The sequence below is a fragment of the Bufo bufo genome, chromosome 2 (genome assembly GCF_905171765.1).
Source record: "Bufo bufo chromosome 2, aBufBuf1.1, whole genome shotgun sequence".
In the NCBI taxonomy this organism is placed as follows: domain Eukaryota; kingdom Metazoa; phylum Chordata; class Amphibia; order Anura; family Bufonidae; genus Bufo; species Bufo bufo.
The window spans coordinates 726,523,244-726,595,332 of record NC_053390.1 but is presented as its reverse complement, the minus strand read 5'-3'; positions in this window follow the sequence as shown (position 1 = coordinate 726,595,332).

The window sequence follows — 72,089 nt, the reverse complement described above, 5'->3', positions numbered from 1 at the left end:
TGCACAGCCTACTGTAACAAGAAGGGAAAAATTTTGGAAGATAGTGAAGCAGTACATAGCAGACGGTGTCTGCGTCCTCAATGATCCCTCTGTGCCTTACAACTATTAGCTGGACACGTGGCAGGAACTGGCACTCTACGCGTTGGAGGTGCTGGCCTGCCCTGCCGCCAGTGTTTTGTCAGAGCGGGTATTTAGTGCTGCTGGGGACATAATAACTGATAAGCGCATCCGCCTGTCAACTGAAAATGCTGACCGGTTGACTCTTATCAAAATGAACAAGGCCTGGATTGCCCCTGACTTCTGTACTCCACCAGAGGAAAGCGGCTGAACATAAAGGCACTTTAACCCCGTAGGGACTTAGAGCGTACCAGTACGCCCTGTTTCCCGAGTCCTTAAGGACTCCGGGCGTACCGGTACGTCCTAACTTTAAACAGACATTGCGGCGCGGCGAGGGTTAATAGGAACAGGATGCCCGCTGAAATCATTCAGCGGGCATCCTGTCACAACGCCGGGGGAGTCATGTGACCCCCCGTATTGGCGATCGCCGCAAACCGCAGGTCAATTCAGACCTGCGGTTTGTGGCTTTTACCTGCGGATGCGGCGGTTGTGCGGCGGTGCCATCGGGTCCCCATGCAGCTGTAGGTGGGACCCGATGGCATGGAAGACAGCGCGATGTCTAAGGAAGGCATCGCGCTGCCTTCCGGTGAAGAGCCTGGGAGATCCAGCCCCCTGGATCTCACAGGCCGGAAGCTGTATGAGTAATACACACAGTATTACTCATACAGACAATGCATTCCAATACAGAAGTATTGCAATGCATTGTAAAGGATTAGACCCCCAAAAGTTCAAGACCCAAAGTGGGACAAAAAATAAAGTGAAAAAAAAGTTGAAAAAGTTTTCCCCCCAAAAAATAAAAAGTTTCAAGTAAAAATAAACAAAAACGTCATTTTCCCCAAATAAAGTAAAAAAAAAATTGGTAATAAGTAGGGGGGAAAAAAAAGTATACATATTAGGTATCGCCGTCCGTATCGACCGGCTCTATAAACATATCACATGACCTAACCCCTCAGATGAACACCGTAAAAAATAAAAACTGTGCTAAATAAACCATTTTTTTGTCACCTTACATCACAAAAAGTTTAACAGCAAGCGATCAAAAATGCGTTTGCCCACCAAAATAGTACCAATCTAACAATCACCTCATCCCGCAAAAAATGAGCACCTACCTGAGACAATCGCCCAAAAAATTAAAAACTATGGCTCAGAATATGGAGACACTAAAACATCATTTTTTTTGTTTTAAAAAAACTGTTATAGTGTAAAACTTACATGAATAAAAAAAAAGTATACATATTTGGTATCGCCGCGTTCGTATCGACCGGCTCTATAAAAATATCACATGACCTAACCCCTCAGATGAACGCAGTAAAAAATAAAAAAAAATTTAACTGTGCTAAATAAACCATTTTTTGTCACCTTACATCACAAAAAGTGTAATAGCAAGCGATCAAAAAGTCACACGCACCCCAAAATATGCCAATAAAAACGTCATCTCATCCCGCAAAAATCATACCCTACCCAAGGTAATCGCCCAAAAACTGAAAAAATTATGGCTCTCAGACTATGGAAACACTAAAACATGATTTTTTTTGCTTCAAAAATGAAATCATTGTGTAAAACTTACATAAATAAAGAAAAAGTATACATATTAGGTATCGCCGCATCCGTGACAACCTGGTCTATAAAAATATCACATGATCTAACCTGTCAGATGAATGTTGTAAATACCAAAAAATAAAAACGGTGCCAAAACAGCTATTTCTTGCTATCTTACCTTGTTATCTTGTAATATAGAGCAACCAAAAAACATATGTACCCTAAACTAGTACCAACAATACTGTCACCCTATCACGTAGTTTCTAAAATGGGTCCACTTTTTTGGAGTTTCTACACTAGGGGTGCATCAGGGGGCCTTCAAATGGGACATGATGTCAAAAAAACCAGTCCAGCAAAATCTGCCTTCCAAAAACCGTATGGCATTCCTTTCCTTCTGCTCCCTGCCGTGTGTCCGTACAGCTGTTTACGACCACATATGGGGTGTTTCTGTAAACTACAGAATCAGAGCCATAAATATTGAGTTTTGTTTGGCTGTTAACCCTTGCTTTGTTACTGGGAAAAATGGATTAATATGGAAAATCAGCCAAAAAAGTGAAATTTAGAAATTGTATCTCTATTTTCCATTAATTCTTGTGGAACACCTAAAGGGTTAACAACGTTTGTAAAATCTGTTTTGAATACCTTGAGGGGTGTAGTTTATAGAATGGGGTCATTTTTGGGTAGTTTCTATTATGTAAGCCTCGCAAAGTGACTTCAGACCTGAACTGGTCCCTAAAAATTGGGTTTTTGAAAATTTGTGAAAAATTTCAAGATTTACTTCTAAATTTCTAAGCCTTGTAACATCCCCAAAAAATAAAATATCATTCCCAAAATGATCCAAACATGAAGTAGACATATAGGGAATGTAAAGTAATAACTATTTTTGGAGGTATTACTATGTATTATAGAAGTAGAGAAATTGAAACTTGGAAATCTGCAATTTTTAACAAATTTTTGGTAAATTTGGTATTTTTTTATAAATAAAAATTCATTTTTTTTACTTCATTTTACCAGTGTCATGAAGTACAATATGTGACGAAAAAACAATCTCAGAATGGCCTGGATAAGTCAAAGCGTTTTAAAGTTATCAGCACTTAAAATGACACTGGTCAGATTTGCAAAAAATGGCCAAGTCCGTAACGTGAAATAGGGCCGAGTCCTTAAAGAGGACCTTTCACCTGTATAAACTATGTTAACCGAGTATGCTGCCATATAGAGCGGCACCCGGGGATCTCACTGCACTTACTATTATCCCCGGGCGCCGCTCCGTTCTCCAGTTATAGGCTCCAGTACCTTTGCTTTTTAAGTTATAGTAGGCGGGTCTTCCCTTGTCCTGTGGGCGTCTCCTTCTCCTAGGCTGCAGCGCTGGCCAATCGCAGCGCACAGCTCACAGCCTGGGAGAAAAAAACCTCCCAGGCTATGAGCTGTGCGCTGCGATTGGCCAGCGCTGCAGCCTAGGAGAAGGAGACGCCCACAGGACAAGGGCAGACACCGCCTACTATAACTTAAAAAGCAAAGGTACTGGAGCCTATAACGGGAGAACGAAGCGGCGCCCGGGGATAATAGTAAGTGCAGTGAGATCCCCGGGCGCCGCTCTATATGTCAGCATACTTAGTTCACATAGTTTATACAGGTGAAAGGTCCTCTTTAAGGGGCTAAATGTGGCTTTTATAGTTATTGAATATACTGTATTCCCATGCACGCCTTCCACCACAAAAATGGGTATATGGTTCAATCTTCTTTTTCTCGTCCTCCTCCTCCATCATATCAACATGCTTATTAGGCTGCCCTCGCTCCTAATGTTTTAGAGGGTCCTCGCTCCTAATGTTTTAGATGGTCAGCTCAGCAGCAGGCCCTCAACCATAATTTTTTCGATGGTCAGCTCAGCAGCAGGCCCTGGCCCATAATTTTTTCCATGGTCAGATCAGCAGCAGGCACTTGCCCCTAATGTTTTAGAGCAGGGGTGGGCAATTATTTTTTCGATGGGGCCACATGAGAAACTGAAAATATTTTGGAGGGCCGGGCCAAAAGGCTAAACTCAATACTGCATAAAATCAATTGTATTTCTTTATAAAAAGCAGTAAATATCATTGTTGGACAACTGGTACGAGTACTTGTTATAGTTAAACAATGAAAAAGTGAGGTTGCCTTACAAGAAAAAAATTTAAATTTATTAAACAAAATTTCCCAAAACAATGAACATTTTTCACTATTTGTGACTCATATTAGTGAAAGCCATTGTCCCCCTGTGAATCCAGCCATTGTCCCCTGTGAATCCAGCCATTGTCCCCTGTGAATCCAGCCATTGTCCCCATGTGAATCCAGCCATTGTCCCCATGTGAATCCAGCCATTGTCCCCCTGTGAATCCAGCCATTGTCCAATGTGAATCCAGCCATTGTCCCCTGTGAATCCAGCCATTGTCCCCTGTGAATCCAGCCATTGTCCCCTGTGAATCCAGCCATTGTCCCCTGTGAATCCAGCCATTGTCCCCTGTGAATCCAGCCATTGTCCCCCTGTGAATCCAGCCATTGTCCCCCTGTGAATCCAGCCATTGTCCCCCTGTGAATCCAGCCATTGTCCCCATGTGAATCCAGCCATTGTCCCCTGTGAATCCAGCCATTGTCCCCCTGTGAATCCAGCCATTGTCCCCCTGTGAATCCAGCCATTGTCCCCATGTGAATCCAGCCATTGTCCCCTGTGAATCCAGCCATTGTCCCCCTGTGAATCCAGCCATTGTCCAATGTGAATCCAGCCATTGTCCCCTGTGAATCCAGCCATTGTCCCCTGTGAATCCAGCCATTGTCCCCTGTGAATCCAGCCATTGTCCCCTGTGAATCCAGCCATTGTCCCCTGTGAATCCAGCCATTGTCCCCCTGTGAATCCAGCCATTGTCCCCCTGTGAATCCAGCCATTGTCCCCCTGTGAATCCAGCCATTGTCCCCTGTGAATCCAGCCATTGTCCCCTGTGAATCCAGCCATTGTCCCCTGTGAATCCAGCCATTGTCCCCCTGTGAATCCAGCCATTGTCCCCCTGTGAATCCAGCCATTGTCCCCATGTGAATCCAGCCATTGTCCCCTGTGAATCCAGCCATTGTCCCCCTGTGAATCCAGCCATTGTCCAATGTGAATCCAGCCATTGTCCCCTGTGAATCCAGCCATTGTCCCCTGTGAATCCAGCCATTGTCCCCTGTGAATCCAGCCATTGTCCCCTGTGAATCCAGCCATTGTCCCCTGTGAATCCAGCCATTGTCCCCCTGTGAATCCAGCCATTGTCCCCCTGTGAATCCAGCCATTGTCCCCCTGTGAATCCAGCCATTGTCCCCTGTGAATCCAGCCATTGTCCCCTGTGAATCCAGCCATTGTCCCCTGTGAATCCAGCCATTGTCCCCCTGTGAATCCAGCCATTGTCCCCCTGTGAATCCAGCCATTGTCCCCATGTGAATCCAGCCATTGTCCCCTGTGAATCCAGCCATTGTCCCCCTGTGAATCCAGCCATTGTCCCCCTGTGAATCCAGCCATTGTCCCCCTGTGAATCCAGCCATTGTCCCCCTGTGAATCCAGAAATTGTCCCACTGTGAATCCAGCCATTGTCCCCATGTGAATCCAGCCATTGTCCCCTGTGAATCCAGCCATTGTCCCCCTGTGAATCCAGCCATTGTCCAATGTGAATCCAGCCATTGTCCCCTGTGAATCCAGCCATTGTCCCCTTGTGTACAGAACACCCCCCCGGCCCCCCCATCATATACAGAACACCCCCCCCCCCCCTTACAATAGTACACACCCCCCCCCCCCCCCCCCCTTGCCTTTAGAAACGTAATGCTCAGAGATGATCAGCCATGTGTTAGTCACACTGACTACACACAGCACAGGGGGAGGCGGCCGCAGCTTCATGCTTGTCGGCTCTGTGACTGTCAGTGTCAGACAGTCACAGCCGATACTATGAGAGCCGCGGGCGCTGCGCTGTTACAGAGAAGGGAATAATTGCGGCCGGCCGGGTCCCGGGTACGGCTCGCACGAGGCACCCCCCCCCCTGCTGTGTCTTACCTAGACAGTACTGCCGCTGACGCTGCCTCCCTGCCACCGCGCCATGCCACACGCAGCACGCCGAGTCGGAAGTCCTCTTCATTCGCGGAGGAGGGGTATCGTTGCTTGGCACGCCTCTGGCTCCGCCCGGGGGCCGGATTAAAAGGTCAGTTCAGCAGCAGACCCGCAACCATAACTTTTTCGATGGTCAGCTCAGCAGCAGGCCCTCACCCCTAATGTTTTAGATGGTCAGCTAAGCAGCAGGCCCTCGCCCATAATATTTTAGATGGTCAGCTCAGCAGCAGGCCCTCGCCCCTAATGTTTTAGATGGTCAGCTCAGCAGCAGGCTCTCGCCCCTAATGTTTTAGAAGGTCAGATCAGCAGCAGGCCCTCACCCATAATGTTTTAGATGGTCAGATCAGCAGCAGGCCCTCACTCATAATGTTTTAGATGGTCAGATCAGCAGCAAGCACTCGCCCCTAATGTTTTACAGAGTCAGCTCAGCAGCAGACCATCACCCCTAATGTTTTAGATGGTCAGCTCAGCAGCAGACCCTCACCCCTAATGTTTTAGATGTTTTAGATGTTCAGATCAGCAGCAGGCCCTCGCCCCTAATGTTTTAGAGGGTCACCAGTAGGCCCTTGCTTCTAATGTTTTTGAGGGTCTCCCGCAGGCCATCAATCATAATTTTTCAAGGGTGTGTATGATGCCCTCCTTTACGTGTAATAAAGGGTGTATTGGAGTTCCTTGTAATTTTTGGCAGCCCTTTCCCTTAGTGCATAGGCTTTATGAGTGTAGGAGTCCCACTACCTGAACAATTGTACCACAATGTGAATGAGGCCCTCCTTTAGGTGATCTACAGGTTGTATTGGAGTGCCTCTTTCTTGTAATTTTTGGCAGCACCTGCACTTTATATACAAGTAAATATACAGGAAATAATGTTTCCTAACAATTTTTCCTCTAAAATTGATTCTGTCTTCGGTTTTGTGCGTATTATTGTCAGTCTTTAAAATTGGCGTACTACTCGGACAACATTGTTCCCAGCAGTGACCTGGGAGTCCAAGATGCATCCAGACATCCTCTCCATGCTGTTCCTGAACCATTTCAGTGGTGTTTCCAACAATTTCTGACCTTTTCATGTGAACCAGGCCCCCCCCCCCCCCTTCAGAGCAGGGCGTGCCTGGTTTAATGCTCGGGTTCTCCCACTGACTTCCATTGTGCTCGGGTGTTCTACTCGAGCACCCGAGCACTTTGGTGCTCGATCAACACTAATATCCATCAAGGTTAACATTTCTTAGACCTAGCTAGAGGAAGACAACCATAAATCACTTGGCCAACTGATCAATTGTAAGATATATCATTCATTGCTACTATATGAGTTATAACCAGACCTGTTGTTGAAAGCAGTCATAGGATCTGCCATAACTATGCTTTGTGGTAGGGTTTTTCATAGTTTGACTACCCTGTAAAAAAATAATTTTTTGTTCTTTTTTTGGTTGCGTTTTGAAGCTGTAATTTATTGTTATCCTATTGAATGTTTTAAAGGACAATGTATGCTTTGCTAATGTATGTAAGATTGTTAACTTATTATAATCATAATTAGTATGTTAAACTGTAATGCACGGGTAAAAGTTTGCTAAATAATAAAATAAAGAAACATAAAAAACTGCAAAGAACCATTTCCTATATTTTTTTAATATAACTTCAGAGATGGAATCAAATAAAGGGTTATATTACATAAATAAAGCTAGATGCACAAGGCATGCTCTGTGTTACATACAAGGTCTGCTGTTTAAATAAGTTTGATATTTGCAGCTACAGGTTGGAGGGGTTGCTTGTTTTAAATACACATATGTACTATATTTTTCGCTTTATAAGACGCACCTGTTGATAAGACACACCCCAGGTTTTAAAGAAGGAAAATAAGAAAAAATATTTTTCATCAGACCTTATATCAGATCCTCAGATCAGACCCCCATATCAGACCTCAGATTAGACCCCTGTGTTGTCTTCTTTGGCCGGCGCTGCACAGTCACCTGACTATGTCCGCGTCGGGTCATAGTGCGCGCACTACTTCCTGACACTGTACGTGGTTAGGACAGTGCGCCCGTGGCCCCAGGAAGGAAATCCAGGGAGGGTGAGTACAGGAAGCTCCCCTTTCCCGCCATCTAATGCATACAAGTGAGCGCTTCCATAATTGGAGCACTTACTAATATTCTCTTTATAGGACACACGTCCATTTCCCCCCACTTTTGGGGGGTGAAAAGTGCCTCTTATAAATGGAAAAATACGGTACATCCCATGTGGATGGGAAATTAACATACATCAATATGGGCCTATTGATGAGTGGACATAAATCTACAAGCACACCCCTATATCCCCCATCCTGTAACCACATCCCTGAGATTGGATAAGCTCAGTGCCACATTATACATATATTGTGCTCTGTTACTATATCGATATTTAGTAAAAAAATTATAAAGCCACTTGTATCAGACTATCAGACTCTGTGTGAGCTCTTTGTTACAGCAGGCCCATTACAGTTTAGTCTTTCATTTAAAAAAATATACACTGCGTGCAGAATTATTAGGCAAATGAGTATTTTGACCACATCATCCTCTTTATGCATGTTGTCTTACTCCAAGCTGTATAGGCTCGAAAGCCTACTACCAATTAGGCATATTAGGTGATGTGCATCTCTGTAATGAGAAGGGGTGTGGTCTAATGACATCAACACCCTATATTAGGTGTGCATAATTATTAGGCAACTTCCTTTCCTTTGGCAAAATGGGTCAAAAGAAGGACTTGACAGGCTCAGAAAAGTCAAAAATAGTTAGATATCTTGCAGAGGGATGCAGCACTCTTAAAATTGCAAAGCTTCTGAAGCGTGATCATCGAACAATCAAGCGTTTCATTCAAAATAGTCAACAGGGTCGCAAGAAGCGTGTGGAAAAACCAAGGCGCAAAATAACTGCCCATGAACTGAGAAAAGTCAAGCGTGCAGCTGCCAAGATGCCACTTGCCACCAGTTTGGCCAAATTTCAGAGCTGCAACATCACTGGAGTGCCCAAAAGCACAAGGTGTGCAATACTCAGAGACATGGCCAAGGTAAGAAAGGCTGAAAGACGACCACCACTGAACAAGACACACAAGCTGAAACGTCAAGACTGGGCCAAGAAATATCTCAAGACTGATTTTGCTAAGGTTTTATGGACTGATGAAATGAGAGTGAGTCTTGATGGGCCAGATGGATGGGCCCGTGGCTGGATTGGTAAAGGGCAGAGAGCTCCAGTCCGACTCAGACGCCAGCAAGGTGGAGGTGGAGTACTGGTTTGGGCTGGTATCATCAAAGATGAGCTTGTGGGGCCTTTTCGGGTTGAGGATGGAGTCAAGCTCAACTCCCAGTCCTACTGCCAGTTTCTGGAAGACACCTTCTTCAAGCAGTGGTACAGGAAGAAGTCTGCATCCTTCAAGAAGATTTTAATGCAGGACAATGCTCCATCACACGCGTCCAAGTACTCCACAGCGTGGCTGGCAAGAAAGGGTATAAAAGAAGAAAATCTAATGACATGGCCTCCTTGTTCACCTGATCTCAACCCCATTGAGAACCTGTGGTCCATCATCAAATGTGAGATTTACAAGGAGGGAAAACAGTACACCTCTCTGAACAGTGTCTGGGAGGCTGTGGTTGCTGCTGCACGCAATGTTGATGGTGAACAGATCAAAACACTGACAGAATCCATGGATGGCAGGCTTTTGAGTGTCCTTGCAAAGAAAGGTGGCTATATTGGTCACTGATTTGTTTTTGTTTTGTTTTTGAATGTCAGAAATGTATATTTGTGAATGTTGAGATGTTATATTGGTTTCACTGGAAAAAATAAATAATTGAAATGGGTATATATTTGTTTTTTGTTAAGTTGCCTAATAATTATGCACAGTAATAGTCACCTGCACACACAGATATCCCCCTAAAATAGCTAAAACTAAAAACAAACTAAAAACTACTTCCAAAAATATTCAGCTTTGATATTAATGAGTTTTTTGGGTTCATTGAGAACATGGTTGTTGTTCAATAATAAAATTAATCCTCAAAAATACAACTTGCCTAATAATTCTGCACTCCCTGTACAAAGAAAATGTTAGACTTAAACAAAAACATCAAATTATGCTAAAAGCGCAACAACACTAAAATATTCGCGGTGACACCGAATATTTTTCTGCTAAGCACATGGAAATGGTCCAAGCAGAGACATGGGGTATGTAATGAAGGTGCCACTTGTCTGGATGGTGGACAACGAAACTGTGGGAGCTACTGGTGATTGTCGGCGGATCAATCAATCCTCTCTACTGGTCTTCTGTCGGGGTCCTCCCGAGCCTGTTTGCCATGTCTGAACGCCCTCACGTAACCACTGCTCCCAACACCTCCTAACAGAACAGGCTAGATGGCATGCAATTTGTCAGAACAACCATCCTAGTTTCTTCAGTCCAATGATGTGCCCCCTCAAAGTCTGTCACCCTACCTCAGACACCCTGTAGGCACTGCAGCTAAATGGTAGTCACAGATCACAGCTCTTCCCTTGTGAACCTGAGCCAAAAAACTTAAAACCACCAAAGAGCAAAGTGTAAGGGAAATTAATTGCAGGTAATCATCATACGCACTGACTTGCACATAATTTTTGGCTACTAACTGGACATCTGCATTAACATAAAAACAGTATTAGTTTTATTACATACAATTAAAGTCTGTTTAAAGTCCCTTGCATACATACCAATTCTTTGCTGGTCTCATAACTCTACTAATGGCTGCCGTTTGAAATTTCACACAGTTTCCTTGCTTTATAACCAGTTTGTTCACAAGGGGCATGATAATATCATTGTATTCTGTAATATTGAAATTGCCTTATATTTAATTCTTTTTTGCAAAATGACAAAGCTGTATATTAGGATTGCAAGGGGTTTACAGCAACCTGACATACAGGTACTTCATGTGAACGACACAGGCTCAGGAACTAAACCCACACCATCTGCACCAGGTGTCAGTCAGCTCTCATACATAGCTAACATCTTTCTGCAACTGCCAAGATTGGAGTTACCTTCGATCCCACAAGTTTAATCCCATAGATGTCACTGTCAATAGCGAGTGCGACATCTAAGTGATTTGACATAGGCAGGAGGGCTCCTCTGTGCCCATGCAAATGCAAAAACGATGGTTATTGTGGCAGCCAGGGGACTTAACAATGGTCCTCAGTCATGGGTGCACCATCAATGAGGCCAATTGAGGCTTTTGCCTTAGGTGGCAAGACCTAGAGACAAGTGGGGCAGTGGCAGGGCCGTGGAAATATCTCTCTATATTCAACTGCATCATAGTATGCCTTAAACAGTAGGGCTGGAGGGATTGGGTGTCGTTTCAATCTTCACCTCAGGCAGCAGAAAGGCTAGGTGGACCCCTGTCCTCAGGCCTGCAATGAATCTATGCCTGTGAGGCTGTGCCAAAGCCATGGCCTAACAGACTGCCTGTCAGTTTCAATAACAATAACACTTTCATATACTGAGTATACCAAAACATTATAGAAGAGATCAAATGATTTCATTTTGAGGTCCCCTAGCTGGAATAAAAATGTTTAAATAAAGATTAATGAAGTTTGTAAAAAGTATTAAATAAAAAATTAAACCATTATTCCATAAAAGTTATTTTTCAAAAGCAGAAAAAAGAACATATATGGTATTGCCGGAATCATAAAAACTCATAGAATAAAGGTAACCTGTTATATAAACCACACAGAGAATGCCGTAAAAATCCCTATAGTAACATAATAACATAGTTTATAAGGCCGGGAAAAAAAATCTGTTCCTCTAGTTCAGCCTGTCGTCCTGCAAGTTGATCCAGAGGAAGGCAAAAAAAAACTCTTTGAAATTAATAGGTCAGGGTTAAGTCTAGATGCTGTTCGCTCACAAAATGAAACACATCTAGATGGAAAACTCTCTTGTATGAAATTATTCTAAGGCCTCCTGCACACGACTGAATCCGTTTTGTGGTCCACAAACCGCAGACTCGCAGAATATGGATACTGGCCCTGTGCATCCTGCACCTTTTTTTGGCTCCCCATTGCCTATTGTCTGCAAATGGACAAGAATAGAACATGTTCTATAATTTGAAGCATGGATGCGGACAGCACATGTTTTGCAGCCCCATAGAAATAAATGGGTCTGTGTGTGATCCGCAAAAAAATGTGGATCAGACGCGGACCAAAAATACGGTCGTGTGCAGGAGGCCTAAGCGTGTACCCCTGGCCACATGCAGATTAGGGTATTATAAAGATGATACAATACTGTCTGCACATGGTAAAGGGTCAGTGACCAAACTATAATACAAGGTGAACGCTCTGCAAGATATTCATCTATGAGCCAAAGAACACCTAGTAGAGCGAGACAATTTTCCCACACATAGCCTCCTGTTTGTATAACGTTCTGCTCCAGGCTCAGGAAAACTGTTTAGTCAGATGTGTGTCCTACTGTTAATGTGACTGCTCAGAAACCTCTAAGTATATACAGCTTCAGCACATCCAGCCATTGGTAATAGGGCTTTGCCCTGGATCCTGCTGCCAGTTTGTTTATTTAATGGGGCTTTGAGGTGCATGTGAAATTCCCCTGACGCCCATAAATGTCAGGCCGGCTATTATCTCTAAAGCATGAGTTCCCCTGCTGGTAATTTACACAAAGGATGAGCCCTGGTAATCTAATTTGGAAAATAATCTTTGTGCCGCTAATAAAACAGACAAATTTCTATTCTTGGACTGTAAGTATGTAGGACAATCCAATTTACAAATGCAAGAAGGCTAAAGTATGTCAAGCAAACTCTTCTGCATTTTGGAAAAAAACCTTTATAGACATAAAGATATGTTCATGACCAGACTTTTTTAAATTCTACCTTTCTTTATCGATATTATGACTTTTCAAGAAAAAAAATATTTTAGGCAGATGGATAATATTTTCCAAACAATGGAGTTACATTGTAAAAATACATGGTTCACCAAAAGTGTATCGCTTCTATAGTTACATTGGTCAGAATTGCCACCAGAGGTCCACAGATTATTACTCCAGTCATATGCCACCATGTACCACCACAAATAACACCACGCAACAAGAAAAAAACTTTTCGTCTGCTACTGGGCAAAAACCATTTGTCCTATACTAAACCGAGTGTGCGGATTACAAATCCAAAGTCAGAATTTTTGTAACACGTCCTGAAATTTTGCTATGCATAAATATGCCTAAATGAAATAAGCACTTGGAAAGCATTGAATAATTTTAAACAGAACGAGTTTTACTCCAACAATTACCTGATCTACATCAAAGTTTGCGTAGTAAACAGTGTATGAAAATGTAATGGAATAACAAAATTTCAAAAAGTCTTGTTTTTCAGTTTAAAAATCTGCTTTTGCGTTTGTAAATGGTCATATTTTCCCGTTGCAAAAACCAGCAGTAGTCCCCCATCATGTTGTAGAAATATCTTTATGGAACCGCTCTCCATGTTCGTCACTTACATGTCCCAAATTGGGTGGGAAAAAGTCAAGATGGGAATGTAAGAAATGCACTTTCAATGACATTCGGCAACCAAGTCGTTCATATGCTGTAAGCATGTTGTCCCCTAATTCAGCATAGTTTGCAGCTCGTCTGTTCCCAAGGAAGTTCTGCACTACTAGCACAAATGCATCCCAAGCTGCAAGACGCACTCGCTTTGTCAGATTCTTGCGCTGATCATAAGTAGTGTATTTGCCACATATGTAGCAGAAATTGTATGGATCGTTAAAGGGAACCAGTCACTGGGATTTTGTGTATAGAGCTGAGGACATGGGTTACTAGATCACCGCTAGCACATCCGCAATACCCAGTCCCCATAGCTCTGTGTGCTTTTATTGTGTAAAAAAAAACGATTTGATACATATGCAAATTAACCTGAGATGAGTCCTGTACGTGAGATGAGTCAGGGACAGGACTCATCTCAGGTTAATTTGCATATGTATCAAATTGGGTTTTTTTACACAATAAAAGCACACAGAGCTATGGGGACTGGGTTTTTGCGGATCTGCTGGCGGCCATCTAGCAACCCATATCCTCAGCTCTATACACAAAATCCCGGTGACAGGTTCCCTTTAACACATTTGCATTTATCCATCTAAAGTTTCAAAACTGATAGCACTATAACAGATCACTTTATCAAAATCTGTCCAGCTTGCCTTATATACTTACTGCTGACATCAGCCTGAGTGCGTCCTAACAGGTCTGTACATTAATTAATGCATTAATATTATAACTGAATAGGCTTTGCATGTACTTAACCTTTTAAGGACCTCCGACCATACATGTACGGCAGAAGTCCGGTCCCCAAACATGGCGCCTGCTCACACTTGCAGAGGGCACCATAGCCGCCGGGTTTCTGCTATTTTAAATAGCAGAGACCTGTGGCACATGTATGCGATCAGCCATAAGGCTGATCGCATACATTTTTCCTTTCAGATGTTGTGGACCACGGCATCTGCGCAGTCCGAAAGCGGAAGTCGCGCACTTCCGCTCCGGTAACAGCGTTCCCTGGCTGAGATCGGGGAACCTGTTACATTGATCTAATAGGCTGATGCCTCAAGCAGGCTTCGGTGCCTATTAGATGAATATACCAATACAGGCCACTAGGTGGCAGCATTGTATTGGTATAGGGCAAATTAAGTGTTCAATGGTGTCTATATAGACATCAATGAACACAATAGGCAATGATTGCCAGTTATTGTCACCCAAGGTGACTTAACAGAAGTAAAAAAAAAGTAAAGAAAAGTTTTAGCAAATATAAAAAAAAAAGTTCAAATCACTCCCCTTTCCTTAAAATAAAAATACTTAAACAATAAAAAAATAAACATCATGGGCATCGCTGTGTGCGAAAATGCCCATACTATTAAAATATAACAATATTAATGGAATATGGCAAATGGCGTAAACGGAAAAAATGGCGGTAACGGGAAAAAATAAAAACAGCCAATTTGCCATTTTTTTGTCACTTCAACTACCCAATAATTTTTTTATAAAAAGTGATCAAAAAATCGCACACTTCAAATTGGTATTACTGAAAAAAACAGATTGTCCCGCAAAAAAATAGCCCTCACACAGCCCTGTACACATAACTACAAAAAAGTTCTAGGGGTCAGAATATGGTTCTAAAAAAAAAAATTCCTCAAAAGGATTTTTTTTTTTTTTCAGTATTAAAACGCAAGAAAAATTATACAAGTGTAGTATCGTTGTAACCATATGGAAAATGAAGATAACAGGTCAATTTTACTGCAAAGTGTACAGTGTAAAAAAAAAAAACATTTATCAGAATTGCGTTTTTTCCCCAATTCTACCTCATTTGGAATTGTTTCCCCGCTTCCTACTACATGGTATGCAACCGTAAATGGTGCCATTAGAAAGTACAACTTGTCCCGCAAAAAATAAGCCCTCATAAGGCTATTTGAATGGAAAAATAAAAAGTTAGGACTATGGGAAGGCGGGGAGTGAAAAACGAAAACGCAAAAATTGAAAATTCCAGGGTCCTTAAGGGGTTAAAATCTAGACGTGTCAGGCAAATTCCGAGTTGATATTTGGAATCAGCGCGCTCATTTTAGTATAAATCACATGTTTTACTCTTAGTAGCAAAATCATTGTTGCAGGGTGTAATCAATCTCCTGTTACCAGCGTTATTCGGTTTCAATGGTCATTTTGAATAGTGAAATTGTGGAAAGCACAAAACATTTGCTCTATTCAGGCTTTCACACTAGCAGTAGTGGGATCCAGCAGGCTGGATCCGGCATTGCCAGTAACTACGTGATTGCCGTCTGGCCTCATTAACTATAATGGGGGTTGGAGGATATCTGGCCGCAACCTGGAAAATATGCAGAGGATCGCCAGACTAAAACGGCTGTGCAGGACGGTGTTCATGTAGTTTCCGCCAGTGCTGGATTTAGAGAGACCCGGCAGGCTGTTCTCTAAAACTAATTTAAAACAAAAGTTGCTGTTTTTCATGGATGCAAACAACGAATAAGCCACAGTGAAGAAACGTGGAGACACATACTGAACTCAAACCTTTGCAGATGCAGAAGGTCAAAACTAGCACATATGGATATTCACATTGCTCCTGGCCAATTCATCTGCTGGATGGAAGCAGCAACTCACAGATAAGTTTGGGGGTCTAGTGGTTCAGGGTATTTGGGAATATGCAACTACTTGACATGTGACAGAGACTTATCCAAAAAAAGCATCTGTGGAAAGTGCTAGGGCCCCCTACTGATGAACAGCAAGACAACATAGATTGAGACATAGGAATGTTCTGAGCTCAATGGGACACTTCCATTTTTTTTATTAATATTCAATGAAAACACTTTTTTAAAGTTTTCAGTTGTGTTTCTAGTTCATTTCAGCAGTACTATCATGGTTATAAAGATGATCAAAATTCCAGCACCTGCAATCTTTGAGTGATGGTTTCTTTATTTCCAGTAGTGGGTAATAAAACGTCAATGGCATAAAACTTCACACATCCATTAACAGTCAACGCGTTTCGAACAAATAAATGTTCTTACTCATGACCAGTCAGGTGCTGGAATTTTTATCATCTTTATAACCATCGAGGTCTCACCTATATCTCTGTGCACCAAGGGTGGATCATTTGGATTTATAAAGCGGGTGAGCTGGATTTTCCTATTACCTACAGCAGTACTATCACATTGAAAATAAAATACAAAATATTGTTCTACAGCAGCAGCACAAATGATAAGATCACCTAAATAGATAAGTAACACATTGTCAGTTTACCTCTGCTGTGAGGGGAATTTGTTATCCGAAAGGTAATCCTCATAATAATAGTAGGTGTAGAACTAGGAGAATGGTGTGACAGCTCAATTGTTCTCTTGATAGTCCTAAATAAAGATGACCACAGAAGAATGACATTGATTAGTGCAATGTGTGATGCTCTAATTGAGCCACACACCTTTGCCCTCTCTTGCTGTAGTAAAGGTCAGACTGAAAGTCAAGCTAAATTGTTTTACATGTTAAAAAGTCCAAACAAAGATCAAGTTAAAGAGCCAGGGAAGGTACTGGAATGCATAAAGTGACAACAAAAAAAGTTATATCCAGAAAACCAACCACTTGTTTGAAAAAAAATTCAACATTCACATATGGGAGGTTAATATGTGATTAAAAGAAATGTTAATGAAAGTGTCCCATTAAGCAGCATAAAATAATGTCTCCAAAGGAGTACATACACTAAAATCAAACTAATTATACAGCGTGAAACATTTAATTATCATGGTTAGTCTATCCTGCATCGTGGACTAAAGCCTGGCTTCTAGTTACAAGATAAATATTGCATGTTTTATGGGTAAAACAGAGTTGCCTTGATAAAGCCCAGGGATAAGTCATGTGAGATACCATTACCAGCCATATGGAAGCCATGCCCTGCTGAGACCCCTGGTGATTAAGAAGTTCCTGACTAGAATCGAGTGCGCAATGGAGAAACTAAGAAGGGGCAGAGGGGCAAAAACAAACACAGTGGTTCTTCTAATGCAAACATCAAAAACGTGTTGACAACAAGCAGTAATTTATCCTGTACCCAAACAACAGAACACAGAGCAAGTAGAACGTTATCAGCTCTGGTATCTAGTAACACTATTTATTACATTTACATAGTGTTGTCAGTGTGGATTAGCCCCCAGGAAACCACCAGGGCTCATAATAAACACTTGAACACCTTGGCTGAGATTCCAGCTTCATTATGGCCTACACTACTTTAGACCCCTTAATTTACTGAATAAATAAGTACGCTCCATTTGTAGTCATTCCAGAGGTGAATGGGCCAGAGTTTCTTCAACGGACGTTGCAATGTATTTAGGAATAGATGGAAAGTTATTATGCATTACCAAATCTAGTAAAACATCTGCCAGAATTAACGAGGTTTTCCAAGACTGATCGGTGTGGTCCAACACTCGGGACCTCTGCAGATCAGCTGTTTGAGAAGGCACAGTTGCTCCTGTGAGCACTGCGGCTTTCTCCAGTTCTTCTTTGTCCGGGTGATGACACGTTCTTCCATCATGTATGGCCTAGGAGCAGCTCAGCCCCATAGAAGTGAATGGGGCTGAGTGCGACACCAAGCACAGCCGCTATACAATGTACGGTGCTGTGCTTGGTGAGCACTCGCAGGAGCACGGTGCCTCCTCAAGCAGCTGATCAGCAGGGGTCTCTGGTGTTGGACCCCCACCGATCAGATACTGATGACCTATCCAGAGGATAGGTCGTCAGTTATAAAATCTTGGAAACTCTTAACTTTTTAAAGGGAACCTATCACCTGTACTATGCTGCCCTCATAGTATAGTGAGACACACTGATTTCAGTGGTCTGTCACACTTCTGTGCTGGCAGTCAGTACTTTTAGGGTACTGAGGTGCCAAAGCCCTGTGCAACAATGTTAAAAGTGCATTAGAATTATATTAATCTGTCTTCTTTAGTCTCAAGGTAGTCTGCAGATACTCTGTAGACTATCTAGTCATGATTCTGGGAAGTGCGCCAGTTCTGAGCGTGCAGCCAAAGAGGGAACAAGATCCACGGATCCGCAAAACACGGACACCGGCGATGTGCGTTCCGCATTTTGCAGACCGCACATCGCTGGCTCTACAATACAATATGCCTAATCTTGTCCGCAATTGCGGACAAGACTAGGGCATGTTCTATTTTTTTCGGGATAGGAAATGCGGACCCGGAAGTGCAGGTCCGCATTTCCGGATCCAGGCTGCACATCGTGCGGCCCTATAGAAATGAATGGGTCCGCGATTCCGTTCCACAAAATGCGGAACAGAATTGCGGACATGCTAAAAGTATTATATAATCTTATACACTGTTTCATTAAAGTGAAATGATCTTGTTGGACACATACTGTTTGTGTCTCAAGTTATTCACCTCCAAGCTCGGTAACTTTATACTAATTTGGATTTTACATGATAGTCAGTGGAACCTGATAGAGGTTTGATAACAGCCCACAGTGTGAGCTGGTGCTGCAAGGGAGATGAGTCCAATGAGGCTCGCTGTCCACTGCCTCCAGATGATGAGAGACAGGTTTATTTCCTATGCACAACAGCTTAGGCAGGGTACTGAATCTCCTTCCAAAAACTGTCCTGTATGAAGACTTACTGGGTGTACTCCATGGTATGAAGACTTATTGGCAATGCTCCATGGTAAACCAATATGCCATGATGTATCTCCCAAGAAAGAGAACCATCTCGCCAGTGCTACCTTTTGGAATTAAATATTCCCATAATAACAAAAGCTCCGTTTTACGATTCTGGGGCATTGAAAAAATAACCCTAGGACCAAGGGGGGGAAATCTTGATAAAAAACTCCTACAGAGTGAGGCCCGCTGGATATTTAGGTTGGGCACAATGAGTCCACAAGGCCTTAATGAAGGATTTTCCTTCACGGCCTTTATTTAAACACAAGTAGGTACACCTTTTAAAAGAACACTATGAAAAATAAATATATACAAAAAAGAGAAAAATACAATTACCTGGAAGAACGAAAGATAGTAACCCTTAGATCATTGAGCCATACGGAACCATATTCCTCACTATAAATACAGGGATAAAAGACAAAAAGAACGGTTAAATATATAAAATAATAACTACCAAGGATTAACCCTAAGTACCCTACAGTCAATCATTTAATCGATATTGAAAATAATAAATATTTAAAAAAGAATAAAAAGAAAATATGTGAAGTATAGTACAAACTTTGACTTGAGTACAAATATACATCTAGGTGCATATATATGCACATTGATGTTATCCCTCAAAACTGGAGGTCAGAAGTTATGTGCATGCGTAATAGAATATAGAAGTATGGTCATAAGGTCCATGACCCCAGATGTACCAGTTGTGGTATTATTTAAAATTCAAAAGTTTGCACACATGCGCAAAGTTATATATGGACTAGAATCCAGATGATGATATGGGAGTATCCTTGAAAATTAGAAGATCTTGCGCATGCGCTAATACATATCATCAGAAAAAGCTAAAGATCTCACGCATGCGCGTTTTCTCCTTTATATTAGAGTTCAATGCGATGCGAAAGTAAGAGTATAAAGTTAAAGTTCTTGCGCATGCGCAGGTTCTTATACGTGATTTGGTGCTTTGATCTGGAGTCTAAAGTCTTTGCGCATGCGTGGAAATATTATACTGGAGAAGGGTAAGGACCTTGCGCATACGCACTGGAGACTGACATGATGCGATGGGAGTATCTGGAGAAGGTGAAGGACCTTACGCACGCGCACCGGAGACTGACATAATGTTAAGGACCTTGAGCATGCGCAGAATACAGGCAAAAAGTTTAAAGACCCTGCGCATGCGCACTTTCTCTTTCCCAGACCGGAGCACAATGCGGTGCGAGAGACAAGTTACAGAGTTAAAGATCTTGCGCATGCGCATGGCTTCATCTCCTTCCGGATCGGAGGTTAAAGCCTCTTTGCAGACGTAGGAATACTGAGTAAGTAAGGAAATGATTGGATGACGGAGAAATACCAGGAAGATATTATGATAGGGTTACTAACCTGTCACACAAGAAAGCTTTGCAGTGACTGGCCACACAACAAGTAACGACCCTCCCTTAATGATTAAAAGGGTGCAGCAGCAAAGCATTCTTGTTGACAGTAGCTCCATCCCCTGAAGAAGCCACATCCAGTGGTGAATCATGTTGGGGGAGCTCGTGTGTTAGTTTTTAGATTAGGAGCGGTAGGGACCGAGTGTTGTAGCACGGAGTAACTGCAGACTCAATCGTGCTTCAACACCAGTGATTGAGAGTTACCTAAGAGAAAAGAGATTGCAAAAGCAATGATTTAGGATGAAGGATCAAGTGTACCTCCAGCATTGTTCAAATAGACAAATAAAGTAAGCTCACTGCTGACAAAGCAAGCGTGGGATGAGCGAATGCTAGGAGGTAGCATATAAGGGTGAAGCAACCCTTATCTCAACCACCAGAGTCCTACCGCACCTATAGTTTCAAAACTATTCTTTGTTCTCCCGCTATTATATTTTTATAAAATAAATGAAATAAATGTTATGTTTTAATAGACCAGAAACGGGAGTTTATTAGTCTAGGCAACTAGACTATTTGAATTAAATTATAAGTTGATTATCCCGGGTCCATTGGGTCCTTTGAAAATTATTACCTTTTGGAATTGGCTCCCTAGGAGTCAAAATACGACTTTCCAAAGTATTGGACAGTTGGATGTTGACTCATAGGGAGCCAATTCCAATAGGTGGCACTAGTGAGATGGTTCTCTTTCTATGTACAATAGGAAAGAAACCTATCAATCATAGTCTGGGGGCAGGGGAAGATGTGGACAATGACTCAGACTCACCTCCTTTGCAGCACTGGTGTGTGCTGTAGGCTTCGATGTGTCAGTACTATAAAAGTACTGACTGCCAACACAACACAGAGTTGACAGGTCACTGAAATCAGAGGGTCTGTAACTATACTATGGTGTCCTCAGTAAGTGTAGCATAGTACAGGTGACAGGTTCCTTTTAAGGACCTATACCCGCCCTGATAATTGGCTGAACGAATGTTCGTTACTGATCATTGCACCATGTAGACATGTCCAGCATCAGTTGAGAAATTAGCTGGCGTTTCATTGATTGAATCTTTTAATGGGGCAAAACATTATTGCATGCCGGCAGCACATTTTCCTGAGGAAACAGGAAATGTGCCTCCAACAATATGCAAAAATATAAGGACAATCGAATTAACAATCGTTTGCGTCAATACAGTACTATGATTGCTCCATTTAAATGTACCATACAAGAGACATGCTATATTGTAGATTGGCGCTCACTTATGGGCAGAATATCTTTTCATGCAAATAGGCCCTTTGAAGTAAGCACAAGCAAAAAATGCTTTAAACAGCTAAACTGTGGTATACAAGTACGCTGCTAGTACATGTACGGAGGAGGAATCAGCTTACCACTGTCCAGGAGCGCCCGTGAGGAGCTTCTGGGGAATCATGGGACCATGCATGGAGTTCTGTCATCTGGTACTAATGTGGAAAGGAACAAGGTTTATGGTAATCCTCCAGCATTAATAAGTTTAACAAAAAGTTTGTATGTCAGATTAATACCTGTGTACAAATAAATGACGAGTGAAAAAGGGTCACTTTGACAGTTTCATTTTTTCGTATCTGAAGTCATGGTCCTAGAAAGCTGTTCCCATTACTGGCACCTTTAAACACACTATGGGGGAGATTTACTAAGCAGAATGCACCAGAATTACGCTTTAGACACTATAAATGGAAAGTGCCTAAAACAGGGATGTAGTAAGAAATTCCAGTTTTCCTAAGGGTACAGCCATATGGTCAGGTTTTGTGTGCAGCTTTGGAAGTCAAAATCAGGAGTGGGTTAGAAAAGGAGGGAAAGTATATAGGGCAGATACAGCTTATCCTCTTTTTTGAATTCACTCCTGGTTTTGGCTTTCAAGACTACATGCATAAACCTGACCATGTGGCTGTACTCTAATAGCCTGCCTATTTGGTGCAAAATGTTGGCATAAACAGATGATGAGGAGCAGGCAAAGTTAACTGCTTACAGCATCACGTTGCCACAGGTGAGGGGGTTGCAAATAATTCTTGTTGACATTGCCCTGCTTACCCTTCTAACCAATGAGTGATTCCATCCGTGATGGAGGAGCTCATTGGGACAATATGCCCTGGGAGTGGTGAGCATGGCTAGCAGGACAGGACACCCCACAGCAGTGATACAGGACCTAGAATGGCAGTGTCACTGGCAGCGCACAATACTAATTACTCTGTTCAGCATCAGGACCCAATGCAGTCAAGGCTGATCCCGGAGGAAAGAGCAGAAAAGTAGTGAGGAAAGGTGTGTCATTTTTTTCTGGTCTGGTTGGAGGTCTGAATTTAGAGTAATGGATTCTGTACTATTTTCGAGGTCCGAATGGGGGTCTGTATTAATTTTGGGGTCTGTATAAGGTTTGAGGTCTGATCTGTCTTATGTATACATTTTGAGGTTTGCTCTAGTCTGGAGTCTATATTAATTTAGAGTCTAGTCTGGAGTCTATATTAATTATATATATAATTATATATATAATATTAATATTAATTTGGAGTGTGGTCTGGGGTCTATATTAATTTGGGTCTGGTTGGGGGTGTATATTAATTTTACAGTCTGGTCTGGGGTCTGATTTGATGTTATGGTCTGCCCTGAGACCTCATTTGACTTTAGCATCTGGTATGGTAACTGAATTGATTTTAGATTTTTGTCTGGGGTCAGAATTAATTTTGGGGTCTGATCTGTTGGTCTGTATTAATTTTGGGGTCTGACCTGGGACTTTTATTAATTTTGCATCACAAACCAATGAATTATTACTATTGCAAGTAAGATGGGTTAATACAGTGTCCCATTCAAATATATCACAGATCCCACTGCATTAAAACTTAAAGTAACACTCCCACAAAAGAATTGTATTCTCTGACCTGTTAGAAATGTGTTATGATGTAAACTGTAGTGAATGTTATCTTTTTACCGGTGACTATATTTGCGAGTTATAACCTCCCTTCTGCCCCTTAGCTGTGTCATGTGACCAACTCTCTGATCTCCAACTGACCCTGGACAGGAAGTCAGTTGCTTCTCTATTCCTTCCTATGAGACTGACATTGAGGCTCCCATAGGAATACATAACGAAACTGACTTCCTTCCCACACATAAGATGCTGTGTTATTTGGGGAGTCTGATTGCTGCTCACATGAAACAGCTGAGGATCAGAAGGAAGGGGATAACTCACATATACAGACACTGGTAATACTATTATATTCACTACAGATTACATCATGTACGGTACCTTTCTAACAGGTCAGAGAGTAAATATTTATGCGGGAGCTCTTCTTTAACTTTTAATGAACAATATAAAAAATTATCAAATCAAACGATACATTAAGGAATATTATTTCAAATAACGCACCATACAAACCATGGGGGGGGGGGGGGGGGAAACCAAACTAGTAAGGCACAGGTGGGGTAAAGAAGAGGGTCTTGTCTGGTGCTACCTCTGGGACTCAAATTTATCTCCAGAATGGTAGCACATTGCACATTTATGGCCACTCTCCGTTCACTGCTGTCCGAGTTCTTAAAAAAGCTGAAAGCTGGCTCAGCTACTTCTGCCAGTCCCATAGAGGTGAATGGAGTGGTGGCCACGCAGCAGATATGAACCTAGCCTAAGATGATTTGGCATCCAAGTCATCTTGTTCTATAAATTGTCTGTCTTGACCGGATTATCAACACTATAGAGGTGTTCTCCCAACCAGTACCTCTCTATGTGCCAGAACTGAAAGCTACTTTCTCCACATTACATGGAGAGCCATTTTTTAGAATGCCTAACATGTAATGCATTTTCTCTGTGTGCAGCCAATTGGGACTGTTTTAATAAGACAACCTCTTTAAATACTGATCTTTAAAGAGGTGACCCAAGTTTAAGATGGGTCCACAGTGCTGGTGTAGTGCTGTATTCTTGTTTTTCCTCCACCGCAGTCCTCCCTGCCACCTGCACTTGAATGACTGTAGCACCTTAGCTGGAGCCAAGGACTGGTGGGGGTCCCTCCTATGGATATGCCATCACTTTATAAGATGGGAATACCCCTTTACACATCAATGATTTGTTGTTGTCCAACACCTGCTGAAACAGCAGAATGCCTATAGTAGAGATGGCCTTGCGGTTCGCCCTTCGGTCGTTTCGCGGCGAACTTTGCGTGTTCGCGATTCGTCGAACATGCGAACATATGGAGATATTCGCGCCCGCCATATTCTTTTACATTGTGAAGAACTTTGACCCATGACACATCCATCAGGTGGTACAGGACAGCCAATTGAGACGTTTCAGCACATGGACATACCCCCTACCTTATAAATAGACCCGATCTGGCCGCCATTTTACATTCTGTGTTTTGCCAGTGTAGGGAAAGGTTGATGTGTGGAGCAGGGACAGGCTGTTAGGGACACCAAACGCTAGCTAATAGGGCCACAAAAGTCATTTATTTTAAGGACTGGTATAGGAGTGCTATCGATATGTGTGATACACAGAGGGCTGCGATATACTTATAATATACTTTTATAATGAGTCAAAAACACATAGATCTATATAGTGATCACCTGGAAGTCAGGGGCCTAGGGGCTAGGGGCTTACTAGGGCCATTTTTATATAGGGTAAGGTTCCAGACGGGGTCGCTCTTATCAGGGCGGGTGGTCTGTGGTTAGGCTATCAGGGCCAGAATAGCACCCCCTGTAGGGCAATATCAGGGGCAGTTCTTTGTCCACCCTGTCCTTCAATACCACATCATCATCTAGCCCAGGGATGGATGTTTTTTGCTTTCCCTCCTGGATTCATGGATGTGCACTGGAACCCCCCGGATTGTGGTAGGACATATGGTTTCTGATTTAGTGCTGCCGAGCACTTGTTATTGCCGACCACATCTATACTTTTTGCTTAACTTTAATAATTGAATTTATTTTCATTTTGAGGGATATCTTTTACATTCACACTTCCGCAAAATGGGTCCGCATCCGTTCTGCAATTTTGCGGAACAGGTGCAGACCCATTCATTTTCAATGGGGCCGGAATGTGCTGTCCGCATCCGCATTTGCGGATCCGCACTTCCGCATCCGTGCTCCCGTTTCCGCAAAAAAATAGAACATGTCCTATTCTTGTCCGCAATTGCAGACAAGATTAGGCTTTTTCTATTATAGCGCTGGCAATGTGCAGTCCGCAAATGGCGGACTGCACATTGCCGGTGTCCGTGTTTTGCGGATCCGCAAAACACTTACGGACGTGTGAATGGACCCTTATAGTAACATTATTAAAGGTTAGGTTTTATCTTTATGTATATTCTAATGGATTGCCTTCCTTGTACAATGTTATAATATACTTTCTATGTAAGGCTACTTTCACACTAGCGTTCGGGTGTCCGCTTGTGAGTTCCGTTTGAAGGGGCTCACAAGCGGCCCCGAACGCATCCGTCCTGCCCTAATGCATTCTGAGTGGATGCGGATCCGCTCAGAATGCATCAGTCTGGCGGCGCTCAGCCTCCGCTCCGCTCAGCGGCCGGACACCTGAACGCTGCTTGCAGCGTTCGGGTGTCCGCCTGGCCGTGCGGAGGCAAGCGGATCCGTCCAGACTTACAATGTAAGTCAATGGGGACGGATCCGTTTGAAGATGACACAATATGGCTCAATCTTCAAACGGATCCGTCCCCCATTGACTTTCAATGTAAAGTCTGGACGGATCCGTTCAGGCTACTTTCACACTTAGAATTTTTTCTAAGTTATAATGCAGACGGATCCGTTCTGAACGGATCCAAACGTCTGCATTATAGGAGCGGATCCGTCTGAGCAGACATCAGACGGACCCGCTCTGAACGGTAGTGTGAAAGTAGCCTTAGAAAGTATATTATAGTGCATTTGTATTGTGCGGCAGTTGTGTGCGGTTCTGCTGCGATACTGCAGGTATATAGAGGGACAAGAGTTATTGGAACAAATAATTTCTACTGGTGTGATATACCAGTCGTCCCCCCAAAAAACAGATTGAAGCGGTTAATGGAACTTTTTTGAAATTCTTTAAATAAACTTCTTTCCATTTTCCCCCTCCCCCATTCACATAAAATTCCTTAAGTGTGGCCTCACAGCATGAGCCCGTGTCATGACGCTGACATGCAAAAAGAGGACAGCTACATTCCTGATGATGGCCTTTACAAACACATAGGTCACATATTCCAAAGGCCAGCTGTCAGACTATCTTGTTGAAATGAGCGAGATGGGTCAGACTTATTGTGTGTGTTTTTTATGTAGCTAAATAATCCCATATGTAACATTGAAATTCTAGCAAGTAAACAGCCACAGTTAATATATACAACGTATATTCAAAATCATTGCACTGTTCTTGGAAAAGCAAAGCTGACCAGATGGTATATGTTAACTGAAAACAGATTTATAGCATTGGGCGCAAAAATGAAAAACAGTACTAAAATCCTTTTCTCTGCTGTAGGACCAAGGGACTGCTAGATATCAGCCGAGCATGTTCACAATTTAAGGATGTTTCTTTTTGTTACTTCACCAGCTAGAAGACTATGGTTGGATCCAGGATTGAAATCTAGAGGTGGCAGTAAAATAGTATTTTGTAGTGTACACCACATAAGTAAAAGATACAAAGGAAATAAAAAAGTATAGTGCTTCATAAATACATTACATATAAGTGTTCTTAAAGGAAAACCCCCCCCAAACTAGAGTAAGTGGTGCACAGTGTATGTGACACTGAGTTCTATTATGTAATTTTTATCTTTATACTCATTTGCAACCCAACACTGTGCTCCCACAAACCAGCAGTTACATGCGTCCAGAGGACTCCTCCTTCAGTCCTCTCCATTCTTTACATAAGCTTGGGAGTCCTCTCAATGTATTTACTGCCAGTTTGTGGCGTCACAACGTCGGAATGCAAGCGAATATGAAGATAAAAATGATATCATTGGACTCAACGTCATTGACACTATACATTGTTTACTCTAGTTTGGGGTGTATTTGTGGGCTGACAGATTTCCTTTAGGGACACTTACATGTGCTGCACTATACTGCGCTACTCAAAATGCAATTTGCAACTGTGTTCAGATTCCCAATCCCATTGTATTTGCTGTCCACAACAATGGCACGGTTATTTATTACAATGCTAACAACACAGTAGCTAGTATCCCTCGACATGTTTTGCCACCATAGAGATACAAGGGGCAAGGGATACAAATTGTATGAGATACAAGGGGTAAGAGATACAAGCAAGTACTTTCCCCAGGAGATTCATCCTACTGTACATACACTACTGTCCAAACATTACATTGGATGATATATCTTGTTGTTTGTGCTGCCATGACCTGATTTTATACTAAAATAAAGCCTTGAGGATTTAAATTGGACCAGTATTAGAGCCTACTTCCTAGTTATCTCTCGTTATGATAAAAACAACATATCTGATCATTTATCTTATTGAATCCTTTTTTGCCATGGCATCTTCCATCATGGAAAGAGTTATAAGTTGGAGAATTCTGATTCAGCAATTTTGTCTGAGCGTTCATTTACGCTCCACAGCAAAATGCATCCTGTTGTCATCAAAGATTGGTGCAACCGCTATCCTGGGCCCAATTTGCGATAATATTACTATGCATGATGATCTGTTTTCCATTTAGGCAACCTATGAATGCTCTTACAATTTTGAGGCTTGTCCAATTCATGGGTTGGCTGTCACAGACTCTATGGCTAAACAGTAGGGGCCATCAGCCATACCAATATCTCCAGGCTGAGATCCCTCCACCTATTTCATAGGAGATTTCACTGCCTGGACGGAAGAATTTTGTTTATGGGGAAAATAGCTCTTGGATCAGTGGGTAAAAATTCAAGATAGAATCAAGATTAAGGGCTAGTTTTGACATAGTAAGAGACTTAGGAGCAATAGGAGGAGGGCTATAGCAGCATCAACTAACTGTCTCATTTTTGGGTCAATGAGTCTTTTTTGAGTAGCTACAAAGGAGTGTCTACAAGATAACTGTGCCCTACAGCTAGATCTACCAACAACTTTCTCTGGGTTTAGGGGTACATCTCAGTTGGGGTGGCTGAGGTCAAGAGAGGGGAGCAGTACATAGGACCTTCAACATTGCCATGACCACTAGTAGCAGAGAATGATATCTGCTGGTGGTCAAGGCTCAGACACTGTTGTGGTAGCTTGGACACCCTCTTTAACCTTGCTGTTCCATTTTCTAGGGGGCTTGGGACTTGAAGCTGGTGTCTTGGTGCAGAAGGGAGAGAGGGTACAGAGCACTGCTGATTTATGGACTATGGCAGCCAGGATTATACCTTATATAGTGGCCTATCAGCAGTTAGCATGGCTATAGATGCATGGAGTGGCTTCTTTGGATAGTATTGCGGTTGTTGGTTCTTACTGGAGGTTTTGCTTTTGCAAGCACCTTTACAAGTATGGTGAGTTGTTTTCAAAGTCAGTGCCAGCTTTGTGCACCATAGTAGAAGGTTGTGCTTCAGTCTCCTTGGTCCTTCTTGGTCCTTGATGGGCATGCAAGGGATCTTCAGGATGGTGGGCAGCTGTGGTCAAGTGTTCTCAGTACTAAATGTGGACTCCAGGCTCTGCTGCTTAATCTTGGTCAGACCAGTACTCACATTGAACCCATTTCCATTGTTTGTCTTCACTCTTCTACAAGAACAGTTGCTTTTGTATAAAAAAAAATCCAGGGTGCAGTGAGCTCTTTTTAGAAGATACTATCATGCTCTAGCAGCCATTATGATACCCCTGGTTAAGCAAAGATAACCTATTAGGCCATATGAAGAATATGTCATGGGTGTGCAATGATTAAAGCAAAATTTATGGTGCAATTAAAAGTGGACATGTTCTGTATAGAAGGAGGGGGCTCAAGAAACCTCAGCCTGACACTAATCAACTGCAATTCATTTCCATCTGTTTTCTGTTTTTTTTACGAGTTACTAAAATGAATCTAAAACAAAAATAGATCAGAAAATAGATGAAAACAGAACATTTCTCATCTGGTTTTAGTGGTCTTCTCTGTTCTTATGAAATGACCTGATATCGTGCAAGGATTTGCTATATCTGACAGCTACTTCTGTTCATGGTGTCCACATGTAGAACATCACAGATCCTGACTCCACTGTGAAGCATCTTGCCCTTATTAAACTGCAGTGCTATCAGCTGACATACATTTCTGGGTTTTATGTGTAATATATATATATAATTTTTTTATATTTTTTAGATTGTAAGCTCTTGCTAGCAGGGCCCTTATTCCTCTTGTTCCTTTTATTGACTTGTCTGTTGCTATGATATTTATGACTATTCATACATGAACCCCTAAATTGTAAAGCGCTGCGGAATATGTTAGTGCTATATAAATAAAGATTATTATTCTAATATATTTCTATATATAGATAGCCAGATGTACCTCCATGTGTGTTCTGACAATTGTCAGGCCGCCTGTTCTATAATCCTTTACTTTAATGCTGTACACAGACTGGATCAAAAGAAATGCAAAATTTAATCTTTAATAAATTGATGATTTATTTCAGATCCGAACAATGATTTCATTTTTTATTTCTATCTCTTTATCAGCGACTTGTTTGTCTGGCACAGAAACAGAAGCAGGGGTCCTATTTCGAGACCACACATACTCATTGGATTTATACACTTTGCTTTGATATTTTCATCCTTGCAAATCTAAGCCTTCTATAAACAGCTGAGCCTTAACATCTGCATGGTATGACCACGCAGGTTACATAGCAGGAACTGCATTTATTTACATGTTTGTGGCCACTGGCGAATGTAATTAGGTTGTGCAGGATGAATATTATTACAAAATCAATGTAGATAAAGGTCTGTAGAGGGTTTCATGGATAGGGAAGCATCAAAACAAGGTTTTGAAGGCCACACCCTTCCCATGCAAGGCCTCTTGGAAGGGGGCCTTGCTTTCAAAAAATAAAACCACAAGGCACTACCAACTATTATCGAATAGCTGGAACACCCCTCTAGTGTTGGAGCCAGTATTGAAAATATCTCACAATTAGATTCTACATAACATTTTGAGTACAGTAGATATGAAATAATTTTTATTTGGTTTTATTTTTCTTGTACTGATTTTGAGTCACATGATGCCTTCTCACTCATATCTAAAGGTACAAATACACATAAGAGTTGGCTGTACTCACTAACTTTGTGGGACCGGCTGACTATAATATGTTGGGGTGTAATGACACTCCTCGAACAGATGATTTTGGGAGAAATAAGAATCAGGCTTGTTTAGTTTCAGATGTCACAGATGTCTGAGAGCAGCTAACTCCTTGAGAACACGTGCCTACTTGGCTGCACTGAGTGTGCATGTGTATGGGGGAGTGGAGAGGTTTAGCTGTAGGCCAACAGCTTTTAACAGTGATTGGCCAACTTAAAGCTAAAATCAAAACCTCTGGTTTCCTGTTACCAGGGAGCAGGTCATTATGGGAACAGCTTGAATGTGTTCATAGTAGCATCCATTTCTACAAGATTCATGACAGATATTACAGATTAATTACACTCTATTTGAGGGATCCTATATGATCCATTTTGATTAGATATTAACTTTTTAAGGACCATTTGCTGTGGATTTACAGAGGTCAGACTTGGTCCTTAAACCTGTGCCAATGTATTTTTACCACACTGGTTTAAGCTGACTGGTTAACGGATCCCTTGGAACCTTTGAGAGAAGACAGAGCTGTTTTCACTATTTCTATCTTCTCTGTTCTTACAAGTGGTCAAAATTATAGTACACCAGACCTAGGGGTAACTGCAATGGTTTGTAATGTAATGTTTTTGCAATATTTATGTTATGTTGCACTTCATGCTATACACTTTGTACGCCAGCAGATGGGGTACGGTTGGCAGTGGTCGGCAACAAGAATGGGAGTTACCATCCTATTCCTCTCCTCTAGGTAGGAGTGGGCTGGTCTGACTTCCTGCCAAGGGAGGGGAAAAGCTAGTTAGTGTAGAGTGTGAACCTGCTTCTCCAGGCCATGAGTCAGCTCATCCGATAGGACTACTACTACAGACAGTCTGCAGAGTCCCAGGCTGCAGAAGATCTGTGAACTACTGTGTATTCTTGTCATCAGTGATCAAGCTATACAGACTCCGCTGCAAGGTAGGGGAAACACATTAAGACACCATCACTGCAGTTCAGGGCAGGCATAGCTAGAAGCCTGAATCATCATACAGTGGACACCTACACCCACAGGTGCCAGAGTACAGCAGTAGGGAAGAGTATCAGGAGAGAGACATTGTCAGAGTGTCATCTTCTGCCACATTGCCAACCACCATACCTTATCTGGGAGAAGAAATTGCACTTTGTAGGAACTACTGCTAGATGTGCTGCTATATGTTTTTTTGCACTCAGTAAAGAAAGATGCTCTTCATTCTATAATTTCTGCCTGGTTCCTTCACATCACTTATTCACTGCACCAAACCCTAGGGAGCGATGGCCTGAAGAAGTACACTGTGACACAACACAATAACATCTCATCAAGGCCAGTACCACTCCCATCCTCTGCACTGGCTCCTCGGGGACTCGCTGCAATAATATAAAATAATATAAAAATTGAAATATACTGTATAAAATAATATAGTCTTCACAAAGCACACTCCGCCCCACCAGTTGCTGTTGTACAAATAATTCATGCCTAATTACTCTAAACTGAACTTTTAACACATCACAACTCATAGTAGAAAATGATGAACATGAATGGAAGGTCTATGTGAGGAAAACACTATATTTGTACCAGAAAAACTAACTGTAAATTAAGGGCTCATGCACACGACCGTTGGGTGTTTTGTTGTCCGCAAGTTGCAGATCCACAAAACACAGATACCGGCCGTGTGCATACCGCATTTTGCGAAACAGAAGGGACTTCTAATAGAATAGTCCTATCCTTGTCCATAATGCGGACAAAAATAGGACTTGTTCTTTTTTGCGGAACAGCTATGCAGACATACGAACATGGAATGCACTTATTATTATTTTTTCAGCCCATTTAAAGTGAATGGTTCCGCATACGGGCTACAAAAAAAACACAGAACGGACACGGAAAAAAAATATGTTTGTGTGCATGAGCCCTAATTGTAATGGAGAGAATGGAGCCAAACTCCTCCCGTAGCTGCTTATCTCCCTTGAGAACAAAAGTACTAAGCATGTTGAAATCCAACAGCCCGATCCATTTCTCCCATGGTGGCAGATGTTGGGACACCCCCAAGCACATTCAAAGGTCAGCTGGTCTGTCCAAAATCGGTGGTATTGGCCAATATTAATGTGCATGGTTAGCTTTAGAGCTAAGGTGTGAGTTTACAGCACAGTCAGGGACTTAACTGTAGAGTATACAAAAGTTGAATTTATACTTGTATTCTCTAGTTTGAGGAGGGCATATGATTTCACTGAGCCATATGAGGAGAATTAGACCCTGTTACATATTTTGCATCTGACCCCAGAAGTTACACAATGAAGATATGTGTGTTTCCAAGCGCAATAGCAGAGTATTGACAAAAAAAAAAACAATGGGTGTCAATCTGGTATTTGCAAAAAGATTCTGCTTTTTATGTTGAGCATTACTCTGCATATACAATGATTACAATTTGCTGAAGATACGCTCGAAGCAACCCTCTGGTTCTCTGGTTCAAGAAAAAAAAACTTGAGATTAACACAGAACATTTACCTGGTTACCTCTTTTATATCTTTAAGCAGCAGAACCATAGATTTCTGGGCCCTTCCCTTGTCATGTCCAAGATGTCAGCACAATATTTCAGATTACCTGAGGCACACTGTGAACTGCTTGTCCAGATCTGCTCTTAGATTGGTCAACATGGCTCATGTGAGCAGTATTGGCCAATTTGAGGGCAGCTGGAAGTGTCTTGGACTACCACATGCACAGTATGCACCAGGTAGTCTGAGAAGTGGTGTAGCCATATTGGATGACAGAAGAGGAGTCTGGAAATTGGTGGATCTGGAAATGAAATGATGAAAAGGAGGGCATCTTGAACAGGAGGGTCACTTTAAATATGATTTGCCCAAGTTATTATGTGCTTAACCGTTGTCCTTTTTAAATGTGGAGAAACCCGAAACAAAGAAAAGAGCGACGACGATGCACAGCACAGAACCCTCAGCAGAATGACATCACTGGTTTATGCAGGTGTAGGGATGAGATCAACATTTGGAGAGTGACTTAAACAGGGAACAGATTAAGTATACACACCAGTGGACGTGGGATTGGGAAGAAAACAGGGGACTTTAATTTCCATAGGCTTAAGAACACTCACAGATAAAACCACAGTCTTAAAACTTCCAAAGGCATTCTCGCAAGAACAATAAAAGAGCTTTGAAAACACGGATATACAATTCTGGAGCATGTTTATTTGAGTTTATTACGCTGAAATAAACCTACTTACTGTAAAGGCATGCTACACAGAACCTCTTCTAGATCAAATAAGCTTCACCCCTTATAAAGTGATGCAACTATATAACGATGTAACAATATAACCAGGGAGAGGCTAATTGCCCCATGCAATCTGCCCACAGTGGCGGATCTAGAGCCTGGTCTCGGGAGGGGCGCTTCCAGATTATTTTCTGTCCGCCGCCACAAAACAATGTGGTGCTTATAGAACAGACTACACAGTGTAGAGCAGGCATGCTCAACCTGTGGCCCTCCAGCTGTTGTAAAACTACAACTCCCACAATGCCCTGCTGTAGGCTGATAGCTGTAGGCTGTTCGGGCAGGCTGGGAGTTGTAGTTTTGCAACAGCTGGAGGGCCGCAGGTTGAGCATGCCTGGTGTAGAGGTATACTGTATATTGTGTGGCACAGTGTAGGCTATATGTGTATAACAAACATATTTCACATTAAAACTTACAATTACTTGGCTTGGCCCTTGGGGATCTCGGACACCACTTCAACACTTGGCTGGGGGGCTCGGCGGAGCTGATGTTGTGTTTTATCCTAATGAGAAAGATTTCATAATAAGGATTTGGAGAAGGGGCAGAGGGATAGCAGAGCAGGGAGAGGCTGGTGCTGCTACTAGGGGGCTCATACCATGGGGGAGTAATAAAGCCCACCATAATGCCCCCCCCATAGAAATAATTCTCCTTATAATGTGACAGTGCAAAAATACCCACTTGTAATGCCCCCAGTTAAGCTAATGTCCCCATAGTGCCCCCCATAATGTACCAGTATAAAATGCCCCATATATAGTGCCCCAGTAGATGCCCTCAGTGTCCCCCATAATTTGCAAGTATAAAATACCCCTTCTTAGTGCCCCCGTAGATGACCCCATAGTACTCCTCTCCCCCCTTCCCCATAGTACCCACCATAATGTGTTCCAGTATATCCCAGTATAAAATGCTACTGTACAGAGCCCCCCATATAAAATACCCCTTCTTTGTAGCCTCAGTAGGTGCCCCTATAGTGCCCACCAATAATGTGCCAGTAAGAAATGCCCCCATAGTGCCCCAGTAAAAAGTGCCCCCAATAATGTGCCAATAATAAGTGCCCCCAATAATAATTGCCCCCCAATCATGTGCCAGTAAGATGTGCCCCCATAGATGCCCCCAATCATGTGCCAGTAACAAGAGCCCCCCCAATCATGTGCCAGTAACAAGATCCCTCTAATCATGTGCCAGTAATAAGAGCCCCCCCAATCATGTGCCAGTAATAAGATCCCCCCAATCATGTGCTAGTAACAAGAGCACCCCCCAATCATGTGCCAGTAACAAGAGCCCCCCCAATCAAGTGCCTGCACTGGCTTCTAATAGGCGGCCGTCCTAGTGCCGCAGCCTATCAGAGGAACAGGAATGGGAAATGCCTCTCCCTCCCTTGCCCCACCGCAGCACAGTCATCTGTATCGCTATCCTGAGGACGGCGATACAGATGACTATGGAGATGAACGCTTCCACAATGGAAGCTCTCATCTCCCTGTGCCCTGCCGCCGCCGCCCCCCACTTTTCACCAGGGCCCGCACCGCCAGCTCGGGGCGGGGGGGGGGGGGGGGCAATTGCCCTGTTGCCCCCCCCCTGGATCCACCAGTGTCTGCCCAAACTACAGTGGACTTGAAAGTTTGTGAACCCTTGAGATTTTTCAATATTTCTGCATACATTTGACCTAAAACTACATTACATTTTTACATAAGTCCTAAATGTAAATATGGAAAACAAAAAAGGCAAAGGACTAGTGTGAAAATCTGATGTAGTTTTAGGTCAAATTTATATGGAAATATAGGAAATTCTGAAAGGTTCACAAACTTTCAAGCACAATCACACTTCACAGCCTTGCTCTGGTTAAAAAAAAAACACTTTCTACGGAAAAAAAATATGGGTCTCCAGATCAGAAAAAACACTAGGATGAGTAATAGAGGTTTAAAGGGCCCTCCACAGGTAGACTGGATGTTTCTGGAGTAACAAAGGACCTGGTGCCAAAAACAGTGCCATGCTGTGCATAATAACAGTGCTTTCTAGTAGCATACAGGATAGTTGCAATATAAAAATGTCAATGAGGCCTACAGTATATAATAGTGCCACACAGTGCTACTAATGTACTGTAGAATCGTAATGTGCAAAGTTCATCCGGTTGAAAATAATTCTAATTAAAAGGGAGTAAAACATGGTTAGTAGACCTTGAGGTTTCATAAACAAATAGGGCAACTGGAGCGCCTTTGATTCGGGTAGAATCGATTCAGACCTGAATCGAATCCGCTGACCGATTCAGCCGAATCAAACCCAAATCAAATTGTGAACGATTAGTTCATCTCTAGTGTTTACTGATCAGCCAATTGTGGACTACTGAATGATATTTTATACAAGTATTTCTATTTAAGAGAATCGAGCCTAAATAGATGGGCCGATTTTTCAGCTTCCAGTAGAAATATGGTTCTACTATAGGAAATAAGGGTCAGTGAACCTGTGCAAACCTGTAAATCTGCTGATATCGAGTGGAGCTAACCATGTACATTCAATTTTGCTAAACCCAGAGATTTCAGAATTGGCTTTTTTGATGCACATAGGGACATTTTAACAGTCTCCTGATGGTAGATATTGGGGAAAAAAAGGATAAGGGCTGTCATAATAAGTAGCTGGGCCCACCACATAACGTATAATTTAAAGAACTGGTGGCAGAGTGGTGTTTGCGGCCCATTGAGGACCAGGACTGGTTAAGGTCAGTACCTCCTATAGTTAATTCCATAGTTGTTGGCTTCCAATGTTCTGCATGCCCCTGTAATTTGCCCACTGGCTCCTGGTATTGCCCAGATGGCACAGGTAGGTGAGTGTTAGGTCCCCGAGCTACTTGAGAAACCTTGGCGCGGTGCTCGGGCTCAGACATGTCCTACACCGTAGGACATGTTGGCCAATCTCTCAATTTTAAAATCAGTTTGAGGGTTTAGTAAGACCGCAGAGTGCACCTGTCTTTGCTATTATTTTGTTCCAATGTTCTGCATAAGTATATTTTCGATATGAAGAGAGGTACAGAGTGGTTACAATGAACTGTGTCATATGGAAAGGACGTATGATATTAATGTAGGACAAGTAACAGATTGTGATGAGTGCAGATTTATAGGAAGCTTGGAAGAAATATCACTTCCTGATTCTATTTTATTTTCTTTCAGCACAATGGAGCCTACAGCTGCCTTATATTACAGATCACAGAAGGAAAGGTCCCTCTAGGCAGTGATTGTAGCCTGTAGGCAATGAGTATCTGTAGCCGAGTTCCTGAAACTGACAATCCAAAATGTGGAAAAACTGCAAATATGTTGGACACGTGTTAATAAGTTCTCCCACTCAATATTACTTTACATTTTTAAGCCTTTCACAATAATTAGAAGTGATTTTTTTTTTTACATACGTCTAATTCTCAATGTGCAGAGGTGCCATTTCTTCAGATTGATGAGGCTTTTTTTTAACCTGAGAAATGTCTTGTATTTAGCATGTGAAAACGCTTAGTTCCCACAGAAAAAGGTGATTGCTCTTCGGAACTAAAACACATGGCAGAATAGCCTACAGCACTCCCAAACCTCAACTTTACCCCGATCTTTGCAATAGTTGTGTTCTAACCTCAAACCTCTTCCTCTGGTGCTCTTTCCTTCCCTCTGTCTAACCTCACTCATAATGTGGCTCAAGTTCACCTTGATGGAAAGAAACCTTAAAGAAAGGGTCCATTCACACATCCGTGTGTGTTTTGCAGATCCACGGATCCGCAAAACACGGACACCGAGAATGTGCGTTCCGCATTTTGCGGACCGCACATCGCCGGCACTACGTTTTTTTTTAAGTACCTCCCTTAACTGTCAATTTAGCTGGGCATGCTGCTGGTGGTACTGATCATGCGAATAATCTCAAAGACAATTGATTGGCCACATTCAAGACGACCTAACTCTGAGGGACTGTTCACACAGCAGCTTTTGCCACAGATTCCAAAACCAAGAAGAGACATGTTTCTTCTTGGTGTGGTGTTCGGACAGATTTTTCTGGAAGCAGGGCAGGTGTCCACTAACGGCTTAGCTCCATTTATTAGGGCTAAACTGCGAGCAGGTCTTGGCATTCAAAGTGAGGTGTGGTGGTAATAAACACTGCACTGGCAATAGCAGCACCTATTAGGCTACTTTCACATCAGCGTTTTCTTTCCGGTATTGATTTCCGTCATAGGATCTCAAAACCGGAGGAAAATGCTTCAGTTTTGTCCCCATTTATTGTGAATGGGGACAAAACTAACGGAACGGAATGCATGCTTCTCGGACACAAAAGAAAATGTGTTGGTCATTTTAGAGGCTCATTTTAGAGATAATACAACCGTATCCGTTCATAACGGATGCAGCCAGTTGTAATATCCTAACGGAAGCAGATGTGAAAGTAGCCTTAGATAATATCAGGGACACTCCTCCAACTGGTAACACCCTGCTAAACCTGCTAGCAATTCATTTAGAAGATGTAGGAAGAATAAGGAAGGAATGGCACAACACAGAGCCATAAGAATAGAATGCTCCAGAATTGTTATTTTAATGAGCAGTGTAAGAAGTTACTAACACAGACGTGTCAGGGGAGGGGACAGGTCCCCTTTAAGGTTAGATTCAGATGGTCATAAAAATTATCCATGTTGTGGCCCAACAGTCTCCAGGTCTGTGTTCTGTGGGACAAGGACCAAAGTAGTATTTGCCCTGAGTAGAGCATACCCAAGAGTCCATGCAGGAGAACGGAGGAGTGAACAGTACCTTGGACTTGCACACAAAGATAGCACAAGGATGGAAAATACAGCCGTCTGAATCAGACCTAAGGTAGACTTGTTGTTGACCCTCTTCTGTCAATAACCTTATATAAAAGGCTGCATTTACAGCAACCACTCTGCCTGAAAAAAAATAAAAAATAAAAGGGAAGATTCACATTTTTTATGGTCCCAATAAAAAGAAACAGTTATGCAACTTTTTAAATCGCCTTGATTAAATATATTCTTCTGGTGTGTACTGTATGTGTACAGCTCCTATGCAGATATACAGTATGTCTCTACAGTTACAGACTACAAACAACCCATGTGTAGTCTGATCATGCAATCACACTCCCTTCCATCTGTCCTCCAATGCATGCTTACAAACAACTGGCAGGATAGCATGGACAATGAGTATTTCATATACAGTAATTCCAATCCACTATACCATTAGTTACCATAGATGTGGGCTCAAAGTTAGAAGGGTTGAGAAGGTGACTTCATAGCATGACGGGATGCTGAAAATGAATAGTTAGGCTACTTTCACACTGGCGTTTTGGTTTCCGTTTGTGAGATCCGTTCAGGGAATCTCACAAGCGGTCCAAAACGGATCAGTTTTGCCCTAATGCATTGTAAATGGATAAGGATCTGCTCAGAATGCATCAGTTTGCCTCTGTTTTGCCTCCATTCCGCTTTGGAGGCGGACACCAAAACAGTGCCTGCAGCTTTTTGGTGTCTGTCTGATGAAACTGAGCCAAATGGATCCATCCCCATTGACTTACATTGTGTGTTCACTGACACAATCTGGCACAATAGAAAACGGATCCGTCCCCCATTGACTTTCAGTGGTGTTCAAGATGGATCCTTTTTGACTATGTTAAAGATAATACAAACGGATCCGTTCTGAACGGATGCAGACGGTTGTATTATCTGAACGGATGCGTTTGTGCAGATCCATGACGGATCTGCACTAAATGCGAGTGTGAAAGTAGCCTTAGGCTGCGTTCACACGGGCGAGATTTCCGCGCGGGTGCAATGCGGTAGGTGAACGCATTGCACCCGCACTGAATCCGGACCCATTCATTTCAATGGGGCTGTTCAGATGAGCGGTGATTTTCACGCATCACTTATGCGTTGCATTAGGCGGTCACTAAATAACTATTTTACTGTAGGCCAGTACAAGCCCCAAAAATTAGGCATTCACCTGACAGAAAAGGCCTTTTATGCCGCTGTATATACAGTCAGGTCCATAAATATTGGGACATCGACACAATTCTAACATTTTTGGCTCTATACACCACCACAATGGATTTGAAGTGAAACAAACAAGATGTGCTTTAACTGCAGACTTTAATTTGAGGGTATGTACATCCAAATCAGGTGAACGGTGTAGGAATTACAACAGTTTGCATATGTGCCTCCCACTTGTTAAGGGACCACAAGTAATGGGACAGAATAATAATCATAAATCAAACTTTCACTTTATAATACTTGGTTGCAAATCCTTTGCAGTCAATTACAGACTGAAGTCTGGAACGCATAGACATCACCAGACGCTGGGTTTCCTCCCTGGTGATGCTCTGCCAGGCCTCTACTGCAACTGTCTTCAGTTCCTTCTTGTTCTTAGGGCATTTTCCCTTCAGTTTTGTCCTCAGCAAGTGAAATGTATGCTCAATCGGATTCAGGTCAGGTGATTGACTTGGCCATTGCATAACATTCCACTTCTTTCCCTTAAAAAACTGCTTTTGCAGTATGCTTTGGGTCATTGTCCATCTGCACTGTGAAGCGCCGTCCAATGAGTTCTGAAGCATTTGGCTGAATATGAGCAGATAATATTGCCCGAAACACTTCAGAATTCATCCTGCTGCTTTTGTCAGCAGTTACATCATCAATACATGCAAGAGAACCAGTTCCATTGGCAGCCATACATGTCCACGCCATGACACTACCACCACGCTTCACTGATGAGGTGGTATGCTTAGGATCATGAGCAGTTCCTTTCCTTCTCCATACTCTTCTCTTCCCATCACTCTGGTACAAGTTGATCTTGGTCTCATCTGTCCATAGAATGTTGTTCCAGAACTGTGAAGGCTTTTTTAATGTCGTTTGGCAAACTCTAATCTGGCCTTCCTGTTTTTGAGGCTCACCAATGGTTTACATCTTGTGGTGAACCCTCTGTATTCACTCTTGTGAAGTCTTCTCTTGATTGTTGACTTTGACACACATACACCTACCTCCTAGAGAGTGTTCTTGATCTTGCCAACTGTTGTGAAGGGTGTTTTCTTCATCAGGGAAAGAATTCTTCAGTCATCCACCACACCTGTTTTCTATGGTCTTCCGGGTCTTTTGGTGTTGCTGAGCTCACCGGTGCGTTCCTTCTTATTAAGAATGTTCCAAACAGTTGTTTTGGCCACGCCTAATGATTTTGCTATCTCTCTGATAGGTTTGTTTTGTTTTTTCAGACTAATGATTGCTTGCTTCACTGATAGTGACAGCTCTTTGGATCTCATCTTGAGAGTTGACAGCAACAGATTCCAAATGCATACAGCACACTTGAAATTAACTCTGGACCTTTTATCTGCTCATTGTAATTGGGATAATGAGGGAAAAACACACACCTGGCCATGGAAAAGCTTAGAAGCCAATTGTCCCATTAATTAATATTTGGTGGAAGCAGGTGTATCGCAGGCCTCAATCAGCATTTGGTGGAAGCAGGTATATCAAACCCTTTAATCAGTACTTTCTGGAAGCAGGTATATCAAACCCCTTATTCAGTATTTTGTGGAAGCAGGTATATCGCACCCCTCAATCAGTATTTTGTGGAAGCAGGTATGTTAAACCCCTTTATCAGATTTTTGTCGAAGCAGGTATATCGCACCCCTCAATCAGTATTTTGTGGAAGCAGGTATATCGAAGGCCTTAATCAATATTTGGTAGAAGCAGGTATATCGCACCTCTCAATCAGTATGTTGTGGAAGCAGGTATATAGAACCCCTTAATCAATATTTGGTTGAAGCAGGTATAACGCACCCCTTAATCTGTATTTTGTGGAAGCAGGAATATCAAACCCCTTAATCAGTATTTTGCGGAAGCAGGTATATCGCAGGCCTCAATCAATATTTTGTGAAAGCAGGTATATCAATCCCCTTAATCAGTATTTTGTGGAAGCAAGTGTATCGCAGGCCTCAATCACTTTTTGGTGGAAGCTGGTATATCAATCCCCTAGATCAGAATTTTGTGGAAGCAGGTATATAGAGCCCCTTGATCAATATTTGGTGGAAGCAGGTATATCGCACGCCTTAGTCAGTATTTTATGGAAGCAGGTGTATCGCAGGCCTCAATCAGTATTTGGTGGAAGCAGGTATATCAAACCCTTTAATCAGCACTTTATGGAAGCATGTATATATAACCCCCTTAATCAATATTTTGTGGAAGCAGGTATATCGCACCCCTTAATAAGTATTTTCTGGAAGCAGGTGTATCGCAGGCCTCAATCAATATTTGGTGGAAGCAGGTACATCAATCACCTTAATCAGTATCTTGTGGAAGCAGGTATCTCGCAGGCCTCAATCAATTTGTTGGAGAAGGTGTATCAAACAAATTAAATCAGTATTTTTTGGAAGCATGTGTATCGCAGGCCTCAATCAATATTTGGTGGAAGCAGGTATATCAAACCACTTAATCAGTATTTTGTGGAAGCAGGTGCATCACCGGTCTCAATCAATATTTGGTGGAAGCAAGTATATCAATCCTCTTAATCAGTATTTTGTGGAAGCAGGTACATCAATCCCCTTGATCAATATTTTGTGGAAGCAGGTATATCGCAGGCCTTAATCAATATTTGGTGGAAGCAGGTATATCGCACCCCTCAATCAGAAATTTTGTGTAAGCAGGTATATAGAACCCCTTAATCAGTATTTGGTGGAAGCAGGTATATCGCACCCCTAAATCTGTATTTTGTGGAAGCAGGAATATCAAACCCCTTAATCAGTATTTTGCGGAAGTAGGTATATCGCAGGCCTCAATCAATATTTGGTGGAAGCAGGTATATCACAGACCTTAATCAATATTTGGTTGAAGCAGGTATATCAAACCCCTTAATCAGTATTTTGTGGAAGCAGGTGCATCACCGGCCTCAATCAATATGTGGTTGAAGCAAGTATATCAATCCTCTTAATCTGTATTTTGTGGAAGCAGGTATATCAAACCCCTTAATCATTATTTTGTGGAAGCAGGTGCATCACCATCCTCAATCAATATTTGTTGGAAGTAGCCACAGGTATATCAATTTCCTTAATCAGAATTTTGTGGAAGTAGGTATATAGAGCCCCTTGATCAATATTTGGTGGAAGCAGGTATATCGCAACCCTCAATCTGTATTTTGTGGAAGCAGGTATATTAAACCCCTTATTCAGTATTTTGTGGAAGCAGGTATATTGCACCCCTTATTCAGTATTTGGTGGAAGCAGGTATATAGAACTACTTAATAAATATTTGGTAGAAGCAGGTATATGAATCCCTTTAATCTGTGTTTTGTGGAAGCAGGTGTATTGCAGGCCTCAATCAATATTAGGTGGAAGCAGGTATATCTATCCCCTTAATCAGTATTTGTTGGAAGCAGATATATCAAACCCCTTTTTCATCACATATTGTACTTTATGACAGTGGTAAAATGGAGTAAAAAAAATCATTTTTATTTATAAAAAATACCAAATTTACCAAAAATTTGGGAAAATTTGCAAATTTCAATTTCTCTACTATTATAATAGATAGTAATACCTCCAAAAATAGTTATTATTTTACATTCCCCATATGTCTACTTCATGTTTTGATCATTTTGGGAATGCCATTTTATCTTTTGGGGACGTTAGAAGGCTTAGAAGTTTAGAAGCAAATCTTGAAATTTTTCAGAAAATTTCTAAAACCCACTTTTTCAGGACCAGTTCAGGTCTGAAGTCACTTTGTGAGGCTTACATAATAGAAACCACCCACAAACTACACATCTCAATGTATTCAAAACTGATTTTACAAACTTTGTTAACCCTTTAGGTGTTCCATAAGAATTAATGGAATATAGAGATAACATTTCTAAATTTCTCATTTTTTGCAGATTTTTCATTTGAATCCATTTTTTCCAGTTACAAAGCAAGGGTTAACAGCCAAAAAAAACTCAATATTTATGACCCTGATTCTGTAGTTTACAGAAACACCCCATATGTGGTCGTAAACTGCTGTACAGGCACACGGCAGGGCGCAGAAGGAAAGGAATGCCATACGGTTTTTGGAAGGCAGATTTTGATGGACTGTTTTTTTGAAACCATGTCCCATTTGAAGCCCCCCTGATGCACCCATAGAGTAGAAACTCCAAAAAAGTGACCCCATTTTGGAAACTACGGGATAGGGTGGCAGGTTAGATTATGTGATATTTTTTATAGAGCAGGTTGTCACGGACGCGACAATACCAAATATAAATACTTTTTTTGGTTATTTGTTTCAGTTTTACATAACAAAGCATTTAAAAAAAAAAAAGATTCTTTAGTGTCTCGACATTCTGAAAGCCATAGTTTTATTTATTTTTTGGGCGACTGTCTTGTCTAGGGATGAGATGACGGTTTAATTCGCACTATTTTGGGGTGCGTATGACTTTTTGATCGCTTGTTATTACACTTTTTGTGATGTAAGGTGACAAAAAATGGCTTTTTTTACACCGTTTTATTTTAAAAAAAAATTACGGTGTTCACCTGAGGGGTTAGGTCATGTGATATTTTTATAGAGCAGGTTCTTACAGATGCGGCGATACCTAATATGTCTACTTTTTATTTATATAAGTTTTACACAATGATTTCATTTTTGAAACAAAAAAAAACATGTTTTAGTGTCTCCATGGTCTGAGAGCCATAGTTTTTTTCAGTTTTGGGGCGATTATCTTGGGTAGGGTATGATTTTTGAGGGATGAGATGACAGTTTAATTGGCACTATTTTGGGGTGCGTATGACTTTTTATCGCTTGCTATTACACTTTTTGTGATGTAAGGTGACAAAAAATGGCTTTTTTTACACCGTTTTTTTTTTTTTACGGTGTTCATCTGAGGGGTAAGGTCATGTGATATTTTCATAGAGCAGGTTCTTACGGACGCGGCGATACCTAATATGTATACTTTTTTTATTTACTTAAGTTTTACACAATACCAGCATTTTTTTTTTTTTTTTTAAATGATGTTTTAGTGTCTCCATATTCTGAGCTATAGTTTTTACATTTTTTGGGCTATTGGCTTAGGCAGGGGCTCATTTTTTGCGGAATGAGGTGACGGTTAGATTGGTACTATTTTGGGGGCCATCCGCCTTTTTGATCACTTGGTGTTGCACTTTTTGTGATGCAAGGTGACAAAAATTGCATTTTTTACACCGATTAAAAAAAAAATTTGGATGATATTTAGTAGACAGGGTGGATCATGTAATATATTTATAGAGCCGGTCATTACGGATGCGGCGATACCTAATATGTGTGTTTTTTTTTTTCAGTTTTTATTATAAAATAAGGTGAAAGGGATATTTTTTATTTCTTTTTTTACTTTATTAATTTTATTACTTTATTAATTTTATTAAAAACATTTTTTGAACTTTTTTTTCTTTACTGATGTTTACTTTTGGGGGCTCTGATCCCCTCTGCAATGCATTACAATACATTTGTATTGTAATGCATTGCCTGTTCGTGTACTACAGTAGTAAACAAACAGGTTGCCTAGGAGACCCAGCCTGAGGCTGGATCTCCTCGGTTCCCGTAGAAGGCAAGTCCCGATGCCGTGCAAGGCATTGGGCAGCCTCTGCACGGCATCGGGTGCCATCTGAGACATAGAGTCTCGATGCGCTCCCTCAAACACAAACCCCTTCTATCCCGCCAAAGCAGCGCGGGGACTCGATGCGCTCCCTCAAACACAAACCTCTTCTATGCCGCAGTAGCGGGGGGGGGGGGGGGGTCACAGAATGATTTGAGCAGACACCTTGTCCCGATCACTGCCCGATGCGCGGCGGTGATCGGAAATAAACTGGGCATACAGGTACGGCCTGTGTCCTTAAATACCAGGACATCAGGGCGTACCTGTACGCCCTGTGTCCTTAAGAGGTTAGTCAGTATTTTGTGGAAGCAGGTGTATCGCAGGCCTCAATCAATATTTGGTGGAAGCAGATATACCAATCCCCTTAATTAGTATTTTGTGGAAGTAGGTATATAGAACCCCTTAATCAATATTTGATGGAAACAGGTATATCGCACCCCTCAATCAGTATTTTGTGATAGCAGGTATATCGCAGGCCTCAATCAATATTTGGTGGAAGCAGGTATATCGCACCCCTCATTCAGTATTTTGTGTAAGCAGGTATTTAGAACCCCTTAATCAATATTTGGTGGAAGCAGATATATTGCACCCCTCAGTCTGTATTTTGTGGAGGCAGGTATATTAAACCCCTTAATCATTATTTTGCGGAAGCAGGTATATAGAACCCCTTAATTAATATATGGTGGAAGCAGGTATGTCGCACCTATCAATCTGTATTTTGTGGAAGCAGGAATATAAAACCCCTCATCACTATTTTGCAGAAGCAGGTATATTATAGGCCTCAATCAATATTTGGTGGAAGCAGGTATATCAATCCCCTTAAACAGTATTTTGTGGAAGCAAGTATATAGAATCCCTTAATCAATTTTTGGTGGAAGCATGTTTATCACAACCCTCAATCTGTATTTTGTGGAAGCAGGTACAGTCAGGTCCATAAATATTGGGACATTGACACAATTCTAAAATTTTTGGCTCTATACACCACCACAATGGATTTGAAATAAAACAAACAAGATGTGCTTTAACTGCAGACTGTCAGCTTTAATTTTAGGGTATTTACATCCAAATCAGGTGAACGGTGTAGGAATTACAACAGTTTGCATATGTGCCTCCCACTTGTTAGGGTGGCAAAAGTAATTGGACAATTGGTTTCTCAGCTGTTCCATGGCCAGGTGTGTGTTATTCCCTCATTATCCCAATTACAATGAGCAGAAGGTCCAGAGTTCATTTCAAGTGTGCTATTTGCATTTGGAATCTGTTGCTGTCAACTCTCAAGATGAGATCCAAAGAGCTGTCACTATCAGTGAAGCAAGCCATCATTAGGCTGAAAAAACAAAACAAACCCATCAAAGAGATAGCAAAAACATTAGGCGTGGCCAAAACAACTGTTTGGAACATTCTTAAAAAGAAGGAACGCACCGGTGAGCTCAGCAACACCAAAAGACCAACTGTGGTGGATGACCGAAGAATTCTTTCCCTGGTGAAGAAAACACCCTTCACAACAGTTGGCCAGATCAAGAACACTCTCCAGGAGGAAGGTGTATGTGTGTCAAAGTCAACAATCAAGAGAAGACTTCACCAGAGTGAATACAGAGGGTTCACCACAAGATGTAAACCATTGGTGAGCCTCAAAAACAGGAAGGCCAGATTAGAGTTATTCAAACGACATCTAAAAAAGCCTTAACAGTTCTGGAACAACATCCTATGGACAGATGAGACCAAGATCAACTTGTACCAGAGTGATGGGTAGAGAAGAGTATGGAGAAGGAAAGGAACTGCTCATGATCCTTAGCATACCACCTCATCAGTGAAGCATGGTGGTGGTAGTGTCATGGCGTGGGGATGTATGGCTGCCAATGGACTGGTTCTCTTGTATTTATTGAGGATGTGACTGCTGACAAAAGCAGCAGGATGAATTCTGAAGTGTTTCAGGCAATATTATCTGCTCATATTCAGCCAAATGCTTCAGAACTCATTGGATGGCGCTTCACAGTGCAGATGGACAATGACCCAAAGCATACTGCAAAAGCAACCAAAGAGTTTTTTAAGGGAAAGAAGTGGAATGTTATGCAATGGCCAAGTCAATCACCTGACCTGAATCTGATTGAGCATGCATTTCACTTGCTGAAGACAAAACTGAAGGGAAAATGCCCCAAGAACAAGCAGGAACTGAAGACAGTTGCAGTAGAGGCTTGGCAGAGCATCACCAGGGATGAAACCCAGCGCCTGGTGATTTCTATGCGTTCCAGACTTCAGGCTGTAATTGACTGCAAAGGATTTGCAACCAAGTATTAAAAAATGAAAGTTTGATTTATGATTATTATTCTGTCCCATTACTTGTGGTCCCTTAACAAGTGAGAGGCACATATGCAAAATGTTGTAATTCCTACACCGTTCACCTGATTTGGATGTAAATACCCTCGAATTAAAGCTGACAGTCTGCAGTTAACGCACATCTTAGTTTCATTTCAAATCCATTGTGGTGGTGTATAGAACCAAAAATGTTAGAATTGTGTAGATGTCCTAATATTTATGGACCTGACTGTATATCAAACCCCTTATTCAGTATTTTGTGGAAGCAGGTATATTGCACCCCTCAATCAGTATTTTGTGGAAGCAGGTATATTAAACCCCTTAATCAGTATTTTTTGGAAACAGGTATATAAAAACCCTTTAATCAGTATTTTGTGGAAGCAGTTATATAGAACCCCTTAATCAATATTTGCTGGAATCAGGTATATCACACCCCTCAATCAGTATTTTTTGGAAGCAGGTATATCGCAGGCCTCAATCAATAATTGGTGAAAGCAGGTATATCGCACCCCTCAATCAGTATTTTGTGGAAGCAGGTATATTAAACCCCTTAATCTGAATTTTGTGGAAGCAGGTATATTGCACCCCGCAATCAGTATTTTGTGGAAGCAGGTATATAAAAACCCTCTAAATAGTATTTTGTGGAAGCAGGTATATAAAAACCCTCTAAATAGTATTTTGTAGAAGCAGGTATATCGAACCCCTTAATCAATATTTGCTGGAAGCAGGTATATCGCACCCCTCAATCAGTATTTTGTGGAAGCAGGTATATTGCAGGCCTCAATCAATATTTGGTGGAAGCAGGTATATCGCACCCCTCAATCAGTATTTTGTGGAAGCAGGTATATCACAGGCCTCAATCAATATTTGGTGGAAGCAGGTATAGTGCACCACTCAATCAGTATTTTGTGGAAGCAGGTCATATCAAACCCTTTAATCATCATTTTGTGGAAGCAAGTATATTGTACCCCTCAATCAATTTTTTGGGGGGCAACAGGTATATTACACCCATTGCAAATAGTTGTTCCAATAGCACTTGTCCCTCTATATACTTGTGGTATCGCAGCAGAACCGCACACAACTGCTGAACAATACAAATGCACTATATATTTTCTATGTTAGAAAGTATATTATAGGTATATCACACCCCTCAATCAAATTTTTGTGGGGCAACAGGTATATAACACCAGTTGCAATTAGTTATTCCAATAGCCTTTGTCCCTCTATATAGCTGCAGTTTTGCAGCAGAACCGCACACAACTGCTGCACAATACAAATTCACTATAATATACTTTCTATGTTAGAAAGTATATTATAGGTATATCACACCCCTCAGTATATCACACCTATCGATAGCACACCTATTCCAGTCCTTAAAAGGACTTTTGTGGCTCTATTAGCTAGCGTTTGGTGTCACTAACATTCTGTCCTTGCTCCACAAAGCAACCTCGCCCTACACTGGCAAAATACAGAATGTAAAATGGCTGCCAGATCGGGTTCTGTTATAGGGTGGGGTGTGTCCATGTGCTGAAATATCTCAATTGGCTGTCCTGTCCCACCTGATGAATGTGTCATGGGTCAAAGTTCGGTGCAATGCAAAAGAATATGGCGCATGCGAACATCGCCATATGTTCGCATGTTCGGCGAATCGCGAATGCCGGGTAAACCGCAAGGCCATCTCTAGTTGTGTATATTTTCTGTGCAGACAGGTCTAGATGGGCAACTGTCACTCAGTTTATTGTAGGCAAATTAGTTAATCTATACTGTTCATGTACATTATCTTTACTAACCTGTGTATGACATGGGCTATAAACTAGTTAATGTGTGTGATGTTTGATCCATCCAAGACAACAGTTGTTTAGATATCAAAATCTCCTTATCTGGCAGTAATATTTAAGAATTACATGATCATATGGTGTGGAAACTGAGGGATAGAATTTGTGGAGGATGGGGGAGCATGCATGTACGTGGAGGAGGTTTACGAGGATTGCGCTGATGGATGTTTTGTAATCCTGAAGTTCCCAGAATTGTCATAATTGTGCTTATTGCCTAATAAAAGCAGATAAACCAGTTATCCAAGTGATGTGGATTACTGCCTGTAAGTTGATACTGTACATCAATATTTTGGACTCACTTTGTATTTGCGCAATTGATTCTGCTAGTAAATTAATAAAGTTAAGTCATGCCGTAACTCTTAGAGGCTCTGCTCTCTGTGCAACTGCCGCGCTCTCTGCACTTTGATTGACAGGGCCATGCAGTGAAAATGGGATCATGCCTGTCCCGGACTAAAGTCAATCAAAGTGGAGAGGATGCGCAGTTGCAGAGAGAGCAGAGCCTTTAGGTGTAATGACAACGCCCCCGTTGCCCCTAGAGGCTCATTTGCATATATTAAAACATAATTTTTCTCAGCAATGCGGGCACATGTGAACATGGGACCAACACAGAGGTCTTCAGCTGCCAAGTGCACATGTAACAGGTCGGACAGTTTCATAGGGACAAATCTGCTGAAGGATAGGGCATGTTTAGATTCATCAGCCCAATCCTTCTCTCCCCAGACATCTGCTGCCATCGGGGTTTAACCAGTCTTATGCAGGTATTAAAAGAAACTGACCCATTGGTCACTGGGTCCAAGACAAGGGGTAAACCAGTGGTAGGCATTGATTGATTGGAAGAAGTGTGAAAGGCACATGGCAGGTGCTGTTTATGGGGGCAGCTGATTGGCAATGACAATGTGGGTACCATAGTGAGGCATGTTTCAGGAATTATTTATAGGAAGCCATGGTGCAAATCATGTGGCTAGTCTATGAACCAGAACAGCGCTATAAGAGAGCCTCCAGTTCTGGTGCACTGAAGCTATCCATATATGAGATAGACAACCATTTAATTCAATAATCACCATGTAATACTACATTTCTCCACAACTCTGGGGCTGTTGATCTTGGAGAAAACATTAAACCAAGGTCAGTGCAACAATGATTACTGCTGGTCTAGTTTCTCTAACCCCTGTAGGCTAGCATTACATTTTGGGCGTTCATATAAATGGTGATCATGTAATACATGGACACGATGAGTCTGCCAGAGCAAGGGTTGCTATTGCAGGGCGACTCTATGGCTCAAAATGGGGGATACCCTCTATAACATCCATATGCCCCACTAGACAGAGATGACAGGCGTAACACACTGTAATGCAGGGGTATCCAGCTAATTAACGTTTGAACTCTTCAAGTAGGACTAAAATGAAAAGTAAAAAAAATGCTTTAAAAATGTTTAAAATGCACTGCTCAAAAAAATTAAGGGAACACAAAAATAACACATCCTAGATCTAAATTTATTAATTATTCTTCTGAAATACTTTGTTCTTTACATAGTTGAATGTGCTGACAACAAAATCACACAAAAATAAAAAAATGGAAATCAAATTTTTCAACCCATGGAGGTCTGGATTTGGAGTCACCCTCAAAATTAAAGTGGAAAAACACACTACAGGCTGATCCAACTTTGATGTAATGTCCTTAAAACAAGTCAAAATGAGGCTCAGTAGTGTGTGTGGCCTCCACGTGCCTGTATGACCTCCCTACAATGCCTGTGCATGCTCCTGATGAGGTGGCAGACGGTCTCCTGAGGGATCTCCTCCCAGACCTGGACTAAAGCATCTGCCAACTCCTGAACAGTCTGTGGTGCAACGTGACGGTGGTGGATAGAGCGAGACATGATGTCCCAGATGTGCTCAATTGGATTCAGGTCTGGGGAACGGGCGGGCCAGTCCATAGCATCAATGCCTTCGTCTTGCAGGAACTGCTGACACACTCCAGCCACATGAGGTCTAGCATTGTCTTGCATTAGGAGGAACCCAGGGCCAACCGCACCAGCATATGGTCTCACAAGGGATCTGAGGATCTCATCTCGGTACCTAATGGCAGTCAGGCTACCTCTGGCGAGCACATGGAGGGCTGTGCGGCCCTCCAAAGAAATGCCACCCCACACCATTACTGACCTAATGCCAAACCGGTCATGCTGGAGGATGTTGCAGGCAGCAGAACGTTCTCCACGGCGTCTCCAGACTCTGTCACGTCTGTCACATGTGCTCAGTGTGAACCTGCTTTCATCTGTGAAGAGCACAGGGCGCCAGTGGCGAATTTGCCAATCTTGGTGTTCTCTGGCAAATGCCAAACGTCCTGCACGGCGTTAGGCTGTAAGCACAACCCCCACCTGTGGACGTCGGGCCCTCATATCACCCTCATGGAGTCTGTTTCTGACCGTTTGAGCAGACACATGCACATTTGTGGCCTGCTGGAGGTCATTTTGCAGGGCTCTGGCAGTGCTCCTCCTGTTCCTCCTTGCACAAAGGCGGAGGTAGCGGTCCTGCTGCTGGGTTGTTGCCCTCCTACGGCCTCCTCTACGTCTCCTGATGTACTGGCCTGTCTCCTGGTAGTGCCTCCATGCTCTGGACACTACGCTGACAGACACAGCAAACCTTCTTGCCACAGCTCGCATTGATGTGCCATCCTGGATAAGCTGCACTACCTGAGCCACTTGTCTGGGTTGTAGACTCCGTCTCATGCTACCACTAGAGTGAAAGCACCACCAGCATTCAAAAGTGACCAAAACATCGGCCAGGAAGCATAGGAACTGAGAAGTGGTCTGTGGTCACCACCTGCAGAACCACTCCTTTATTGGGGGTGTCTTGCTAATTGCCTATAATTTCCACCTGTTGTCTATCCCATTTGCACAACAGCATGTGAAATTGATTGTCACTCAGTGTTGCTTTCTAAGTGGACAGTTTGATTTCACAGAAGTGTGATTGACTTGGAGTTACATTGTGTTGTTTAAGTCTTCCCTTTATTTTTTTGAGCAGTGTATGTAAAAAACCTAATACTAAACTAATACTAAAAAAAACTTCCCTCATAAAAATACTTTGTCAAAAAAGTACCCCAAAAAAGTACAGATATGTCCATATTAATCAGAACTATAGAACAATCATGTTACTTAATGTGAAAGCTAAATGCTGCAACAAAATGCCCAAAAAAATTAAAATTCATCAAAAAGTCATATGCATCCCAATGAAAACATCAACTGATCCCACAAAAATCAAACTCCACACAGCTCCATCGATGGAAAAAAGGAAAAACTTCTGGCTGGCAGAATATAAAGACACGAGCAATTTTTTAAAAGTATAATTATAACAAGGATACTAGCGCTGCCCTCTAGGTAGGGGATGTCGCCCACACTATGAAAGAATATATGTGGGGAGCGTCGCTGCAGGGTTCCAATAAGGGGTTAATTGCCAAAACACCCCAATAGATGGGAAAACCTAATGATAATAAGAGAAAAATAGAACCCGCGCTGACTAGTTAAAAGGTTATTTAAAATGGGATAATACCGCAATCTGTGGAATATATTTGAATACCCAGTGTTAGCTGAATATACAGTTGTGTTCCAAATTATTCAACCCCCAATGCTGTAAAGGGTTTTAGGGAATTTAGTGTACATTTGTAATTGTGTTCAGAATGAAATCTTACAAGGACTTTTTAAAGAACCAAATGCAACTAAAATGACATCAATTGTTTTTGTAATACAGTATTAAATGTTTTTTTTGTGATTTCTTCATTGACACAATTATTCAACCCCTTAAAGACTACCACTCTTAAGAACAGAGATTCATTCAAGTGTTTTCGATCAGGTATTGAAAACACCTGTGGATGTCAAGGAGCAGCAATCAAGCATAATAAGCACCAATTAGGCAGATTTAAAAGGACTGTGATACTCAGCTCCTTCTAGAAATTTACTGGTGTGTTTACAAACATGGTGAAGTCAAGAGAATGGTCCAGGAAGACAAGAGAAGAGGTAATTTCTCTTCACAGGAAGGGCAATGGCTATAAGAAGATTGCAAAGATGTTAAACATACCAAGAGACACCATAGGAAGCATCATTCGCAAAATCAAGGCAAAGGGCACTGTTGAAACGCTACCTGGTCGTGGCAGAAAGAAGATGCTGACTTTGACTGCTGTGCGCTACCTGAAGCGCAAAGTGGAGAAAAGTCCCCGTGTGACTGCTGATGAACTGAAAAAAGATTTGTCAGATGTGGGTACTGAAGTTTCAGCTCAGACAATAAGGCGCACACTGCGTAATGAAGGCCTTCATGCCAGAACTCCCAGGCGCACCCCCTTGCTGTCTCCAAAGAATAAGAAGAGTCGACTGCAGTATGCCAAAAGTCATGTGGACAAACCACAAAAGTTTTGGGATAGTGTTCTGTGGACTAATGAAACAAAATTAGAACTGTTTGGGCACATGGATCAACGCTATGTTTGGAGTAGGAGGAACAAGGCCTATGAAGAAAAGAACACCTTGCCTACTGTGAAGAATGGTGGGGGGTCAATCATGCTTTGGGGCTGTTTTGCTTCTACAGGTACAGGGAAGCTTCAGCGTGTGCAAGGTACCATGAATTCTCTTCAGTACCAGGAGATATTGGATGAAAATGTGATGCAGTCCGTCACAAACCTGAGGCTTGGGAGACGTTGGACCTTTCAACAGGACAATGATCCCAAGCATACCTCCAAGTCCACTAGAGCATGGTTGCAGATTAAAGGCTGGAACATTTTGAAGTGGCCATCGCAGTCACCAGACTTGAATCCGATTGAGAACCTCTGGTGGGACTTAAAGAAAGCAGTTGCAGCGCGCAAGCCTAAGAATGTGACTGAACTGGAGGCTTTTGCCCATGAAGAATGGGCGAAGATACCCGTAGATCGCTGCAAGACACTTGTGTCAAGCTATGCTTCACGTTTAAAAGCTGTTATAACTGGAAAAGGATGTTGTACTAAGTACTAAGATTGAATGTCATTTGGGGGTTGAATAAAACTGATAATGATGTGAGCACAGAAAATACATTTGTGATTATTTCATTATAAATGTTATGTTATATTTGTCTGACTTACAAGTGCCTCTTTGATTGAATTGTAAACAAGATGACTGAAATGATCAAAATCAATGTCAAACTGGCCAAAACACTCAATTTCAGTGGGGGTTGAATAATTTTAAAAACAACTGTATATGCTGACTCCTAAGATCATGTATTGCAATATCACCGATATTTAGATGTATCGGTGGTCTTTAGCAAGTATGCATCCAATAGAGTCAAATACAGTATATATGTAGAAAAAGCCAGCAGGCACTTACTAATATGCGCACTCAGAGGCGCGTGTGTTGATGCAGCTGGATTCGTTCGCCGCTTGTTGCGATTCTCCTATTGCGATTCTCCTGTTAGTGTATCTCCCCGCACTATCTTCTGCTCACCTCGGGGCATGCGCGTAACTCCGGCCGGTAGCTCGCGCGCGCACAGGGGAGCGATGTTTACTTGTTGTCCTGGAAACCTTTTGTGTGACGTCACACCCGAAGCTACGGAAGCCTCTAGGGTCCACAATACCTCCGACGCGTTTCGGAATAAACGTATTCCTTCCTCAGGGATGAATGTAGATCCTGTTTGGCTAGTTTTTAAATGCCTGGTTTTTATTGTGCAAAAGTAGAAAAACATAAATTGTAAGAGCAGAGACGTAATTTATATCTGCCAGTGCCCATGTCCCAAAGACTACATTGGAAAAACTTTCAGGGAGCTAAGAAAAAGAGTGGGGGAACATATCAATGATGTAAAGAACAACAAAATTACACCAGTGGTGAGTCACGTGCACGAATATCATGCAGGGGATCCCCGCGCACTTAAGTTCTCGGCTCTTGAACTTGTCCCGATCTCCCCCAGGAAGGGAGACTGGGATAAGAAAATACTACAGGGGGAGGCAGAATGGATATACAGGTGTCGCTCACAAGCACCCTCTGTCCTTAATGAAAGGCTTACGTTTACATGTTTCTTGTAGGACAATACTGTCCCTCCTCTTTGGGATAGTGATGCACAGTTAGGAGGTTTATCCTCCATGGAACTCTTCCCCCTCTGATCTTGCCCTCTGCTTCCCCAAGAAATCAATGTACAGTTCGAACTGACCTTGAGTGCACAAAGCATAAAAAAATAAAATAATCAAATAGGGTTTATTATATCAGTACTAACCCCCAATCTAATATATCATGATTAGGGTCGAGCGAACCCAAACTATAAAGTTCGGGTTCGTACCGAACTTTACGGTGTTCGGCACCCGAACCCGAACATTTCAGTAAAAGTTCGGGTTTGGTGTTCGGGTAATATTAATATACCATCAGATCGGAGTTTTCTCCAATCCGATGGTATATTTTAACTTGAAGCGTCCCCATCACCATGGGAAACGCCTCTAAGTTAGAATATACCATCGGATTTGAGTTAGATCGTGAAAACTCAGATCCGACAGTATATTCTAACACAGAGGCGTTCCCATAGTGATGGGGATGCTTCAAGTTAGACTATACTGAGAACTTTGGACATAACGGCCCCCTGCTGCCTGGCCGCACCTGATCTCTTACAGGGGGCTGTGATCCGCACAATTAACCCGCACCTGAGGGGTAAATTGTGTGGATCACAGCCCCCTGTAAGAGATCAGGTGCTGCCAGGCAGCAGGGGACCAGACCCCGCTCCCTCCTCAGTATTAAAATCATTGGTGGCCAGTGCGGCCCCCCCTCCCGCCCTCCCCAGTATTAAAATCATTGGTGGCCAGTGCGGGCCCCCCCTCCCTATTAAAATCATTGGTGGCCAGTGCGGGCCCCCCTCCCTATTAAAATCATTGGTGGCTAGGGCGGCCCCCCCACCCCCTATTAAAATCTTTGGTGTCTAGTGCACCCTCCCCTCTCCCCCCCTCCCTAATTAAAATCATTGGTTAACAACCCCCCTCCCCCCCTATCATTGGTGGCAGCTGAGCGGCAGTTCCGATCGGAGTCCCAGTTTAATCGCTGGGGCTCTGATCGGTTACCATGGCAGCCAGGACGCTACTGCAGTCCTGGCTGCCATGGTTACTTAGCACTTAGCACTTTTAGCAGCATTATACTTACATGCGCTGTCTGTGGCCGGCCGGCGCTCTACTACTGGTAAGTGAAAGGTCTGTGCGGCGCATTGCTTATAGCACAGACCTGTCACTTACCAGTAGGAGGAGCGCCGGCTGGCCACAGACAGCGCACGTAAATATAATGCTGCTAAAAGTGGTAAGTAACCATGGCAGCCAGGACTGCAGTAGCGTCCTGGCTGCCATGGTAACCAATCGGAGCCCCGGTGATTTAACTGGGACTCCGATCGGAACTGCCGCTCCACTGCCACCAATGATGGGGGGGAGGGGGGTTGTTAACCTGTGGCTACTGGCACCAATGATTTTAATTAGGGGTGGAGGAGGCCGCACTGGACACCAATGATTTTAATTGGGAGGGCCGCACTAACCACCAATGATTTTAATAGGGGGGGGGGTCCGCACTGGCCACCAATGATTTTAATACTAGGGAGGGGGGGCCGCACTGGCCACCAATGATTTTAATACTGGGGTGGGAGGGGGGTCTGGCCCCTGCTGCCTGGCAGCACCCGATCTCTTACAGGGGGCTGAGATCCGCACAATTAACCACTCAGGTGCGACACCTGAGGGGTTAATTGTGCGGATCACAGCCCCCTGTAAGAGATCGGGTGCTGCCAAGCAGCAGGGGGCAGTTATGTACACAGTTCTTAGAATATTATAATTGAAGCGTCCCCATCACCATGGGAAGGCCTCTGTGTTAGAATATACTGTCGGATAACCGTGAAAACTCAGATCTGAAAAAGCTAATACTATTATTTTCCGTTATAACCATGTTATAATGGAAAATAATAAAGTGAAGTTCGGGTCCCCATTGACTTCAATGGGGTTCGGGTTTGGGTCCAAGTTCGGATCAAGTTCGGGTCCTGAACCCAAACTCTTTTTAAAAGTTCGTCCGAACTCCCCGAACCCGAACATCTAGGTGTTCGCTCAACTCTAATCATGATATCTAAGAAATTTTCCTAGATCTGTCAGGTGATGGTTATAATTATCCATTTATACATCTCCTGATCAGATTAGCTACAACTGTTGAGTCATGTCCTTCTCTCCTTTGCAGTAGCCTTGTGGCATAGATGGAACATTGGAGTTTTTCTATGGGGGGGAACTTTTGTACACTTTTGAGCAATCTGGACCCTGGCATTCATCATCTACGTTTTGCCATCGGGCTAAGTCCACTCCCCTGGCTATTTGCCTAAAGTGACTAATTGATCCCCATACCCCCATCCTCTCCATCTAAAATGCTGTTAATTATAACTCATGTAGGGTCGGATTCAGTGCAATTACCATAAGCACTGTAACCTACACTGTAATCCGTCCGGCTGAAGTCTGGAACGCAGCAGTGTCACAAAACCAGAAGTGACATATGCGTTCCAAGAAACGTGATGCTGTCACGGATGTAGTAGGGGAGAACACCAAAATACAACAAAAAGGAAGGGAAAAAACACTAGGCCTCACCGCTAGGGAAAGAAAAGAGTCACCAAATATAAAACCCTGTTCCTGGCCCTAACTCCTATCCGTATGGGCACCTCTCAATGGTAGAGATGCCCATACACAGGAACCTAGAAAACCCTGGTGGCCCTCGGGTGCCTTAATGGTAATGTTAGGGCAGACACAACCCGCTCCTTCCCTGGTGAAGGAACCAGCGTCTCGCTGAGGCCTAGTAAACAACAAAGGTGGGGGGAATACAAAACACAACAAGCGGAACACTTAACTTCTGAGGCTGATGGATGATGGATGAACAGGACTTCAACTAGAACCACACTCCAGCTCTTCCAAAAACCAAATGAAGCTATCCAGAGCAAGGAGTGATGGGTAAAGTCAGACTAAATAGGGGAAGGTAAAGGTCACATGATCCACACCTGAACAGGGAGGGGTGGACATACCAGGAACACACAAAGTGAAACCAAAAGAGGCTGTCAGATCACTAACGTGCAGATAATCTTTCAGACCTTCTAAAACCTGTCACCGGTGTGACAGATGCATGCGTTCCAAGAAACCGGAAGTGGCAGCTCAGCGCGGGTTCTACTCACCGGAAACCTCCTTCCCGGGAGTAGGGACTTGCGCTGTCCCGTATATTTAATATCCACAGCACAGTTACAGTCATGGCCGTAAATGTTGGCACCACTGAAATTTTTCAAGAAAATGAAGTATTTCTCACAGAAACGTATTGCAGTAACACATGTTTTGCTATACACATATTCATTCCCTTTGTGTGTATTGGAACAAAACCAAAAAAAGGGAGGAAAAAAAGCAAATTTGACATAATGTCACACCAAACTCCAAAAATGGGCTGGACAAAATTATTGGCACCCTTTCAAAATTGTGGATAAATAAGATTGTTTCAAGCATGTGACACTCCTTTAACCTCACCTGGGGCAAGTAACAGGTGTGGGCAATATAAAAATCACACATGAAAGCAGATAAAAAGGAGAGAAGTTCACTTAGTCTTTACATTGTGTGTCTGTGTGCGCCACACTAAGCATGGACAACAGAAAGCGGAGAAGAGAACTGTCTGAGGACTTGAGAACCAAAATTGTGGAAAAATATCAACAATCTCCATCTCCAGAGATCTAGATTTGCCTTTGTCCACAGTGCGCAACATTATCAAGAAGTTTGCAACCCATGGTACTGGAGCTAATCTCCCTGGACGTGGACGGAAGATAAAAATTGATGAAAGGTGTCAATGCAGGATAGTCCGGATGGTGGATAAGCAGCCCCAAACAAGTTCCAAAGCTGTCCTGCAGGCTCAGGGAGCATCAGTGTCAGCGCGAACTATCCGTCGACATTTAAATGAAATGAAACACTATGGCAGGAGACCCAGGAGGACCCCACTGCTGACACAGAGACATAAAAAAGCAAGACTACATTTTGCAAAAGTGAACTTGAGTAAGCCAAAATCCTTCTTGAAAAACGTCTTGTGCACAGATGAGACCAAGATAGAGCTTTTTGGTAAAGCAAATCATTCTACTGTTTACCGAAGACGGAATGAGGCCTACAAAGAAAAGAACACAGTACCTACAGTGAAATATGGTGGAGGTTCATTGATGTTTTGGGGTTGTTATGCTGCCTCTGGCACTGGGTGCCTTGAATGTGTGCAAGACATCATGAAATCTGAGGCTTACCAACGGATTTTGGGTCGCATTGTAGAGCCCAGTGTCAGAAAGCTGGGTTTGCGTCCGGGATCTTGGGTCTTCCAGCAGTACAATGACCCCAAACATACGTCAAAAAGCACCCAGAAATGGATGACAACAAAGCGCTGGTGTCACGGCCTTTGCTGTGTGCGCTGTGACACTTGTGCCATGCTTGCGGTTGCCGGTGGCAACGTGTTGCTGTTAAGGTATGTGGTGGCAGTGTCTCGGCTTTGGTTGTGTGCGCCGTGACATGGTTGCCACGCATGCTGTTGCCGGTGGCAACGTGGTGGCTGGTGTGTGCACTTCCCCTTTAAGTTGTAGCCTTCCCCTGTCTGGTGCGGTAAGGGTTACCTCCTTGATTGGGTGTGGTCGCTTTGGGCTATTTAGCTTCTTCAGGATGCCTGTAGCTCAGTGTTCCTCCAGGCTTGGTGTGTGCTGGTGGTTCACTGCTCCTGGCTTTACCATCTGTCCAGTGAGGGCCACCCTTGTGGTCATCAAGGTCTTCCCAGTTTCTCCCTTGTATCCTCTATGTACCCTACCTCACTTGTTTGGTGTGGGTTTATGTTCTGGGTTTGTTGTACGTCTTGTTTGTTGTTACATGTCTGGGCTGTTGGTGTTTGTCCCTGCATGTGTGCAATACGTTTTCCCTGTGTGTGCTGTACCTCCGCGAGGGGGCTGGTTTCCCGGAGGGGGAACCAAAAGCCTGTAGGCAGCGCTGCCTGGAGCTTCCTCCTCCGCGAAGGAGCTGGTTTCCCGCAGGGGTGAACCATAAGCCTGTATGCAGTGCTGCTGCTCTGGCAGAGTTGGTATGCTGGATTCCTGTGTGGTTGTTTGTACTGTGACCTGCTGTGTGTTCGGGCTCCTGTACTTATGCACGGGTTCCAGTTGTGAAGGCTTCGGCAGGTAAGTGAGTTGTCTTGTTCTTACCTGCCGATCCTCTAGCTGTGTATGGGCTTCCCTTTTCCCTGTTGCTGGGCCATTTGAGACTCCTGTTCATCCATGTCTGGGACAAACAGGTCGTCTCTCCCCTGCTCCTATGTGAGGGATTATCAGGGCAACTCAGGGCCATAGGTATCCTGGTATGAGCCGTCCTACCATCCAGGTCCGCTCATACAGTGAGGAGTTAGGGTGAGGATTAGGGACGCAATAGGAGGTGACCTGCTCGCTTATTCCCGCGTCCTGGCATTGCTGCTTCCCCTTTATCCCTTTACATTGTACGGTGGGGGGTTTTCCCCACTCCCCACCGTGACAGCTGGAGATTTCTGAAGTGGCCAGCAATGAGTCCAGATCTAAATCCCATTGAACACCTGTGGAGAGATCTTAAAATTGCTGTTGGGAAAAGAGGCCCTTCCAATAAGAGAGACCTGGAGCAGTTTGCTAAGGAAGAGTGGTCCAAAATTCCAGGTGAGAGGTGTCAGAAGGTTATTGATGGTTAAAGGAAGCGACTGATTTCAGTTATTTTTTCCAAAGGGTGTGCAACCAAATTAAGTTAAGGGTGCCAATAATTTTGTCCAGCCCATTTTTGGAGTTTGGTGTCACATTATGTCCAATTTGCTTTTTTTTCCTTCCTTTTTTGGTTTTGTTCCAATACACACAAAGGGAATAAACATGTGTATAGCAAAACATGTGTTACTGCAATACTTTTCTGTGAGAAATACTTCATTTTCTTGAAAAATTTCAGGGGTGCCAACATTTATGGCCATGACTGTAAGCCCCACGGCCATACAAAACCTGGCAGGAGGCAGTCCGGACGCGAATGGGTCATATCACCAGTAAGTTCTATCAACCGCTGGTACGCTAAGACCTCAGCGAGCCAGTAGGTAAATACATACTTTTGTGATTTATTGCTAGGTGATATCTCTCTCCAACAACAGGGGAGCCCTTGTGATACATCCAGCCCCTGCACGGTCCGCCTCGGTTGTCTCACCCAGGACATAGTACATTTTCTATTTATTTATCTTTCTTTGATCTAAGATGTTATACACATGTATTGATTATATATATCCATCTCTAACCAACCCCCTGATAAGCCCTGGTGAGGGAAACGCATCAGTGTTATAAATATTGTTATATCATTGTTCTTTCTTCCCAACATATAGGGTTGTACAGGGCCAGACAGGGCAGGTACGGGGACAGGGAAATCCCACCATCAGGGACATCCCTTGGCAAAGGCTAATTTAGGGCTGGTACAGGGAGAGATATTCCCTAGCACCCATCTAAGTGCCCCTAGCCTTTCCTCGGTCCATACCATAGCCTATGTCATAAGTGCCTATGTAGTTTTTGTACTATCTATACGGCATCGAATTCACCATTCATGGTGGTAGCTGGGCGATATCTTTGAGGTCACCCAGGTATCATAGGGTGATTAATTTTATATTAACTATAATTAATAAAAGCTATATTTTAAAGGGTCTATATACTCTATGCTAATACTTAGAAAAACATGAAACCTATATAAAAGGGTATCACCATAATCGTACTGACCTGCAGTATAAAATTCATGTCATTTATGCGATATACTAAATGGCAAAAAACAAAAAATTGCATATTTGCTGTTTTTTCACACCTCCTTAGAATAAACTCTAAAAACAAATTTTTTCCAATACATTACATGTACTCCAAAACACAAACTGTCCTACAGGAAGCAAGCCCTCAACCAGCTATGTCAACAGAAAAATAAAAGGTTATGGAATATGGATATCAGAAGTGGGGATGGAAAAGAAAAAAAATATTCTGTGTCCTTAAAGGGGTTGTCTATTCTTTTAAAATGTATTTACCCCTTAACCAGCATTAACTGTAGGGAAATCCATACTCATTTGCTCAGCACCTCTCCATTCTGGCCCCATGGCACCTAGGATCTCTCCCCTAGACTTCTGGTCCTTGTCTATCAACTTCAGCAGTGCATGCCGCTTGGGACATATCACCACTGAGGCCAGTCATTGCCTGCAGTGAAGGCTAGAGATGAGTGAAAATTCGTTCCCACTTTGTTTGGTAGTAAAAGGTGAATTGCGTTATGGATTCCGTTACTACGGACCATAACGCAATTCTATGACGGAATGCCTTTAGAGGCATTCTGTTATTCATTCCGTCATAATAGAAGTCTCCCCTGCATAACGGAAATGGGACGGATCCGTTTTGCAGCCCATAGACTTCTGTTATGACGGAATGAATAACGGAATGCCTCTAAAGGCATTCCGTCATAGAATTGCGTTATGGTCCGTGGTAACGGAATCTATAATGCAATTCACCTTTTACCACCAAACGAAGTGTGAACGAATTTCATAAGCGGAAATTCGCTCATCTCTAGTGAAGGCCATGGAGTGATGGAGACCGAATCGCATGGCATGGACCAGGTAAGTATGATCACCACTGCTGGTTGGCCACTCTGTAAGGTCTTTTATAGTCTTGGATAACCCCTTTAAGCCTGTGTAAATACTTTAACAAATCTTCTTCATCTAAATAGTGGTCACATCAAATAAAGCCATAAAACCAGCAGCAATGGGACAGATTATTCTCATTAAGTGAAGCTTAATAACCCCTGTAATGTGGGCATTAGCCTTTTTAAGTGCAAGTTAAACTTCAAAAAAATAACAACTCCACTTTCCTACACGTCTTGAAGAATTCCAGTAGAACATTATTTCAATGGTCTAAATCCAGGATCACAAAGCCTAATGTCATGAATGCCTTGTTGAAGTGCTGATCCTCAGGAAGCATTTCCCATGGGGTCACCATAGGCTTAAGATGGGATCTGAGAGCGGCAGTAAACATGGTCCTGTTATCCTATTTACCCTGCGTTCAAATAAACAACATATCTAAGGTTGACCCTACATACAACTAGCCTGAGGACCACGTATATGGGGTCAAAAGAAGTCGACTGCATAAGAATGTATACAGATCCTATAGAAGCCAATGATAAATCCATATGATGCAGCTAATTTTAACATTTAGCTTTATGGCTGCGTGTAGGGATGCAGAGGATTTGGAGCTCTGTATCAGAAAAAATTGAGCTACAATCCCTATATATTATCAAATTAATCAACAAGAAATGTAGATGTAAAGCAAATGAGGTTTGCATTTGGAGGTATGTATTTGGTAATAGTTCTTCAACATCAATCACAAGTATAGCAAAACCATTGCTGAACAGAATAGAAATATGCGGTCGATCTCTAAACATGCTTTCGCTTATTTCTTGGTCCTCTAAAGCTCTATCAATCAACAGATGGAGAAATGGAGCACATATTCCTGTTGACCACTAGGTGGCATAAACTGACTCTAGGAAAACGGGATAGAGCTTGCTTGTGTAACCTGAATCCATCTGCAGCAAAATATCCAATCAATGGTGACTTGTTTTCTTGGGACACCAGATGTCTAACAAATATTCTTCCTAATTAACCCATCAATGGCCAGGTCTGAAAAGGTCTTAGTGACCAGATACTTTTTGGTGATTTAGCTCCCGGGGTGATATAACGGCCCTAATATTTTTATTTGCTGACTACCAAAATTATTTTTGTGACTTTTTTTTACGTGATACTTTATTAATGTAGCTTTTTTACATCTTTTTTAGTTTTATTTAGTTTTCCTAATATCTTCCTGCACCAACGGAGGATGCGCTTAATTAATGACAGCGTCTTATCATAAATTAAGTCCATCCTTCGACAGTCCATGCACCTAGAATGAAATCAGGAAACTGGTAAAAATGAGGATAAATTTGCCAGGGTCGATGGCCCTACCCACAACACACCTCCATCACACCCCCTTTTCAGAAAGTAGTGAGAGCAGCAGTAAAACACCATTTGCACAAACATTTTTTTGCGCAAATGACATTTAAAAACCTGAGGTTTGTGATTTTTTTTAATGCCAGCTTTCTGGCATATGAGGTAGATGAATCTCTCGCTTTATTCTTTAAATATGCAGGGCCGCACCACTAATTCATTTATTTTTTATTTGGCACAATGCAGGAGAGAAGCACTATGGGGGCATCTAGGGGCCCTAAGAAGGGGCACTTTTTACTGGCACATTATGGGGGGCACTATGGGGAAGGAAGGACTGGGGGCACTATGGGGAAGGAAGGACTGAGGGCACTAAGAAGGGGTATTTTATATGGGGACACTATGAGGAAGGGAGGAGAGAAACACTAGGGGGGCACCAACTGGGGGCGCTAAGAAGGTGCATTTTATATGGGGGCACTATGGGAGCATCTACTGGGGGCACTAAGAAGGGGTATTTTATACTGGCAGATTATGGGGGGGACTATGAGGGCATCTACTGGGGGCTTTGTATAGGGGCATTTTATACTGGTACATTATGGGGGGCACTTTGAGGAAGAGGGGATAGGAGCACTATAGGGGCATTTACTGGGGGCACTATATAGGTTTTTTATATTGACACATTATGGGGGCACTATGGGGACATTAGCTCAACTGGGGGCACAAAGAGGGGGTATTTTTTTTACTGGCACACAGAACAGGGGCATTTTTGTACTAGTGCACATTATTAGGGGACTTTTTTTGTACTGGTGCACATAAGGGGGCATTTTTCTACTGTCACATTATAAGCAACATTATTACTAATGGGGAGCATTATGGTGGGCTTTATTACTACTGGGGGAACATGATTACTAGTATGGGCACTATGGGAGCATTATTGCTTCTGGGCCGGGGAACAGTGGGGACATGTTGGGGGCACTATTACTACTAAGTGCACTCTGGAAGAGAATTATTATTATTGGTGGGACTTTTGGGAGCACTATTACTGTGGGGGCACACTGGCACAGTATCAGCTTAGCACATTTATTTTTGGGGGACATTATGTTTACAATAGTAGTGTCAGGGACACTATTTGCTGGGCGCAGTTATTTTAGGACACTGTCAATAATTATTGAAGGGCACTATCTGCGTGGTACTAGTACTATCAGGGGGTTTATCTGTTTCTCCAGTATAATATTAGGGAGCACAGCAGGCACAGTATTGGAGGTGGTAGGATGATTTGTTCAGAAGGTGAGAGGATCATGGAAAAGTAGGAAACTAAGATGTTTTTTTGTCAAACTACAGAGACGAGAGATGGGTGAAAAATCATCATGGCTATCTGGTCTGAATGGAGAAGATGAGAAGAGAGAAAGTCTACATCAGAGGAGACATCACTGGATGTAATAGGTATGTGTATAACCCTGTATGTTTTATAGTGATATATGTAATGTTAGGAGGGAAGGGGTTAGTTTGAGAATTTGGTATAGGGATTGGGGGAGGTGGGCGCTGTTTCAATTTTCGCCTCAGTCAGCAGAAAGGCTAGGTGCACCCCTGTTCCTCTGATATATAATACACATATTTTTGAGTGAAATATACTGGTAGGAAATTTAAATTGTGAACCCCACTGGGGACAGCAAGTGATGATAATGTCTGTAAAGCTCTGAGGAATATGTCAGCGCTATATACCACCTAGGTTTTAGAGGAAGAAAATAAGGAAAAAATATTTTTCATCAGACCTTAGCTCAGACCCCCAATCAGACTCCCAATGTAAATCAGACCTCAGAAAAGACCCCCAGTGTTAATAAGATCCTTAATCAGACCTCAGATCAGACCTCCATATTAATAAGTTCCCCATTTACACCTCGGATAAGACTTCCATGTTAATAAGTCCACCAATCAGACCTCAGATCAGAGCCCAATATGAATGACCCACGTTCAGACCCCCATGCTCAGATCAGAGAAAAAAAATAAAACAACTTACCTCTCCTGCTCCAGACGCCGCCGCCGCTCATGTCCTCCAGCTCTCTTTCTATTCTTCCTGCCACGCACTGTTCTGTGACCTGAAGCCGCACAACATGAGGTCACAGAGCGCCGACTTCCTCACGCCATGTGCAGTCACAGCACAGCAAACAGCCGAAGAAGACCAGGAAGCGGTGAGTAGAGAGCCCGGGGAACACTGCATTTACCACTTCCCGATTCTCCTGTAACAATGAGTGATTCCATTAGTATTTCCCGCCCACTTTGGGCGTAAAAAAGTACGTCTTAGAAGGAGAAAAATACCATAAGTGAGTCAAATAAATAAAGGGGTGACTATAGCAGCATTTTCTGGTGGCATAGGTTTTTTCATGTTTATATATTTTTTCTTTTATCTATATATCATTATAATGATTGTAAACATGTTTTGGTGCATAATATATCCCACAGAAGATCATTTAAAAAAAATGTATTTTTCACTTTAGCAACACTGTATTGCCAGGTCACATGTCAAATGTGCCATTAAGAAACAATGAGGGGAATGTATCATGAGGTAATATTTGAAGTAAATACACTGTCCTGCAAGAGCTACAGCATTGATCGTCAACAGAGTGACCAGCAAGCCACAGCTTTACAGGCCCTGATGCTCGGTGAGGTACTACAGTTTAAACACCCATCACCTAGATAACATCCAGGCCAGACTAACTCAAAGCCTGCATTACACAGTGTATACCTATGTCCACAAGTGCCAACCAGAAATTAAATAATATCAGCAAGACAGCATATCAGAGGCGCCATTAACTGCCTCTTTGCCCACCACCATACCTCATCATCTGGGGACTGAAATTTCACTTTGTGCAAACCATTTCTTGATGTACTATAAATTATATTTGGCACTGAGTAAAGAGAGACTTTTATTCTCTTATTTCTGGCCTGAGTCTTTATATTGCCTTTCCACTGGACCGATCCCGGGGAGCAACAGCAGGCTACTGCAACTTTCCTGTGAATTTTTTGCAATTTGTATTTTTGCAGCCCAATCAAAGCTCTAAAATAGTCACGTGACAGCAACAAGGTGCATAAATGTTTTTGGTCACATGAGTTTTGCTGTTGCGTGACACATGCATTGTGTAGATTTGCCTTTTTCATAACATGAATGGTTAAGGTCTAAATTCTGTTTCTGAGAACTGCTTGACATCTGTGTTGCATCGAGTCGACCAACTTCTGACACCTCTGAACAGGTCTTCCAGTCCTGGACGATTGGAATACATCACAGCTTTTCAGCATTTTTTATTTTTCTGATAAAACACATAACTCTGTTATAATGGAATTTATAATGCAAACCGGAACCCGCCCTAAGTAAGCTAAAATCTCAAACATTTTTTCAGTTTATACATTACATTTTTGAGTTTTTAAATAAATATGCTGCCACTGAACAGCCATTTTTTTCTTTACTTTCTAGAAAGGATTAACACAAACTGGATACATTTTGCTATTGTTTTGATTTGGAGTTGAACGTGTAGTATTTCCAGAGCATTTATACTTACAGAAATAACAGTTATAATGTTTTTGCGCTTTATTTGCTTTTTTAAACTCACTGCTATTTTTGAACACTAGTGTATGTATCATACATATTCTAGCATGTTTAAAAATGATATCTATATATACACTGAACAAAAATATAAACGCAACTGTTTCGGTTTTGCTCCCATTTTGCATGAGCTAAACTCAAAGATCTGAAACATTTTCTACATACACAAAAGACCTATTACTCTCAAATATTATTCACAAATCTGTCTAAATCTGTGTTAGTGAGCACTTCTCCTTTGCCGAGATAATCCATCCCACCTCACAGGTGTGGCATATCAAGGTGCTGATTAGACAGCATGAATATTGCACAGGTGTGCCTTACACTGCCCACAATAAAAGATCACTCTGAAATGTGCAGTTTGATCACACGGCACAATGCCACAGATGTCGCAACATTTGAGGGAGCGTGCAATTGGCATGCTGACTGCAGGAATGTCTACCAGAGCTGTTGCCTGTGCAATATATATGTTCATTTCTCTACCATAAGCCTTGTCCAAAAGGCGTTTCAGAGAATTTGGCAGTACATCCAACCGGCCTCACAACCGCAGACCACGTGTGACCACACCAGCCCAGGACTTCCACATCCAGCATGTTCACCTCCATGATCGTCTGAGACCAGCCACCCGGACAGCTGCAGCAACAATCGGTTTGCATAACAAAAGAATTTCTGCACAAACTGTCAGGGAAGCTCATCTGCATGCTCGTCGTCTTCATCGGGGTCTGGACCTGACTGCAGTTCATCGTCGTAACCGACTTGAGTGGGCAAATGCTCACATTTGATGGCGTCTGGCATGTTGGAGAGACTTTCTGTTCATGGATGAGTCCCGGTTTTCACTGTTCAGGGCAGATGGCAGACAGTGTGTGTGGCATCGTGGGGGTGAGCGGTTTGCTGATGTCAACGTTGTGGATCGAGTGGCCCATGGTGGCGGTGGGGTTATGATATGGGCAGGCGTATGTTATGGACAACGAACACAGGTGCATTTTATTGATGGATTTTGAATGCACAGAGATACCGTGACGAGATCCTGAGGCCCATTGTTGTGCCATTCATCCACGACTATCACCTCATGTTGCAGTATGATAATGCACGACCCCATATTGCAAGGATCTGTACACAATTCCTGGAAGCTGAAAACATCCCAGTTCTTGCATGGCCAGCATACTCACCGGACATGTCACCCATTGAGCATGTTTGGGATGCTCTGGATCGGCGTATACGACAGCGTGTTCCAGTTCCTGACAATATTCTGCAACTTCGCACAGCTATTGAAGAGGAGTGGACCAACATGCCACAGGCCACAATCAACAACCTGATCAACTCTATGCAACGGAGATGTTTTGCACTGTGTGAGGCAAATGATGGCCACACCAGATACTGACTGGTTTTCTGACCCCTTCCCCCCTACAAAAAGTAAGGCAAAACTGTGCACATTTCATAGTGGCCTTTTATTGTGGGCAGTCTAAAGCACACTTGTGCAATATTCATGCTGTCTAATCAGCACCTTGATATGCCACACCTGTGAGGTGGGATGAATTATCTCGGCAAAGGAGAAGTGCTCACTGAGGCCTCATGCACACGACCGTTGTGTGCACCCGTGGCATGGTGCCATTTTCCGTTTTTTTTTCGCGGACCTATTGACTTTCAATGGGTCCGTGGAAAAATCGGAAAATGCACCGTTTGGCTTCCGCGTCCGTGATCCGTTTTTCCAGTCCGTGAAAAAAATATGACCTGTCCTATTTTTTTCACGGACAACGGTTCACGGAGCCATTCAAGTCAATGGGTCCGTGAAAAATCACGGATGCACACAAGATAGTCATCCGCGTCCGTGATCCGTGTCCGTTTTTCCTATCATTTTCAATGCAAACTTGACTTAGTTTTTTTTTTTCACTTTTCATGTCCGTGGATCCTCCAAAAATCAAGGAAGACCCACGGAAGAAAAAACGGTCACGGATCACGGAACAACGGAAATCCATTTTGCGGATCGCAAAAAAAAATGGTCGTGTGCATGAGGCCTAACACAGATTTAGACAGATTTGTGAACAATATTTGAGAGTAATGGGTCCTTTGCGTAGAAAATGTTTAAGATCTTTGAGTTCAGCTCATATAAATGGGAGGAAAACTGAAAGTGTTGCGTTTATATTTTTGTTCAGTGTATATATAAACAAACAAAGATTAGCGCAGCACCATTAATAACTTGATAAGCATAGTGCCTGCAGTCCGGATATATACCGACATCAAACTGTTATAAATGGAAAAAAGAGCTGCAGCACATCCAATTGGTGAAAACTGTGTCGTCCTTTATTCACCCATACAGCGACGTTTTAGTCCTCTTACTGGGACTGTTCTCAAGCCAACAGACATTCTTTTTCCATATATACAGGTGAAACTCGAAAAATTTTAATATCGTGCAAAGTTCATTTATTTCAGTAATGCAACTTAAAAGGTGAAACTAACATATGAGATAGACTCATTACATGCAAAGCGAGATATTTCAAGCCTTTATTTGCTATAATTTGGATGATTATGGCTTACAGCTTATGAAACCCCAAAGTCACAATTTTGAGGTCCCCTTTGCTCAGGGGATATGGATTAATTAGCTGACTAGAGTGTGACACTTTGAGCCTAGAATATTGAACCTTTTCACAAAATTCTAATTTTAAAGAGGACCTTTCACCGATTCTTACCCTATGAACTAACTATACATACATGGAGAGCGGCGCCCGGGGATCTCACTGCACTTACTATTATCCCCGGGCGCCGCTCCGTTCTCCTGCTATGCCCTCCGGTATCTCCGTTCCCTAAGTTATGGTAGGCGGAGTCTGCCCTAGCGCTGGCCAATCGCATTGCAGAGCTCACAGCCTGGGAGAAAATAACCTCCCAGGCTGTGAGCTCTGCGCTGCGATTGGCCAGCGTTAGGGCAGACTCCGCCTACCATAACTTAGGGACTGGTATCTCCGCCTACTATAACTTAGTGAGCGGAGATACCGGAGGGCATAGCGGCAGAACGGAGCGGCGCCCGGGGATAATAGTAAGTGCAGTGAGATCCCCGGGCGCCGCTCTACATGTCTGTATAGTTAGTTCATAGGGTAAGAATCGGTGAAAGGTCCTCTTTAAGCTGCATTAATGCAATTCCTTTTAATTTGCATTACTGAAATAAATGGACTTTTGCACGATATTCTAATTTTTCGAGTTTCACCTGTAAATTTATATATACAGTTGCAAGAAAAAGTATGTGAACCCTTTGGAATGATATGAATTTCTGCACAAATTGGTCATAACATGTGATCTGATCTTCATCTTAGTCACAACAATAGACAATCACAACAAAGGTTGATGAGACGCACAGGACTGGGGAAAAATTAGGAGGAGGTGCTGCCAGAAAAAGAGGATCCGCCCTTCCTCTAAAGTGAATAAATAATGATAAAAAGTATACTGGGCACACTCACTTATGCAGAATCATACATTTATTTATGGACATATAAGGTAAAATATAGTCAATAGTTCTAAAAGCACATATAAAATACAATCAAGCAATATAAGAACACATTAGTACAATAAAAATATTATTCAATACAAATAGAATAAATAGGTATAGAATAATATAAATAATTGGAATAAATAATTGGTGCCAGCCGTGGAAAGGCTGAGGATGGAAAGGATCAGTCCATATAACGAAAAAATGGAAAAAAAAATATATATGTATGAAATAGCCCAACTGGTGGCTTGTGCTAGTCTGATGACTAGCCTCACAAAGTCCTATATAGTTCACAGTCCTGATTCGTTAGAAGAGAATGATGTAACTGTGGTCAAAGCAATTCACTTGAGTGAGTATACTCGCGGCGTCCCGCTTATACTCACTGTGCAATGCGGTTCTTTGTACAGGTAAACTTGGAGACCAATGTCGTTCTCGGCTACTCCTGTAGCAACTGAATGATGCTGTGCCTTCTCTCCGTGCCCTTACAATCCTCTGGCTACCGCTCCATAGTAGCAGGGA